Raw genomic sequence first — 72,089 nt, 5'->3', positions numbered from 1 at the left:
TATACAGAATTCATTTTTACATAAGTATATATTGTCTTTGTAAAATATAGTAAATTATTGTTACAAAAATAATATAAGAACGAAGTAGAATTTAAAATATTTTCATTTACGAATTTACGTTCACGTTGTATCCCATAACGTTGAATCTTTCGTGACCAATACCAATTTTTTTACTATCATATACTTGCAAGCTTTCCTCCTGTTATTCGAATACCCCTATCATATTCACGTCAACGTGATTATTACCAAATTCAAATCATCAATCGTTAAAATAGTATTACACGAAAGTTCAAGATTTTCTTCGTTTGTACAAACCGGAAGAATTCTAAGAGAGAGAGAGAGAAGAAACTTGCGATTTCTTATTTACAACTAACTGTATCCAATCTCATGAGAAAGAAGAAGGTTCAGCAAGTAGAGTTTGTTTCTCTCGAACCAGTTTAATGCATACACACATACATATACATACATATCCGTAACTCTCCGATAGAGAAGAAGAAGAAGAAGAAGAAGAAGTAGAAGAGAACGTATAAAGCCGTCGATGCACATGGATTTATGCCAAGTTCTCCCTCCCCCTCCTCCACCTCTTCACTCGACTACATCTATACTTGTTTTCTTTCTCTCATTTCTCACAGACACTCCGTACGCGAACGCAGATGCGTCACGCACGCGAGAATCGAATGCAAGCGAGCTACGTAATCCTTTCTGGCTACTAATAGCAGCCGGGAATCGTGAATTCAATTGCTCCTGAATTGATGCAGCAGCGGCGGCAAGCAACCTCGACTGAGATAGAAGAAAAAGAGAGAGAGAGAGAATGAGAGATAAAGTATTTAAGTGAAATAAAGATAGAATGAGAGAGAGAGAGAGAGAGAGAGAGAGACACGCGAGTCGAGTCCGTCGAATGCAGCACCAAGCACGTACGTTTAATCGTAGGTGAAAGAGGAAGGTGGTCCCCGGTGTACCGTTTCTTATGGTGCATCCGTTTGAAGGAGAGAGAGAGAGAAAGAGAGAGAAAGATTGAACGAGTGTCGACAGGATTTTATAGAGGAACAAAAGATTGCAAGAAACCGACGGACGTCGGTTAGGGCTGATCTTCTTCAAACGTTTTTAACCGATTACTATATATGGGTGTGCATAAGTTTGAAATGTTTCGTTTTATCCACGTCAATAATTTATATTTTTTCCTTTTTTTTTTTGGCAAATATATTTGTATCATATCTTTTATCTCAATTATATGTGCAGTGCAAATTTGAAATGTTTCATTCTATCCACGTTAATAATTTATATTATTTCTTTTTTTTGTTAGCAATATATTTGTATCATATCTTTATCTCAATTATATGTGTACGATATTATATTATTGTATATTATAACAACTAGGTTATCGCAGATTTGAAATATTAAGGAAAAGTTCCAAATTTTTGCTGAAAAATATGTTTATTCAATTAGGTATAGTCCATTTTTGTCGATGACCTTTTGCCATCGTTCAGGCAGTGTCATAATTCCATCTTTGCTATCAAAAAATTGAAATAAATGTGATTTGTCTATCGACAAAATCCTCAATCACTTAGTTGCTATATAATCTATAATAAATAATATATATTTATACATAATATATTTAATACAAGTATATACGATATTTATTATTATCACAATTACATATTATATTTTTTGTTATTCCTTTATGTCAAAATACCTTGCGCGAATCTAATTGATAAAAATTACATTTGATTTTAGCGAGATAGAAAGAAACAGAAAGAGAGAGTGCGAGAGAGAATTCATACGAAATAAAAATAATTTGCAATATGAAATAGTTTAGTGAAACGGCATTAATACAAATGACCGTTAAAAATCGATTAGTTTGGGAAGATTTCTCTTGGTAGGAGATTCCAAGCATCATCCAACACAAGTCCGACGTCGTTCGGTCGTTTGATCGAGCATGGAAGATACCAGGCAGGCGGTGGTATTACCAAGCACCAAGCAGCAAGTGGATGCCGATCCTTCTGCTCGTTCCTATACTCGTTGTACGAATGCGGAGAAGCGTAACCATAATCTTGCCGCGTCATGTGGATGGTGTGCGACCCGGTACGCGTAGAAGACCATCAAGAACCGAAGAGAGAATAATGGATTCGCGAGACTGAGCGATAATGGTCGTATAACGAGGTACAGCATGGTTAGAAACCTCTCTAGTTCCTATTCTTACTTTCTGTATAACAGCCGATGTTCATGAAAAAAAAAAAAAACAAATTCATGTAAACGAGCTTCCTCGATCAAACATACGGTGGTGTCATTCTATTTCAAATCATTTTTCTTTTCTTTTCTTTTTTTTTCTTGTTTTTCAACATTCGTATATAAGGTAATCGAATTGTTCGGAATTATTAATATTTTGTTTTAAGTATACGATAATAATAATGATTTGAAATGTAGAAAAAAAAGCACATATTTCGCGTGCCATACCATTCCCTTTTGCGGTGTAGAATAAGTTGGGCAAAAGGAAAAAAGATATTGCCGCACCCCCAAACCAACGTAGGCACACGTTGCCTGGTGTAAGATGACACCACAAGCTCTAAGTCTTTTCAATTCCAGACGAGTATACCGCCCACCAAGAGACAAACGGGACATCCCTCATTCGACGAAACTCCGTTAAACAGAGTCTCTCAAGATCTGAGACTTCTTAAACTTTCGTTTGTTTCTTTGTTTACACATTCGTATAGACAATTTTTATTAATTTGTTAACGGAATGTTGTAGATTGGGAAAAAAGAACAGAAAAAAAAAAGAAATGATATTTAGATGAGCCAAATTGGTTGTTACGACCAACCCACTTTCTGGCATCTTACCAAAAGTCTGCGAAGTTCGAACTGGAGTGAAAATAAACGGTGTGGAGGAGGGCGGAAGGGGCAGGAAATACGTCGTAGATCGGAATACAATATGGAATAATATCAATGCAAGGTATTTTTTTTTGGAGTGAGGGGGGCAAAGAAATGTTTTTGAGAACCTCTGCTAGGTAGAGTCGCAGGAGGAACCGCGACGAGGCGCCACGGGGATGTCGCCGGACGAGTTGTCCTCTTGTCTTCCAGCCACTCCCATTTTCAGCTACCGAGTTACTGCCACTCTGTCAATCCGGTACGACTCGAGCGAGAAAAGGAAGAACCAAGCGGCTCTGACAGCGTATGACTTCTCGGAACCGTTCCCTTTTACCGGGAGAAAGAAAATCTGGCCAAAGGCGAAGAAGAGGAGTTAGTCGTCGTCGTCGTCCTCCTCATCGTACGAGTTTACTCGAGAAAGCTCACGGCCATTTTAACGTCTTGCAATAAATTATTATTAATTGCAAACGCTACCGGTTTCAGCTTACCTTTCAAGATACTAAACGTTTAGCCGCTAGGTATTAGACCAGACCTTTTTCTAACGATCTTACAATAACATTCTAGAAAATAGAATAAAAAATCTAATTCCGAGAATATATTCTTTTCTATTAGAGATATGAATAACATTGCGAGAAGAGGAGAGGTTACACGTTTAGATTACTTTCATAGATTAAAAAGGAGATTATTCGATTGTCGATATTGCTAAGCCTTCATTACACAATATTTTCATAAATAAAAAACTAGCCAACACAAAGGGCCTAGAATATTGATCAATATTGCAAACTATTGCTTCGATCTTTCATGGTACAATCTGAAAGGCTTTATTCCTTTAAGCCGCTTAAAGACCGTCTCTCACGGCATCTCATTTGAATAAGACAAATGAAGACATCTCTAAGGTGGACGGCGATGGAACGATGAAGCTGATACAGGAGATTGGCTCCGTGGCGGATCACCTACGGCGTACCTCGGCGATACATCTACAACAAACCAACCAACGACTGCACACCGATTGATTACGATCGTTATCAAGACAATAGCTAACACGAGCTTACACTAACGACACGCCGAGTTAACTTCAGAATCGGACGATTACGATCGTAGTATGCCGACTAACAAGATCGAATTTTTTCATTTTGCCGGATGAAAACTGATCCACTCGGTCGTCGTTACACCCACGCGAGTCAAACGCGTAAATTTTTCATCGACCGTCTCGCCGGATTGAAAAATCTTCGAAATGTTTGACCTCTTGAATGAATCTTATAAAACGTGTATGTATACATACACATATATATATATATGTATACATACACGTTTATATATATATATATATATATATATATATATATATACATAGAGAGAGATATCGATAGATCAATTTTCATCAAAACATTATCGAAACTGAGATTGAATTTTAAACTCGGGTAGGAAACTTTGCTATCATTTTATATATAACTCGGTCATACTATATATAGAAATATTGAAGACAAGTTTGAAGACCACGAGGAAAAGCTTTTACATTTCATAAATATTTCATCATAATATAACGTTGCGCATTCGGTATGAGTTTACCTAAGACATTTGAGATAGAGTTGATATCCTCGTGGCAGTCCGTCGAGTCGTCGTCTCTCGGATGAGATCACCACTAGCAAGCGGAAGGTTAGCAGTCGCTCGAAAGGGGGTTGTATTTTCCACCCCTTGCGTTGCATACTCCTATCGTGCCATCTGCTGGAAGTTCCAGGAAACCGGGGAGATGTATTGAACAGGCAGGATGCGCGTGGAAAGATGCGCGAATATTCGTGAATTCCCGGCACAGCACAGGAGCGCAGTTCTCGCGCAATAAAGTAAAAAAGGGGGAATAGGGGGGGTGGAGAGGAGAGGGTGGAAGCGAGAGAGGAAACCGGGCAAGCGTCCTAATCCTCTCGGACGGCGAACAGAGGCAGACTCGATTAATAGTCGTGCTCGTGAGAGAATCGACGAGCAGAGCCAGCAAGCGTCCTTGGTGTCTTGGGGAGTTGCGCGGGAGCTTGAAAACCCATCGTTGGACTGTTTGAACTCGAACGCGTCTGACGCGGAACGTCGACGTAGATGGAACGAATAATAATCGTCTTCGCGTCGTCGAGCTTACGTTTCGAGATCGAGTGAGAAACCAGTATAAACCGGGATGAATATTATTGTCATGTGAGGAATACGTATCTTTATAACAAAACAAAAGAAAACAAACAAACAAACAAACGGGGCTGTAGATCGAGTCGTTTTCGTTCGGTTCGGTTTGTTTTTTGTATCGCTGATAAAAGTGTTTAACGAGCGAGGACTCGTATAAGAGGCTTCCTTTGATTCTTAGATCGAATAAAAGGGAACACACAAGTATGAAGCCGAGCGCTATTATTCTGTTGTTGTTCTTGTGCCTGCAATTTCTAGCCTCGGAGTCTAAGTTACGTCAACAGGCAACGACCGTCGAGGCGACGGACGACGACGACGACGATTGGGACGACGACGATGACGAGGATGACGATGACGACGATGACGACGACGACGATAACGAAAGTTATCATCCGAAACCTGAGATCGATGACGACGGCCGTATCTATAAGAATCCAAGAAATTCACCGTCCGCTATGTGCCCACGAGATCAGGACCAAGCTGATCTCTTGGGTCAGAAGTGCCTGAGAAAATGTTCTACCGACGAGGATTGTAAAAGTAAGAAGAAGAAATGTAGATGCGACGGTGCATGTGGTATGTCATGTATCAAACCGGACAGAGAGTGTCCACCGTTAAACAACATCGAAAACGGTGTTTTGACCATAACCGAACGATATTTCGGTGGCCGGGCTAGTTACACTTGCGATTCTGATTTCTTCACCGTCGGATTGTCCGAAAGGACTTGCCGTGCCGATGGACACTGGTCTGGTTCTACGCCGTCCTGTAAGAAGGATCAAAGTTCCTTCTGTTCGCAACCGCCCAAAATTAAAAATGCTAGACACAATGCATTGATCGAACAAACTACTTACGATCTCGACAGCATGGTCCAATATTATTGTAATCATGGATATGTCACAACTGGTGCACGGAAAGCTAAATGTCTTATGATGAATGGTATCGCAAGTTGGTACGGTCCCGATATCACCTGCGAACCACAAAACTGTGGTACGCCGGCGGACATCGCCAATGGATGGCACGCTGGTACGTTTCATTTCCATACATTTCCATTTAAATTAAATGTCAAAGAGATAGTTTTTTTTCATTTTAGCAATTTTCTTGAAACATATGGGTTTTCATTGAAATGATCAATTATTTTGATATTTTTTCTATATATCGAATATCATAGAAGAAATTGAACATGTTCTTATACACGTTTTCACAATGTCAATCTTAATTTGCTAACGAATAAGAAATTCTATCAATTAATCTATCTAATTTTTGAACGTATTCATTGTTACGTTTCCATAGATAATCTTTCATTCATACATGTTTTCTTAAGGTGAATGTTACACGTACGATTGTCGCGTGTCTTATCACTGTGCAAACGAATACGAATTGATTGGTCGTGCTGAAAAGATATGTTTGGCGGATGGTACTTGGATGCCTAAAGAGTCACCGCAATGCGTTCAAGTAAGAGATACGAAAATTCCTCGTTTCTTTATTAACCCTTCTCACTTTAATTATATCATAATATATTCGTTTAGGTAAACTTTAAAGAAATCATTTGAATTCGAATTTAGTAATTTCATTAATATAAATGTCGTGTAAAAGGAAACGGCAAAAAAATGTTAGAGTGATAAGAGTTAAAGTAATTGGCTCGTAGCGTGGAATATTATCAGAGTAAACAAAAAAAAAAATACGAAAATGTAACTTTTCTAGGTAACTTCCGTACAGTGTCCTAAACCAGAGAATCCCGAAAATGGAAAAGCTGTCTTTACTTCCTACGCTTATAATTCGATAGTCTCTTACGAGTGTAAATACGGTTATACTGTTGTGGGAGCGGCAACCAGACGTTGCGGAGCAGATAGAAAATGGGCAGGAAAAACGCCCACCTGTCAAGAGATTAATTGCGGTTCGCCGGGGGTTCTTTATAACGGTTGGATAGAAAATATCGAAGCAGGTGAGTCGAATATATCCACTATATACTCATATATGCTAGGTTATATCCGTACGCTCGGTTAAAGCGTTTCTTCATCGTTGAACCGTGTCCCGTGGTAACACAAATGTTCGCTGGACCATTCGATCTATCTATCTTTAAATAAAAACAAAATTCGACGATTATATATATATTTTTATGATCATGCGATTAACGTAGAATATACGTCGATGATATTGACAGGTACTGGATTAGGTGCGAGCATAATCTTCCGTTGCAACGATCACATGAAACTCGAAGGTAACGCATCTTCCGTCTGCCAAGCGGAAGGAAAGTGGCGTTATCCTTTGCCGCAATGTTTGGCTCCTTGCGTCGTACCTCAAATCGAGAATGGACATATAACTGTTGCCAGTCACGAGAAGGATCACATTAATAATGTCACAGTTGTAGAACACGGGGAGAGATTGTTGGTATCTTGCGTTAAAAATTACGAATTCGCAGCTAATAGTACGCCGGTTGTGTGTAACAATGGGACTTGGTCAATAGTGCCGAGTTGTTCGCCAGCCAGGTGCAAGAGAATGCCGAAGTCACCCAAAAACGGGATGGTCATAGCTCCTAAGACGGATCATGGTATGAAAGCCGTTTTTAAATGCAAGGATGGTTTTGAATTGGTTGGAGGTGGCCCTTTGAACGCATCCATTTCTGTCGAATGTCAATATGGAAATTGGACTGGCGACATACCTCACTGCGTTCAAGTGTTTTGTCCGTTCCCTGGTTTTATTGAGAATGGAAAAGTATTTCTGGTCGGCAATATGGGGGTTTACGATTATCGGCCCTACGTTAGAAAGGTTGTTAATAATAAACAAATCATGTACGACTGTGACAAGGGTTATGTTCTCGATGAAGGGCCTAACGGTGCTACATGCATCGGTGGAAACTGGAGTCCTAAAGAATTACCCAAATGTATTCCTGGACAGCATCCCAGATTGAGGTGGAGTAGACGTCGAAGATCGATAGCCGATGCTACCGAGGAAGACATTGCTGCTAATTACAAGTAAGATTATTCTTATAATTATAGTCATCAACTATATCTCTCGTCTCGATTAATAATTATTGTATTATCTCATTTTCAGGAAATTTATCGAGTTTTTCAGGAAGGTCGGTAAAAAATTGTTGCATTTGGAATCGATAAAGGCGCGAGATCACGAAAAACGTCCAGGAGGTTTCAATGGATCGTCCAAAGAAAACGACGATAATACTAATTCAACGGGATCCGTGCAATGGAAAAAACAACATTCTAATCACGGAAACGGAACGTGGAATCGCGACGAAAAGATCGTTGATTTCTTACGAATGGTATATAAAAAATTAGAACGCATGGATGCGAGACAAGCGAGCAATAATATTACAAACGGTAGCAGCATGCACGAGTTATTAAACGCCATGAGTAAAAATTTCTTCCACGTTGATTTGACGGAATCGAGGAAGAACGGATCCGGTAGGGGTAGATCGGTTTTCGAAATAAGAAATCAAAGAGAGTTTATAAGACTGAAAAGAGAGTTCGAAAGAATAATGAGATTTTATAATAAATCGATAAGATGGAACGAGAAACAGAATCGGAAGGAGTCGAGAAAAAAGAACGGCCAATCTCACGGTGATAAGAATAAAAAATCTAAGGATAAGAAAAAACGTAAGAAAAATTATTACAAGGGTTTTTACGACTTTGTTAACAGTTACGTGTCGGAAAAATTGTCGATGTTGGAGGCACGCAACGCGACTGAGGAATTAATCAAAAAAATGAAGATCGATAAGTTCACCGTTAGAAATGGTACCGCGTTTACCGTTGGCGAGATGTACGCATTTTTCAAACATATCATAGAAAATAAATTAAATACCACGGAAGAAATGTCAATAACGGAAACAACGACGTTCCTAGCGCCAACGTCGGATATTGATTTTAACGATACCGTGGTAACGACATCCACTACGTCCACCAAAGACAATCTGGTATTGAATAATGAGATTCCGGTTAAGGAAGGTGCACCGAAGCATCGTAGCAAACGCATTAGAAACGCATCGGAAGATTCGAATGTTACTCGTCAAAAAAGGAAGCTTTTATCTTTGACTAACGTGTCGTCGTCGTCGTTGTCGTCGGGTCTTCAAACGAGATCTAAGATCAAAGAAGAAGATGAAACTTTAAAGGATGCGGACGGATTGAACAACAACGCTCAGGGATTTACACTGAACGAACTGGAAGCTCAACAGCAAAGCCGTGCTAAGAGATTTCTCAAAGCCTCCGAGCTAGATAATCAAATATTCTTAAAGAACTTGTATCTGAACGCTTACGAGAAAGAATATCGTGCGAATGTTAAACGTTCGATAGAGTTTAATGATAATACGAAAAATAGTTGGTCGGGTTCGAGAAGGCGCAAGGGTAATCTCGATGTTTATGAGATCAAGTGATGAAGTTACAAGTGTTGTGATATATTATTAACGGGAATTTATTCAAATCATTTACCGATATCAATCGAATTTTAGGCGAAGTATACAACACACACACTCTATCACACACACACACACACACACACTCACACACAATTATACGGTATATTAGCTGTATTAATCGTCGTCCCTCGTCGTCGGCGCGCACTGTAACGCGCGTCACGCTTTTTCTTTTTCCTCAAATGAGATGGGAAGGAAATCGAAGAAAAAAAATAGAAAAGTAACGAAAAAACAAAAAAAACATAAATGGATAGAGAAAAGGAAGGGAAAAGAAAAGACAAAAAAATTATCTTAAGATATTCAATAAAATCTTTTTCCATGCCACAGTCCCCCGTTCGCTCTTTAAAGGCCAATATGCCGAGTTAGGTTTCTGTGTGTCTAATCTAAGAAATACGCATAGTAGAAAAACCATTTGTAGATGTGTATCAACGTGTCATTGTACACTTAGGACATTGACGAGGAGAAAAAAAAAAAATTCGATCGAAAGCGTAAAAAAGAAAAGAAAAGAAAAGAAAAGGGAAAAAAAAAAAGAAAAAAAAAGAAGAATTTCAGGAGTCAAATTTTACAATTAGAAAACGTATTTCACTTCTTCTAAATAATATTCAAACTTTCTCTTAATCTCCGTAGATTACACAAGAACCCCCTTCCCCCGCCCTTATAGTATGAATTTATAAATAAGTCCGATAAATCTCCTTTTTTCCGACTAAAACGATGACTAAAATGAATTTATGAAATAGCGCAAGATCACGATACTCATGATTTTTGTATTTCGTGCGTTTTAAAAGGCCGCATTATTATTCGATGTACCTTGTAATACGCAAATTATAAAAATTAATAAGAGAATGAGTGTTAAACCAAAGAAATGCCCCTTCATAGTCAAATGTAACAAAAAAAAAATATCAATTCGATGACAACGTGAGCCGTAAGAAGAAGAAGAAGAAGAAGAAGAAGAAGAAGGAACAAGTCGAAGTTGAATTTGTTCTCACTTTCTTTTTATCTTATTGAAAAATCATTTAATTAAGTGGGTTGGTAAAAGAGGGGGGAAGGTTGGGAGGGGGAGGAAAAGTAGGGGAGGGAGGGTGGGATATCCTTTAAGATCGATCGGCCAGGTAACGGTGATTACGCGGACAACACCTTGGGTTAATTAAGTCTCGAAAAAATCGTCTTTCGTTGTAGTGGTGAAGTATTCCTGGGGAAAGAGAGAGGGGTGGGGTGAAAGGGGAGGACGGAGCACTGTTGAAACTGTGCGTAACACGGGACACGGTTGGAATAAGAAGAAGAGTAGACGTGATTCTGGACCACCTGTCAATATCGTGCTTCCCATTAATTACAGTGCAATTATAATTCATGAATGCTCGCGAGACCTTGTACGATTTTATCTGCGACAACGTGCTCGTTAACACGTCCACGGTGTGAACCGGACTCATACGAAAAGATTTAAGCTCGATTAATCCGAAACAAGACGCGTGTATTCGATTATGATCGTTCCAATCGTTTTAGATAACGATTATTGTTGAGAAAGTTAATAACGTTCGAGTACTCTCGTTGTCGTCGTAGTGATTAGATTATTTATTCGATTTTAATATTTAGTTTAATCAATCGAGAGAATCAACGTTCTATATTTATATAACGAATCATTTTATCGATCGATTTATCGTTAGTTTTGCAATAACGATATATAATATTATGATATACCGACGCGTAAAATTAAATTAAAATGAAAGAAAAAAGAATCAAAATAACGAGATAGGAAGCACGCGTTAAATTTTCATTTCAGTATTAAGCTAATTACACGAGGTCGAGCTATTTAACATCAAAGTGTAGGACACCGTGTGCAAATCGATAAGTGTACACGGGGCAACGTACCTCTTATCCAACCATGAACATCGGAAAGTGTCTCTCGTCGTGTGCGCTTGCGTTCAAACGAAAAAGTAAAATGAAAAAAGAAAATTTCAAACAGGAGAATAGAAAAAGTAAAATGTGATAGTTGCATGCACCACTAATTCGTTTAGTCTCGAGAGAACATGTGTGAGTGAGAAGAAAGAGAAAGAGAGAGACAAAGAGAGAGAGAGGAAAATGAGAGAGAGAGAGAGAGAGGGAGAGATTTTTCTCTCTGTTGTGGTAAGCATTATTCCAGTTCATACGACGATGATTATGCGGTCAGTTGATACCAGTCGCTAAATGCGCTAATCGCGAGAGAGTTCATGGTAAACACCGAGAGCCGCCTACTTCGTGTTCCTCCTCTATTAGAACCCTGTTACGTGCCGTGCCGTCTTCTATGCAAATGAATCTACGAAAGTATGTTAATAATCTCTAAACAAACGCGTAAAATATAAGACATACCGACGTTAAACTTTTAGTATCGTCCTAGCTAATAAGAACTATTTAAAATACCTCTTCTACTACGTGTACATTTATTTCTTCTACTTTCTAATATCAAAATCACGTACGAGATATCTATTATTATAATAATAAATAAATAATAATAATAATAATAATAATAATAATAAAGAGAATTATTTGAAAAGATTTTCTCATTTAATAATATAAAAATAGTTAAAATGTTAAACAAACTGCAATATAATATATTTTCATCGATAAAAAGAAAAATGTTAGGGAATGGTAGGAATATAAAATTGCAATGACATAATCGGCAAAGATCACATAATCATCATAGTCGTAGAAGTTGTTTGAAAGTTAAAAGCTCGAGAGTTAGAGGAGTCCGGTGAGACGTCCTCGAGACTTTCGTAGAAGCCATTTGCATCGTAGAATAGTCGAGGAACTCGTGTTGGTACAGTAGCTCTTGACAATGGAGAATGAAGTCGGTGTCTCGTAGAAGAGGACCCAAGAACCGATGATAATCTCATTGAAAGGGGGAGTTAAGCGACGCGGGCTTCCTGCCAATTCACTCGAGCCAAGTGTCGCCTTACCGCAGTCAATGCTTGCTACGAAATTGCTCCCTACTATCGTTCTTCTCCACGTTACTCTCTCAATGAAACCTGCTACTATTTTTCTCTTAAAGTAGAAGAAAAAGAAAAAGAGAAAAAGGGAGAAGGATTTGTCGAGATAAGCGGCAACGATAGGCAGTTGTGCCAAAGTAACGAACGAAAACCTAAGAAGTTAGCAAGAAAAGCGAATTTCTACGTTAACCATTGTGCACACTTTCCTTTTCCTATGGATATATTTTCTTTCACTGTGCACGTTCCGAACGAATTACAATATAAATTTGCCGCAAGGTAGAAAAGGGTTTTTAAAAGGACTCCTTCCCTTCCCGGCGAGAGCTGAAAATCCAATTGGTAGTAGTAGTAGTAGTAGTAGTTGGATTTTAAAATAGAAAAAAAACTTCAAAGAATCTCATTGCTAGCCTCGGAAAGCGTTTTGACTCGTAACCATTCAAGATTTCTCGAACGTGTGAATGAACGGTGAAAGGGGTTAGAATAGGCTGCCCCCACTGACTGAATGAAATTCCACTTCGATAGTTCGTAGTCGAAACTTTTCTCACATGATTATTCTCATCTCTTTCACTCTCTTTCTTTATTTCTTTCTTTTCAAAACCGATGACCGTTGTCAATAGAAATCTAGAAAATAGTTAAACGATCGATCGTCTATATTAACTTACAATAAAGAACAACTTGTGCTATACAATTAGAACGATACGAACAAAAAAAATTCAGTGTGTCGTAGTTCGAATACTTTAAGCCAATACTCAAACACTTAACTATACTTATCCATGGCTTTTATCACTTTCAACAGCTTAAAAACTTTCCTTGAAAAATCTATCAGTCGATTAAAGACTCTCCATGGAAAAAAAAAGTAAAGTCGTGCTACTAGAAAGAGAGAGAGAGAGAGAGTGAGTGAGAGATCATTAAATTAGTTCCCGCTCAACGCCTTTGCAAGATTATTCCGCCTTTTAGGAGGATGATTCCACGTTCGTGGAAGCGTTTTTCCTTCTCTTTTCTTTCTTGAAAAACTTTCTGACACTGCGAGAGCACGGGCATTAGAATTCTCCGAGCTCTTCTATTTGTATACACAAAGTTCTTGCAGCTTTGGTAAATTCGAACAGCTGGCGTCGTTGGACAGGTAAAGACCTCCAAGATTATGACACCACTTCCTTAAGAATATCAAACGTTTTCTTGGTCATCTGCGGGTCATCATTGGAGGATGGGAGGATGAGGGGGGACAGGGGACATCTGCCATCTAAAAATACTCACGTCTTTTTTTTCTTTCGGTAAAGCTAAAGGAAAAAGATTTAGCGAGTCCCCGCTAGGTGGTCCTCTTTGACCACTTAGCCCGTTTTGTGAAACAGCCAATGGCTGTGTTTCGCCATTCGCTACCTCGATCGCTACGAACCAGTCATCTTTTCCACTGCTCTGTAATCAGCGGCTTCGTCTTGCTCATTAGCACGTCTTTCGGTGAGTTCGCGGATTTCAATAAAGCTGCTGCTGGTGCTGGTGCTGCTTTGCTGCTGCTGTTGCTATTACTTGGAACAGGAAGAAACTTCAATCACTTACTGAATTTCTATACGTTCGTAATGATTCACGAGGGATGTTTTTGCAAATTGCTGCAGTCATCATTTTGTCATTGCCGAGTTTACGGAACTTTTTTATTGGAGACATTAAAAGAACGTCATCTTCGAATGAACCATTTTCTTTCTTTCTTTCTTTCTTTTCTTAAATAATACGTACAATTGTTATATTAGAAATATTTATACAAATATATGATAAATCGCGGTGCGTTTATTATATTATTCGTAAAAATATTTTTTCTTTGTTTTTATTCTTTTTATTCTTTTTATTCTTTTTTTCTTTCGAACGAATAAGGATTCGATTTATCGGCACAACAATCTCTTGGTAATAAACAAATCGAATAAGAAAAAGAACAATATCAATTATAATGAAAGTACAAAAGAGAGAATACTTTTCTTCTACCTAGCAAGAGATTTATCGTAACAGAGACCAAATATGGATTTCGCACCTTGCCCTGCAAGCCGAGTCACGAAGAGTAATGCGAGTGTCCCAGAAACACGCAGATTTCGCACCTCTCTGGTGCGAGTCTGCCAGCCGTTTAAGGTGTCTCAAAGTATTCGACAGTTTGCTGGGGGAAAACGATTACACGCCGGTTAATTTCAGTAACGACAGTCATACCATATCCGGTTTTAAGTGAATTTCGATATACCCGTCGAAGTTATCTGCATATAATGGGGCTATTAGATTGAACTTCTCGATAACACCTTACCTCGATTCAACGATTTTCTTGCGATTTTAACCATTCCCATTGTCTTTGCAATCGTATTTCCTCTCGTAAAAGAATTCAACCGAGAATTCTTCCTTACTATTTACTCGAAATTCGATCTCGGGAATGCTCTTCTCTCTCTCTTTCTTTCTTTTTCTCTCTCTCTTAGCACGTCAAGTATCTTACTATCTTTTTACCTTTTTCCCCTTTAAGTAGAAAAAGAAGAAAAGAAGAAGAAGAAATAGTTTCGTTTAACTTCTAGAACGTATTCAATAAAATGTGATTTTAATGAGTTTACCGAAACAATCTTTCCGTCTAATAAAATACAATAGTCTTGGTTAATTTCTGTCTAAAAATAAAAGTAATGAGAGACTATGCGTGAAAATGTGTAACGGGTAAACGAAGAAAGAAAATAAGAAAAAAGGGACGAGCATATAAACGTTTTGAAATATAATTAACCAAAAGTAAATTATGAGAAAAGAAAGAGAACGAAGAAAAAATATAGGACAATTTCTTTTCCCCACTCTTTGCTTTTCTTTTTTTTTCTTTTTTTTTTAATAACATCGATACCAGGTAGAGAAAACGATGATAATATTTATATCGAATAAAACTGCCATTGCTTTTCCGATTTCGTTTCATTTTGGGACTTCGTTTCTTTCCCTTTCCCCCAGTTTTATATTTGATTCTTTTCTTCCGTCTCTTTTTTACTTTCTTCCTTCATTTTCGGCGGTAGTCGTAGCAGAGCACAAAGCTCAAACTTTCTTACTTATTCTTAAAGGTAGGTTATAATCGAGAAAGAACGGGTTGTAAGTTTGCCAAGCTGCTAAATTGTCCCACAAATAAAGCCGTTATTACGATCGTTCGGAAATAATTGGCGCTCTTTACGAGCACCGTCGACGGTTAGATGAGACTCAATTCTCCCCAGACCCCCGCCCAACCCCAACCCCCTCCTCCCATCACCACCACCCCTCCCCCTACCTACCTATGCTACAATCTCGGGGATTACTTCCGAATAATCCATGAACTGGACTGAGAAGAAGAGCAGAAGTCTTCATTATCGCAATGATTTCATCTTGCATGGAAACGCATAAACAAGACGCGTTGTTACATGCTCTCGTGGTTTTGCAAAGGAAGAAGCTGAAACACAACGTTCGTGAAAAAAAACATTCTCTTGACCGAAGTTAATCAACAGAATAAATGAAAAGAAAGAGAGAGAGAGAGAGAGAGAGATACTCGAAAGTTTAATTGACGTTCCTGCTTCTTCCCATTTCTTTCTCCAAGAAGATTCATGTCGTCGTTAACTGTTAACCAAAAATAATTCTTCGATATTGCGATACTGCTACTACTACTACTACTACTACTACTACTACTTCCACTTCCATGGTAGGTATGTGTATATATATTAAATATTTATGTATAACATGGCAATCGTTAAAATAAAGTCGTAAAGTGTATTCCAGTAACCATTCGATTAGGTTTTTACCTCGGTGAAAATACATTTGTAATATATGTTACTTATAGGACAGTACGAAGACGAGTTTGTTAAAGGGTATTCTAACGTAATCCTAGAAGCCGTCACCTGTAATTTATCCTCGAAATCCCATTGTCACAAATTCTATTCAAATCTAACCGCTAGAAGCAAATTTCCATTATCAGAGACACGAAATGGAATAACGTTTCTTATGGCTATAATTTAATTTCTACCATCATCCGAAAGAAGAAACATCCTAGGTGTCCCTTTTTAAGGTTTACGAAAAAAAAAAAAGAAAAAAGGAAAGAAACAAGAGAAAAGAAAGGAGAAGAAAGAAAGCAATGATCGAATTGCTTCGATCGTATGAAAAGAAAACCCACTTCATAGCCATCCCATTTCTCGAGTGGTTGCTTTTTTGTCAGACTTTGGCCACCGTCGCGGAGACAAATCTTTTTTCTGGCTCGGTGCCTTTCTCATGGGACCTACGCATGAATCATGGGATTTCGAGATGAATTAAACCCCATCGAGAGCTCGGTTTCAATTCGAAACGCGTTTGCTCGTGGAACGGGTATAACTTTGCTCTTGGTGGTCCTAGTGTCCTCGTGTAGAAAGCATTGGTCATTGTGAACTGCTATCTCTTTCTTTCTCTTTCTTTCTCTTTCTTTTTATCTTTTTTTTATCTCTCTCTCTCTCCCTCTCTCTCTCTCTCTCTTTCTCTCTCTCTCACTCACTCACTCGAGCTCTAAGCGAGCTCTTTTTATAACCGGATTTTCAGTGGTACACAGGTGGCAGTGCTCAAAGTAGTTTTACGAGAGTGGAAGAAGAGATGATACATTGTACATACACTATCCAAAGCGAGTTCCATTCGAATCGAAATTGCATATATCCGAATAAGACCATTTTGTTTGTCATTCGGCTTGGAAGAACGATAGCGAGATTACTAATTCCACGTATCCGTTTGTTCACTATCCAAATGAAATTCTCCTCTTTCCTAACGGTTGCCGAACTCGTACCAGAATTTCGCATTCTCTATCCAACCCGTCGAATTAACGTTTGGATTGAGATCAGAGGATTCACTGAACTAGCTAACATTGTGAATAACGAGGATGAATCTGTGGAATCAAATCGAAAAAGAGGTATTATTTCGATGGAGAATTGAAATTTTCGAATTATTACGAATTCACCGCCTCACCCCTCCCCACCCCCCACCACGTTTCGTTTCCGTTTTTCTTTTTTTTTCTTTTCAATTTTATTATTTTCCTCGAACATATCATTCGGTTATTTATTCACGCGTTTCATACTCGTTCGATTTGTTCTATACGTTCTTCTTTTCATTTTAATTCTAACCCTGGCGACTGTTTCGACGCATCTTTTCTCGTTTCGCGTATTTTCACATTCCAAACCAAATTGGATTGAATTTATTTTACTGGAAGTAAGAGACTATAGAGACTATAGCGCGTTAATGGTTTAATGAGAATCACGAGAGAAAATTTGGTTTGACGATTTTCAAAGGACCACACGAAACTCGGTCACGTCGAATTAAGAGGAAGAATCGATTCTACCTGCTGGATTATTAAAGCATATTACACCTTTTCATATACTCTCTCGTTGACTATTTCGAACGAAGAAACAAATCGAATTTCGTTTTGTACTACAAACGAAGGGGAGGAAATATTGGAATGCTTGTTAGATGCAGGTGTACGATATTTTTTGAGTATACAAAGAGAGACTAATCAAAGATAAACTAAGCTCGAAACGAAATTCGTATGGTTCAATATTTTTCACGTATACAAAACTTAAATGAAAATTATTTTATAAATTATTTTTTGTTGCAAATATTCTTATTCAATTTTATTTATTAATATCAAATTATTCCGATGTTAAATCTTCCTATTGAATATTTTATACTTTTTCTCGAAAAAATGTAGATTTAAGTCGGGGGAGTAAAAAGGAATGAAATTTTGTCAAAGAAATCAAAGAAAAATGTTTGTAACTTCTTCGAATTTGGTTTGAAAGTTATACTATTAAAGTTATCCAAGCGGAAACACGGAATGACTCGATCTTACTTTTTCTATCTTTTTCTCATCTTGGATGACTCTTAGGGTTCATCGTAATGACGATGGAAGAAGTCTGAAAGGGCGCGTTGTTTTAACGTACTCCACGTTGCTCGTCACCATTCTCGATGCTCTTCATCAGCGAATAATGATGAGTCTTGTACCTTGAGACAACGTAACTCTGCCGATGAATGGATCTCCTTGTGGTGTATTTTGTGCACGCGTAAGATTACGTTACGCTCCTTTGAATGCTATAAATACTACTATCCTCCCAACCCATAACGATACTCTAAAGCATTTGGGAAATAAAAAGATCGTCGAATTGAACTCGTATACTCGTCTAACCAATTTCATTTTAACATCGTATCCTTAAATAATTATATATATATAATGTTACTATATAAGTATTATATAGTAAGTATTAATATATATTAATAATAATATAATATGATATTATTATTAATATTATAATATTAATAATATATATTATAATATTATATATATAAATAATACTTATATAGTAAGTATTAATATATATATATATATAATTTTACTATATTTTTTAAATTAAATATCTAACAAAAAATATAATAAAACACATATACAAGACGTAAAACTATAATATCAACAAAAATATATTTTAATAATTAATAAAATCGAATTAACACTTACGTATTAATATTAAACGATTAGATTAGTTATACGAGATAGTAAAAACATGTAGGAACGTAGGCAAGAAAAGAATCGAGGTAAAACTATAAGAATAAAAAAGAATATTTTAATAATCGATAAAATCAAATTAACACCTACGTATTATTATCGAACGATTAGATTAGTTGCGAGATATTGAAAAAAAAAATGTAGGAACGTAGGCAAGAAGAATATAATGGATGTAAAACTATAACCAAAAGAAAAAAAAAGAATATTTCATTAATCAATAAAATCAAATTAACACCTACGTATTATTATCGAACGATTAGATGAGTTAAGAGATAGTAAGAAACGTTAGGTACGTAGGCAAGAATAGAAAATTGAGGTCTACTAGGCGTATTTTCAACGTGATCATAGGGACTTTAATAACGGTATCGTAATACTCTCTCGGTTTGTATTACTATCGTAAGAACGCGTATATCGCGTGTAAAAGCGCGAAGACGATGAAATTTAGTTGTTTACGACGTGCCGCGTAGTACGAGTTTGTCGGTCGTTCACCGACTCTTTACGAGCGGACGATGGAATATTTCGGAGGAAAAATCTTCCCTTGATGTAAGCAACCGACAACCAACCGACCGACCGACCGACCATGCTGCTGGGTCCGTGGTTATTACAATCCGACGACTACGTTAGCGAGATAAAGCGTTAAAATTTTTCTTACCGAAACCACGGCACGGGCACTCCCGCTGCTCACGGTCTTCCACCATTCCGATCGTAAAAATCTTGTCGTTGATATAGCTCCTCCGCTCTCGTGAAACACACCAACAAAACTTACTAAGCTAATTAACCGACTCGAGATGACTGTCAATGCTTTTCTCTTCGTGATTTTAAATCGATATTTTCATCAAATCTACTTATCTCGAACGTTATTTCGGCAAATACAAATTTATCTCATTAAACTTGACTTCATTTATAGGAACGTTTCTATCATTGAAAAGGACAAAATTATGAACAAACAAAAATGATTATCTCAATACGTACATTTATCTTTCTCTTATTTATAACGATTGATCAATTCAAATAAATCAATCGATCTTAGCTTTCACATGACATGACATTCATCCTACCATTTATCCTGATCGATCGTCACAGGAAAAGAAAAAAAGAAAAAAGGAAAAACCTTTTAACTATCCCGATCCACCCAACAACGCCACCTACCATAGATTCTTATTTCTTTAACGAGCACGCGAATTTTTCTCCGAGAATCTTTCGTAAGTTCGACGAATCAGCACCAGCACCAGCAGCAACAGCAGCAGCAGCTCGTGGGGCCTGAGGGATCGTACAAATTATAATTCCTTGACTGCTCGAAAGAAGCAGTTGGACGTAGGAAGATGAGAAGAAAAAGAACAAGAAAATGAAAAAGAACAGGAACGAGAAAAAGAAGGAAGAACCAAAGGAGGAGGAGGAGGAGGAGGAAGAAGAGGAGGTGGTAAAGGTGGTGGATGTGGGGAGGTGGAGAGGAGAGGACAAAATAGTCGCTACTTGATGGCGACTTAAGGTGATTTTGAATGGTGGCTAACGACTTGGAGCCGCGTCATGGGGCACTGTGTGTGCACGACCGCCGTGCCAAATAATAAGAAGTCACGCTGAGCACCCGTGTGTCCTGATGTCCCGATGCCTCGAACGGGCACAACACGTCGCAGATAATGTCCTCCCACGTGGAAACGTCACTGTAGCTATTCCCTGGTCCTTAACCTCTTCCTTCTACTCATCCTACTTCTTCTCCTTCTTCTCCTTCTTCTTCTTCTTCTTCTTCTTCATCTTCTCTTCTTCTCTTTTATTCTTCCTTTTTAGTCTTTCCTTTCCTTCTTCGGAGACTAACAGTTTGCTCGAATCTCACGACGTCATGCATAATAACGTCTCTGATTCTCCCCCGATCAAAGCCGACACTAAGAAAGAGAGAGAAGAAGGAGACTTTATTGCGAATTAACGATTTTTCAAACCCCAAAGAAACTTGAAAAATCTATCCCCTTTTCTTATTTAATACGTGCCTGCCATCGTATCCTGATAAATTAGTATTTTTTTACTTCTTATTACAAGATCGTTGGATTAAGAAGAATGTTGTTAAGTTATTTTGTGCGTGTGTGTGTGTGTGTATGTGTGCTGTGTGTAATGTATTTGTAACGGATTGTACGTAATTAATTTTTGTCTCGAAAAGATTTGTTCTCTATTTATTTTTTTTTGTTTCAAATGAAGATTAGTTATCGCGTTTATATCGTATAGAGAATAGATAATACTTGAAACCTCCTGTAGATTGGCCTTGGTTTCGCAATGAGAAGCGATCTCTCGAGAAGACAGGTGTAGACTCGTTTTCTTCGCGCCTTTGTAACATTAATAATCGAGATAATTTGTTGGAAACAATCCGTGCCGACAGCGGATGAACGATCAAGAGAACCCCATCATTACTGACACAATACTTCTGCAATGTCATTTGTATTCTGCTATTCTCAACTCAAATGCAATGGTTCTTTCTATCTCTCTCTATCTCTCTCTCTTTCTCTATTTCTCGTTTGTTTTTTTTTCATTAACTTGCATTTTCCTTCAAATTCTAAGATTTCTAAAATGATTGAATACCTTTTCGAAAATCCTTTGTAAAGTATTGAACATGTTGGAACACGATTTAAGTTTGTTTTCGTTATCTTCGAGGATAGAAAGAACCCATCGATTCTGCTAGGAGAGTAGAGCTCTTTTCTACCTAGAAAAATAATAGTTTATCCTATAACAACTTTAGTCGAGAGAGTCAAATAGCATTTTTACATTGCCAAGTCGTGCTCGGAATAAAGGCCTTCGAATCAAAGAGAAAATAATAATCGAGTTACTTTTTGCTTCTTTTCATTCCTTTGCCTTTTTTTCTTTATTATTATTATTATCCCCGAATCATAATGATGACACGTAAGGATTTGAGTTTATTTTTATTTCGGAAGCTAAAGGAAATATTTTTATTCAAAGAATATATATATATGTATGCATAATCTATGAAATAATCCAGATTATATCCTATTTATCATTTATGATATTTCAAAAGCATATTACATTCATTTTTTCGCATGCCAGTGGTATTGTCTATTAGTTATTATATATTATCTTATTAGTTTATTATTATTTTGTATAGTTTTTCTTTTTTCTTTGGAGAACACTGTACATATGTAATCGTTATAAAATAATTAATCATTTTAGCAATTGCTTTTTATAATAAATTATAATAATTATTATTATTAATATTATTTTCTCTTTTTTTCGTAATACAATGTTAATAATTGTTTTTTATAATTGCATAGAATAATAATCATAATTTGTTTCTTACCGTTAAAAGTGAGAAAAGAGCATACAAATGAGAGAGCAGTGTATAAAAGAGAAAAAAACATAGACAAAAGATACGAAATTTTTACTCTTTTTCTGTTACTTCTTCTACTGTAAAAACGCGACTCGTTTAATCAAATTCGTAAAAAAAAAAAGAAAAAAATAGAGAAAAAAAATGGATACAGAGCAACAAGCCTACAGTGCAAAAAAGAAAAATACGATCGACAGAAAATTAGCATGATGAAAAACTACATGCAACTAGTGCACGTGTCTGTCCTTGAATGAACACAAACCTTTCTAACACACCTGATAGAATATCGTTTAACGATACAAAAATGTATAACGCAATTTTAGAAAGAGAGATAAAAAGAAAGAGCAAAAAAATTTGTGAACTATAGTTAAATAAAATTCTGTTATAATAAAATATATTCAAAATTTCTCTCTCTCTCTCTCTCTGTCTCTCTCCTATAACAAATATTCATGATTTTCAAAATTCTCCGAATAAATGACTAAACCCTATGGAAAATTTTTAATACTTGTCATTCATAATATAACGACACGATTCGTATAGATGCCTAAAATTTTAGTGACATACCATGTTAGGGAATCGAAGGAAAGCAAAAATACGAACGGGGACAAAGTGAACACGACGGGGAGTCAGATGTTGATCCAACTGAGGAACAGCCGCGTGAATCTGATTGTCTATGAGTGTGCCAGTATATTCATTTCTTCTGCTTCTTCCTTTTTATTCGTATGTCTTTGACAGCGTGATGTCGTTTTTGATGGACGGGTGACAGACCAAGATTTAAAGGACGGAGGAAGAGAAAGAGGAGGAGGAGGAAGAGGAGGAGGAGGATGACGAGAAATATGGTAAAAGAAAAAATAAAATAAGAAGAAGAATATGAAGAAGGTGGTAGATTAGGAGCACGTGCCGAAATATGTGTTAGCCATAAAGCCATAGAAAATATTTCAACTTTGTTAGAAAAAAAAAGGAAAAAAAAAAGGTTCTCGTTGTTGTGTTCTGGTTGACTGTGTGGTCAACCTTTACCGCGACCATCTGGACCTCCCGATGAGAGAGAGAGAGAAAGAGAGAAAGATATCTTTAGATCTTCTTTAAAAAAAAAAAATTCTTTCACGAACCTTATACAAATTTTTTCTACGAATTAGAATTTGAACTTATAAACCAGCTTGGTTGAAATATACACACCAACGAGATTTATTATATTTAAATCGAATCTTTATACGTTTTCAACTGGTTTTTTATTTTTTTTTTATACATATATATATATTATTTTGTATATAATTTCCGCTTTGAATATAATTGAACAATGAAATTATTTATAATCTATTATTTTCCTTCTCTCTCTCTATCTTTCACTTTTTTACAATATAAATCAATTTACAATATTTTGCACCGTCTAACAATGCAAATGTTTACAATGAAAAGACGCGACACAGTTTAAATACATTTTTCGCTACCTCTGAAAAGGTTTTTTTTTCTAATGAAATATCTCGCTCACGAGAGAGCAAAATTCAAATTAAATGATGGCTCCCGGCGGTCGAAGAAAGCGAACACAAAGAAACCTGTTCATAGCATAACAACCATCGTAGATTGCACGTAATCGTTCACTTATTCCTAATATAACGGCGACCTTATATACGTCACGTGTACATACATATGTTCATTGATGATGGGCAACGGTACAAAACTTGCGTTACCCATTTCTCTCTCTCTCTTTCTCTCTCTCTCTTTCATTCTTATACAAATCTCAATGAATCCTAATTAAATTAATCCATTTCTATACACATATTCTTAATTATCGTTAATCGCATATTTAAATGTCTCTTACAATTGCAATTATTTAACCATTACACAATATATCAATATATATGTATATATAAATATGTATATCGAAAATGTTTCATTTAGTAATTCTAAAGTACAATTATCATACGTTGACTATATACAAAATGACAAAATTGAAATGGACGCAGAAACAATTTTGATAATAAAACGAAGGGAAAACGAATAAAGAGAAAAATATAAAACTGTTAATCGTTTATGAGAAAGAAAATGAATAAATGTTTAACCGTTAGGAAAAACTTAGCGGATTTATACAGAAAAAAAATAATATTATTTAATTAATTTGATCATATAAAATATTTTACGTAGTATAAAAGTGAACACCTTTTAACTTGGTACTCGCTTTGTCCATAGAGCGAAAAAAAAAAACAAACAAACAAAAAAAAAGAAACGGATAAATAAAAGGAATAAAAAAAAAAGAAAAGTAATAAAACGAATTAGTTTTAGTTCGAGAGAAATTGTTGTCTAAGTTCTCTTGATAATTGGCGAAGGTTTGGGAATACTACTTTGAATGTGAGCGTATTTCGGATTTTTCGCTGGTCTGCCATCGTTAAGGAGTGGCTTATTTAAACCCGCAGCAGATAAACTTAAACGAGATTTAACGTTTGCATTAATTATAGTTTTAGTCGGGACTGTGCCTGCAGTTGAAACATTGAGCGACGTTGAAGACGAACTCTTCCTTTTCGATAAATTTGGACTTAATGTTACTGTACTGTTCAATCTCGAGGATGTGGGTGTCGTGTTTTGAAAATTAATGAACGATCTTCGTTTCTTTAATGGTTGTTGTTCCGGTCTTAACATAGAACGTCCCGCTGGATAAGGTCCTATCGATGATAACCGTCGAATTGGTCTCAACGATTTCTCGATCGGTGGCTGTAATGAAAATATTTACGTTCGTTCAATTTAATTCATATTTTCAATCGATTATTTGAATAGTAGATTTGTTTTAAAACGCGTTCTGTGCCAAGCGTATCGCATCACCGATTTTTACACGTTGACATATTTATTATTTAATGCATTAAAAATGTGTCACGAATTGCGTTAATATCAAATAAAATATCTTGAAAATAAATTCAATTTCAATGTTAATCGATTAATCATAAGTTATTGTATATTATATCGTACAATTTTCATTCTTCTACCTGTTTACAATCTTTGTTATTGTTTTGATCTCGTCGATCTTGGAAATTACTTCAACGGCGGATTTGCGTAAAGCATCCAATTTCAAACGTATGTAACTCGGTGTGTTTTCACCCTCGAAGACGAAATCGTCAGAAATTTCTTTAAATATCTCATCAGCGTTATCCGTATCCTTCTCTTCGTCTTGTACGAAGGTGTTAGATCTGCCCGTATTTGTTAAATTAGACTTCGACGGCGATGTATTCTAATTGAAAAATTCATTTTTCAAAATACACAAAACAAACGTTATCACGAGATTTCATTTCAAATTGTATACACAAATAAAATATATTTCTAAGATATAATCCTACCTTCTTATCCATAGGCGATAATTTAATCGACAAATTGTCCGTACATTCGCTAACAAAAATATATAAAATACATAAATATTATGTTTAAAGGAAAATTTAAAAAAATTATCGTTGAATAATATTTGAATTAAACGTAAACGATTAACGAGTAAAAATGAAACATGAAAACAAAACAATCGATAAAATGAAATATTAATAAACCTGATGATTCCATTTCCATTAACATTAACTCGTTGAACAAAGGGTGCATCCGGAGTATTGATAATAATATCATTGCCTGGTGTTTTATTACAACTGATACTGATATTTGGTACATATGGTTCGGGTATAATAGTACTGAGAGTATCTTGCACAAGTTGAATTATAGTTTCCGAGGATAATGGTATTCCCGACGATAATTTCGAAATATCTGTCTCTTCTGTCTAAAATCACGATTAGATTTGATCTCGTTCGATTAATATTTATAATCTATTTATTTCTAACAATGATGATGATAATGATGATAATATATATGATAATAATAATTATGACGATCGTTTACTTTACCTTTTCAATCGTTGTTTTCCTTGGTGTCGTATAACGCATTAATAATTGACTAAACTCCAATGCGAAATCAGCAGCATCCATATTGTCTTGTATTCCGTACACGTTTAACCGACTCGACAGTAAACACTAAAATGGGTGACTGTTCGCAGACTGAATCTTCTCTACCTATCTTGTTTACAATATTGCTATCATTTGACTTCCAAATGGAACGAAAACAATCGGCTATTGACTACATTGAAAAACATGTTTACATCGATAGAACGAGGAGAAACAAATCTGTATATGGGTTTTATTTTAATATACAAAATAATTCAATATGTGTCTATGTATGTATGTATGTATGTATGTATGTAAATATCACACGCTTTTAACCAGTTCACTATGGCGGTAACTTTGAAAAGTGTATACCTACATTGGTATCATCAATATGAAAGGATAATTATCTCTAATGATCATAATTGAATAAAACCATAAGAAATGAAAAACGTAAAAGATTGAATATATCGATTCTTAATGATGAATGAAACGAAACGATTGCAAGTCATATAATTAATGAACGTAATTAAATCGAATGAATCTTAAGAGTTGAATTAATAAATGAAACATCACGATGTAATTACTTTAACTCTTACTTGAGATCGTTGAACGCGAAAGTCCTTGGAAATAAAAATGAGATCAAATTTTTCAATAGGTCAGGGATTAACGTAGAAAGAAAATCTCTAATAACATTATTCTCTTTGTGTTGTTAATATAATTTAAAATGAAATAAAGAAAAAGTAAGAGAAAATATAGCGAAGTCTGATATAAATTACGGTTTCCCGTTTAGATTCTCTTCTTCTTCTTCTTCTTCTTCTTCTTCATGGCGGTCGTGTGACAGGAGACAAAACGGTTTGCCTTCTCGCACGGTTTCAAGATCTACCAATGATATCTTAACTAAACGAAATGCCACCCAAGGTGTTAGCCCGCGACGAAGATGGCACAAACTCGATAAGCTGCGTACCTTTTCCAACGCGTTAGCTCCTGCTACTGATGTCAGAAAGAGAGAACTAAAATATATATTTAATGTTTACGATGATAAACCATTTATTGACTTTATTCGCATATATTATTTTCATATTTTCACGAAAAACTCTTCTTTTTCACATTTTCAATATCATCCAATAAAATTGAATTACCCTTTTATTTACTCTCGCGTGTTGCATTTGCTTCACCCCTTCTATTAATTTATATTTAAATTCTGATATTGTGTACAATGAAAAAAAAAAAGAAAAAAAGAATCGAATCGTAACGTTCAATATTTACGGTCTAACAATTATAATTGATATCCTATATTTTCTTCGAAAAAATATTGTATTTTGATTAAACCACACGTGAAATTTTCTACATTCCATTTAACAAGAGAAAATATTGGAGATGACCGAATAATAATTATTCGAAAGTTTGTAACGAGAGAAGTTGGATAGGGGTTAAATAAATCAATCTATCGAAAGGCTAGAATTATCGACAATAGTTTCATCTATTATACCGAAGACAAGAGAAATACACACGTACACACATACACACACACACATATGGCGAATACTATTCGTGTAGCATGATAATTTATCGATATTGGGAGAGGAAGGCGTTGAACCGGTACGATGTAATAATCGTTTCGACGTTGCAAACCCCTGTCGACGCCTCCTCCCCCCACCCACCTCCTCCTCGTAATTTCTACAGATTTATATGTCTACTATGGGTGTACACAGAAGCAATTATCCATGGCGACACGATGTAACGATCGTGGTTGAGACGTTCGTTTGCTGCTCGTATTACATTCAAACTCCATCTTCCCATTTTACGATCTACCTCCTATGCTGTTCCTAATTACTTCGTTTCACGATCCGTCCGCAGAATATACGCGAAATTTCCTTAGCGACCTGTCAGACCCTCGTGTTCAAAGAGAAAACAGAACAGGACGATGATTAGAAACTACTTTGGTCCGATTAGTTTACTCCAAGAGAAATATCGATTACGTATAGTGTGTGTGTATATATGTAATACGTCAAGTACTATATTATTTGTCTTATGACTATTTACATAGAATACGTTCATTAGCAGATGTAATGGACAATTAATATAATTTATTGACATGAATATTTGGATATACAATATTAATTACATCTGTTAATACAAATATTGGTTGTTGTTATTAGAAATAATTTTGCTAAAATTGTACGTAGAAGATGATCGATATATTGGATTAATTTTTTTCATTAGCACACGTAATGGACAATTAATATAATTTATTGATATGAATATTTGGATATACAATATTAATTACATCTGTTAATACAAATATTGGTTGTTGTTATTAGAAATAATTTTGCTAAAATTGTACGTAGAAGATGATCGATATATCGGATTAATATTTTTTTTGGCGGTCCCGGACATTTCTTCGAACTTTTTTCATTAATGATAAAATATTTGCGGAGAAGAGAGAAAAGATTCCGTTGAAAAAGGGATTCCTGCACGAATTGGACGATAACTTCCGGGTTCAAAGGCGTGCTCGAAACATCGACCAGCACCGCCTGTAATCACGATTCGATTTCACCTCGTTTTACGAACTTATCTTTCCCCCACTCGAGACGAACTCTTTTACTCCGAACGAAATAGGTGAACCAGTACAGGTAAAATAATACGATTCACCTTAAATTCTACGAAACTTGCTTTTACATTTTCACTTGAGAAATGATCATCGAAATACGATGAGAATCTTATCAAGTTCGATGAAACGAATCGTACGATGATGATATAAAACAAATCAAATTATTTCCAAAATAATACTTTATAAAAATGTAACCTTAAAAGAAATGCAAAATAAATAAGAAAAGAAAAAATTATTGTATGAATAATTGATCAGAAGTGGCCTCTTTCGTCATTTTGAAACAAAATAGAGATATAATATATTCGAGGAGATATTATCAAAAGTGCAAAATCATTTCGATCGTGTAGCATTCGCGATTTAAGCAACCGTTGGCTACCAACGAAAGAAAGAGTGAGAGAGAGAGAGAGAGAGAAAAGAAGAATAAAAAAGTATGAAAAGGACGAAGAGAGGACGACGAAGAAGAAGGAGTTTAATCCGAGGAAGGAGACGATACTTTGAAAGTGGTAGGGAGTAAGTAAGTAAGTAAGGAAGGAAGGAAGAAGAAGAAGAAGAAAAGCATGCACAGCTGCAAACTCTGACGGCGTGCTCGTGCCGCGCGACGAGCCACGATCGTGTGCTTACCCGTGATTGTTCGAGCAAAGCCAAGTGAAGCCAAGCCAAGCCAAGCCAAGTGAAGTGAAGTCAAGCCAAGCCGAGCCAAAGCAAAGGCAAGGCAAGGCAAGCCGAGCCAAGTTATGCCAAGCCGACCAAAAGACGACGAACAAGAAGACACAACTTGGGATGACCAGAGAGAGAGAGAGAGAGAAAAGGAATGGAAAGTAGCCGAGAGTGAAAAAGAGAAAAGATACACCGGTGAGCGGTGCAATTGCAACCGTTGCTGTATTCCTGCGTTTGCCTTCTTGCCCCTTCTCCGTCTTTTTCTTAACAGTCTTGAAAAGGAACGAGAAGATTAAACGAAGAGAGAGAGAAAGAGAGAAGAAGAAAATACCCCTAACTCGAACTATACATGTTTTTATGTAAGTATTGTATTTATATGCATATACATACGTTTAAGTTTTCCTTTTTTTTTTTTTTCAATTGAAAAAGTTTACAACCACACAAATAGAGTCTATGGTATCTTCCAAGAGCCATCAAAGATTATTAACCGAGGGAAAATTCGAACGATCGTTGTTCTCTCGTTGGGCGTTATAAAGTAATCGTAGAGAGAATAATCTTAACGTTACGAAATAAATTGTTGCGTGTACGAAGGAGGTTAAACGTTTATATATTGGTTGATGCGTTGGTTGCATCTGGAGGGAAAGAGAGATAGGGGGATATTGAAAGAAGGGTAGAAAATGGAGCGAGGTCGGACAAAGACGGAGGTAGAAGAAGAAGAAAATGAAGAAGTAGAAGAAGAAGAAGAAGAAACAGGAGAGAAAGAGGAGGAGTAGGAGTAGGAGGGGGAGGAAGAGAAGAGAAGAGAAGAGAAGAGAAGCTCCGGGTTATAAAGCAGAAACAATGAACGAAGTATACTCGTGACAGGGGCTTCGTAAGAACACACGTATATACTCGTGATGTATGCTCTCAGTTCAGAAGCTTCGCAACGAGATGAAGTCTGATTGCACTCCCGCGCACTCTGCATGCCCATTACAACTACTGTTAAGCGGCAGCTGTGTTCTGTCCAGCGACTCCTGCCACGGTCTTTTACCTTCCGTGAGAGGTTGAGAATACCAGAGAGAGAGAGAAAGAAAGAGAGGGAAGAAAAGAAAGAAATAAAAAGAAAGAGTGAAAGAAAGAGAGTAGTAGTACCAAGCCGCACGTACTCGGATGCTCGGCAGATAGAGAAGATATTTAAGAAGATTTATGAGCTCCCGGTAAGACCTCGAGGGCACATACGGACACGTTGGTGTCGTCGTACAAAGAGAAAGGGATAAGAAGGTAAAGTGGCAAAGAGTAGTGGGGGTCAAATAGAAGATACCAAGGAAATACGATGGAAATTGGAAAGCTAGTTAGAACTTTGAAGAATGATATCCACTATCCACCTCCCTCCCTTCCCCCACCCCATTCAAAGCTATTCTTTTTCATCTCGATCAATTCGAATATCTATCTCATTTAATCTGAAAATCAAATGCAAATTCTATACACTTACACTCTTAAATTACACACGTAAGAGAAAAGAAAATTCATTTATTACGAAACAATTCGAGATCACATTATAAGTTTAACTGGAAACCAAAAAAAAGAAAATGAAGGAACGACAAAATAAATCAAGTATACATTAGACGTTCTTATTTCCCTACGAGAGAAGGAAAATAAGGGACGTAGTTCTCCTTGACAATAATTTTGCGCTCGTGTGAGTGAGAATGGTCGCCTCACGGCGCGCGCACCTAGCTCGAAGAGACCGACCGAGTGAATCACGAGTCCGCCACCTGCCGGAGCGTGACCTCTTAATGTGCATGCCGAGAAGACGAGTTCCTCCCTTCCCTTCCTATCCCCCTCCCATTCCCTATCTCTTTCTCTTATACACACCCGCAAGATCGTATGCGTTCTCTTGCTATCTAAAAGAAAGAGAAAGAGAGAGAAGAGAGAGAGAGAGAGAGATAATGGAGAGAAAAGGAGAGTACCACTAAGCCGTCCCTTTTCCCTTTTATTTTGTATTCTTTTATTTTTCTTATTTTGAACTCTTCGTTCCTCGCGTTCTCCAATCCTCCCTCCCTCCCTCTCCTCCTCCTTCCCTCCCATCTTTATCTCAAGTCCGAATGTAATAGCTCTGACGGACTTCCACTAGCTCGCATGGGTACGTCATTCTCCTAACGTTCTCCAACTCGACACTAACGTAAGAGAAAGAGAGAGATACATGAAAGATGAAAGAATGAGAAAGTGATGAGAAGGGGAGGTGAGGTAAGGGCGAGGAAGAGAGGGTTATACCGGCCGAACGGAGCCTGGGAAAATGACTGGATAATCGACGTACCAACGTTGCCCTCCTCCCCTCCCCCTTCTCGAACGCATCCCGCGCGCGATCCTCGAACGCGAGCGAGGTCAAAGGTCCTCGCCGTAAACCCACCGATGTTATTACAGGTGTATGGATCGCGGCGTATTACGTGTAAGACGTGTGTTGGTACCAAACCAAGCAGGTACCTACGTTCCCCATGTCGAATTGTAATGGCCAGTTGGAGAAGAAAAGTCGTCCCATTTATCCTTATTTTATTTTGTAGTTCTTTATTTTTTATTTTGTCTTCTTTTTCTTTTTCTTTTTCTTCTTCCTTCTTCTTGTTTTGATTTTTTCATTTCTGTCTCTTTTCTGCTTTCTCTTTTTAACTATCTCTTAATCGAATAATGATTTTTAATAATACGACGAGTAGGTTGCATTAAACTACGTGTTTATACGTTTACGTGTAATAATATTCGATTCCGAGTAGATTACTGGCAGAATTGGATATAATTTTCTTATTAAATTTTTTTCATTAAACATTTTATGTATACGTGCTTATATATATATATATATGTGTGTGTTTGTGCGTGTGTTTATGTGTTTCTATATGGAAGTGAATTTAATAGGATGTGGAATTTAAAATGAATTATAATCGAGGTGATTAATGTTAGTCGATTCACGAAAAGAATTGTAATTTTCGATTTAAATAAATCTCTAAAAATAACCACCTCTATTCGTATTCGTTTACAGTGCAATCGTTAATTATTGTGAAATTTAATAAAGAAGAAAAAAGAAGAAGAAGAAGAGTAGGATGAGGATGAGGAAGAAGAAGAAGTAGAAAAAATAGAAAGGATTTATTTTCGGTCAAACGATGAGGTCTGGTAATCTTTTATCCTTGGCCATGATCAAGAATACACACAGGACTAACGAGTCTGAACACGACTAGAGAAGTGAAAAGTTATCGCGAAGAGTAGAGAAGAGGATGGATCCTCGGATGGATCATCGATCTTTGTCGATCGCGACAGGAACGAGACTCGGACTCGATCGGATTTACAATCCTTATTATTACCTTTTTCTTTTTTTAATTTTTTTTTTTTCTTGTTATTCCTTGGCAATTAATAGAAAATATTCAACAACACAAACGCGTATATAAAACTCTTAGCGATCGTAAATAATAAAGAGCCCGTTTATTTCGATAGCGTCCTAAGTTCATTTTTTATTTTTAGCAACACGAAATGTTCCTTTTTTTTTTTTTACGACAGTTAACTTCCAATCGTAGATGTTATTACGGTAAACAAGAAGGAAATAAATATTAAAACGGACCTAGATCATTTTTAAAAATAAACGTAAAATTTCACGTTTCGAGATACATCATCAAAAATAGAAATGAACGCGATTAGAAAAAAAGAAGATACTACGTTTATTGAAATTATTATTAATGATAATATATAAATAGATATAGATATAAGTGAATTCAATTGAACGTTTATTATCGTAAAATTCTATTATCGTGTAGATGATTCGACATAAGTATCAAATAATTTCGAATTCATTTAAATAAATTTGAAATTTGTCATTGAAAAGAAATAACAAATATTTGATTTAAAATCACGATGAATATTTATAAGACTCGTACCAGTAAATATATTCATTTTTTTTTTAATTGGAGAGATTTTGTTGTTGTTGTTGTCGTTATTGTCAGAATCAGGTCTCCATTCGTCATCGATCGAGTAGAAATTTTCGAAGGCGATCACGTTCTCGAGCAAGGAGACGTTGTCGGCGTAATCGTTTGTCCTTCTCTTCGGTTGATTAATGGGGAACACGCAATCGACGATCTTTCTCTACGCCTACCATACACTTTTTTCAACCATGTGGCTTCCAATTCAACGAAAGAGAGTCTTTCTTTCAAACCATAACACATTCTCCGACTACTTGTCGCGAACTTTTCAATATACCATATCGTTCTTTTCCAATCGATTCGAAGAATAACACGATCGTTTGCACATAAACCGATTCTCGGATTTTATTCAATCCGAAGGTTTAATCATTTATTGATTATTTTAGTACGTTACGTATGACATTCCGTTTGACCAGCTTTTAAAATCCCGTTAATTCTTACCAAAAACCATATTATTCGCATAAACACTTTATTTTTTATTAACATATATAAATTCTTAAATATTAATATACGTATTCGATGGTTTTTTTTTTGAATAACTTAATTGAATACAATTTAAATGAATGATTTTGAATTCGTTGATACGTGACGTATAAAAAAAAAGAAACATCGAAATAAGAATTCTCTTAACTCGTATGCAATTAATTGAAGTAAGACAAAAATGAATAATTTGATTTAATAAAATAATTATAATTTCTATTATATAATTAATATTAAATATATATTAGATAATTAAAAACTACAAAAGAATATATTAAATTTAAAATATATATATATATGTTGAAAATTCATTAATCCCTTTTCCAAAGTGATTTCATTAACGATACGATAATTATCTCTAGTCTCGGTCGTTATCGATCGCGTAAACATAATGAAATTAAATTCTACTCAACATATATTTTATAATTTCGAGTCCCATATCTATATAATAATTACTTGAAGAAAAACCATTCACGGATATTCAAAAGAGGCTCGAAGAAGAACGTAGAACGAAGCGAAAGCACATGAAGCGGTTCTAACGAGACCTCGTAAAATCAAAGATTCAACGACTCTAAAAAGAGCTCAACGAGCTTCGTCTCGGAAAGGATCGGGGATGCAAAGCATCGAACAACGATCGTATTCTCGAACGTAAAAGGTATTCTCCGATGGAAAAAGAAACTAAGAGGACGAAGACAACGACGACCAATAAGACGAAGAGAAGGCGAAAAATACGAAGAAAAAGAATAAGAAGCCGATTGGGGAGGGAGTGAGAGAAGAAGAACTAAAAGGAAAAAGAAAGAAATAAATAAATAAATAAATAAATAAATAAATGAATGAATAAATAAAAAGAGAAAGAGAGAGATAAGAAAGAAAGAGTAACAAGAAGGGCAAGGAAGATTTACGTAACGGGCTCGTACGCCGCCGCGCATGACTAAAATGCATGCGAGAGTCCTTCTTGATTGTGAGTGTGTATGCGTGTGTATATACGTATGTGTGTGGCATGGTGCAGCCGCGGTTTTGGGCACCTGCTCTGAGGCCGTGACCCTCTCTTACCGAGGAAAGAAAGGGATGAACAGAAGAGAGGGAAAGAATCAGAAGAAAAAACGGTGCACTGTGTATGCACGTACGAACGTACGTACGTACGTGGATACGTGCATGTGAGAGAGAGAGAGAGAGAGAGAAAGAAGAAAACAAGAAGGAAAATAAAGAGAAGAAGAAGAGAAGAAGAGAAGAGAAGAAAAGAGAAGAGATGAAGGAGACAGGCCGAAGAAAAGGAACGTTGCCGGCGTTGGTCTCGCTGATTGACGAGCACCGGAGTCACTGAGATGCTGCCCGGGAGACGGAGTAATAAAGCACGTGCGCGCATAAACGCGAGAGAACGATCTCGCCGGGTCTCGAACACCTGCCAGCTGCGCTCCGAAATCGAGCCATGGCTCGACTGTCCTCAGGGGGGCCATCTTCTCCTCTCTTTCTACCTCTCTTTCTACCTCTTCTTTGATGTACCAGACGGTATACACCAATCCCTTTTACCATCTCTGCCCGCCCCCCCCCACCCACCCACCCTTTTGTTTCATCCAAGGATATGTACTCGCAAATGTTCTTCTTTTGTGAACTCTCTCCAACGTACGGGCATCGATCGGATTTTATCAATGCTTTTTTTTTTTTTTTATACTTATTGTATTCGCTAAGATTATTATAGATATTATTGTTGAAGGGGATATAATATTGTTTGTTATTAGGAAAAAAAATAGGGACGATGGGGAGGATAGGTATGATTATATTTTAATGGGAATAATATTTGATCGTTGCGATATATTATAGCTCGTTGTTGGAATAATTCGTGTCTTTTTTTTTTCTTTTTAATTGTACGATTATAAATGTTAAATAATATTTATATCTCTGTGATAGTTATTATACGGAAGATGATAGTTTGTAATGTTTGAAATCATTTCGCGAGTGCATGCATAAATAATAGGTTTCTTTACGATCGAGGTAAAAGATACAATCGAGATCGTTAAGGGAAGTTAAGGGAACATACTTTAAAAACGTCCGATCCTTACGATATATTTGCCGATAAGTGATTTTCACGATCGTCGAGGGCTCATTAAGATACTAACCGTGGGCCGTACGGAATAGCCAGCATAACGAATGCGGCGGATGCGATTATCTGCCGAAATATGACGCTAATGAATTCAACTGGCTTGGGCGTTGTACGGGAATAAAATCAATGAGTGGATTTTACTGGAACGTAATCGATGTGGGTTTGCGTTATTTCTTGCGGAAGGAACCCGAAGCTTACGAATATGTGCCTTTTAATGAGGACGATTAAAGCTCTAACGAGTTATAAATATATCTGAAGGATAATAATACATCGAGAGAGTATTATCTATTATTTTTATTTATTCTCGATCATGCAGCACGGCTATTGACGATCGTTAAATCTACAAGAGAAAATAAAGGAAAAATCAAACGCAGTCACACGTGTATAACCTACAACGTGTATTACAGGTGCTTTAAAATGATAGAAATAAAGAAAGCAAAAAGAGAGAGAAAGAGGCACGCGTAACATGATCCATAAAGCGTGTGCAGTATCCACGTGAAAGTAGTTCCATTCCCTTCCCCCCCCCTCCCACCTCCTCACTCTTATATACAACCTTCGCCAATCATAGCAACGAACTCGGTAAGACGTGCGAATGGATGCCAGTTAATTAGAATTAATGCGCTTGCCTGTCATCTTGGATATCGCTTTCTCGCTCCCTTCTTGTCATGGTACGTTAAGAAAAGTTTCTTTTCGATCCGGTGCTAACGATCCCTCTCCGCACTTTGATCAGAGAAAAGGATGATGATACTTTTTAAATGATCTCATCTTTTTTTGCCATTTCACTTCTCTCTCTCTCTCTCTCTTTATATATATATATTCGTTTATACATTTTCTATTAAAATTTGTCAAATTAAAGATAAGAATTTACTGGCCTCGTTTTATGTTACCCATTTTGTTATCGGATACCCTACATATACTTTTTCGGTATCGAATGAATAAAACTTTGATGATGAATATAACGTACATAGTTGGAACTCGTTTTCCGATACAACGATATAAACTGTACGACGTGTGTAATTACGTTTTAAGTATCCCGCTTTAAATGGGTTTGTCGATCATTCTCTTCCTCAAAATCGATATTCGCGTATACGATGTAATTATACTTCTGTGCAAAGAGTTTCTACTCATATGTTTATTATAGGACAATTAGTTACGAGTGTTCGGTTTGTCCTTAATAAAGTTAATGTAAAATTTTGTTAATGAACATTTCCAACGGCTTAAAATATAATAATTATACGATTTTATAAATCTCAAAATTTTCATTCTAGAAATTCTCGTTTGATTCGAATTTGCACGTTCTCGAAGAACGATCCTTTTTCATCGTAACGGCCTCGAAATGTTTTTCAACATCGGTGCGGCGCGTCTTGTCGCTCGTTTCGGGACCATCATTTGTAAGTACAGGGCAATTTGACTTTTTCTTACTTGGCTCTTGTAAGAGCCGACTGACGATAATAATTCGCTGAGAAAAGAAAAGGCCCGGCCTGATTCGGTCTTGGCGAATAACTTTGGTACCGAGTGAACGAACATATAACAACGTTTGTGCCGTTGTTCGACAGAAAAGGCGACATCAATTTGCTTTTAACATTAAATTTGTCGTTTACTTCGATAACCATTGAGACTTTTCATTTTTCCTCCCCCCCCCTATTTTTCTTTATTTATTTATTTTTCCATTTAAAAAAATTCACGAGTAATATACCTATATATACAATTTTCGTAGAAATTTTATTACGAGAAGGATGAGTACGGTAAGAATTATTTTTAGAGTCGCGAGTTGATTCATGTTTATACCTTTCGCGAACAGGTTCCTCTCCCCTCTCCCCTCCCTCCCTCCGATCCCATCGTCGAATTTTTGACAAACAAATAAAAATGTCGTTGAGGATAGTGGCAAAGGTTAAGACACCGAAACAACTAAATAAACGATCCTCTGTCATCTTGTACTCGCTTCCATCTTGATGATTTACAAAGAGAGAAAGCTACTTACATATGCGGACCCGTATAATCCCGGTCTCGTACCAAGCGAATCCTGTTTCCGTAATGTAACATCCACATTATATAGCACCGGCTACATTGCAATTCACATTCGACTTTGAATTTGAATATATCCTTCTCTCTCGTTCTTCGTTCCATCCGAACGAATAACTCGTGAAATTGTTCGAGTGTGACTCCTAACTGTAAACGTTTTAACATTATACAACTACTAACTCATAGAAACTTAGAACTAATTAAGTTACCAAGTGAATTTCGAATAGAGTTTCGAACAAAGTGGCTCGCCTTACCTACAAGTTCGAATGGTTGCCATCACTTCAGGGAGAATTTCAAACTATCTTTTCGATTATATCCCATTAACTAGATACTTAATATGATATTCATTTAAATGTAATAATACATATTTGTAAATTTATCGAGAGAAAACATTCGTGAAAATCTATCTCATCGTTTGACGTAAGATTTGTTTGTGAATAATAAAAAAGCAAAAGAAGGATAAGAAGCGTGAATTGGATAAGAATGATCGAGAACTAATAAGGACAAAAGTATGTTTCACGAAAGTGTGGGCTTAACTGAGTAATTTTGAGATACCGATCGACGTGGAAATCATCGTCTTGGCCGATGCCGGGAATGTCAGCATCGCGTCGGACATCTGCCAGAGTTCCAATTGCCGTGTCGTACCAGAAATGCCAGCTCGTAACACCGTGGCATGAGGGCTTCAACAAGAAAACCACCGTCTTACGCTTTATTGCTTCCACCCGGTACACCCTTTTGCTTTTTATCGGTCAGACGTGCTATCCGTGAGTCGCCGTTCGTCGTCTCGAAATCTTTTCGAGAGCTCCGTTTTAGTCGAGTCCAACCAAGACGTCCGACTTCCGCCTTTTGCGGTACCAAAAACTTCTTTCTTCTTATACATTTTTTCGTATTTCATGGTATTTAAGAGTCTCTCTCTCTCTCTCTCTCAAGTGATATTAATTGGAAATAAAATCTTATCGATAGTTACAATTTTTATCAAACGATCGTACCGAAACTTTTTTTTTTCTATTCGAGTTATCGAACGTCCGGTGAGAGAGATTTTTTAATTTTAATTTTTATATGTAATAGAATTATTTGTAACATAATTATAATAATAGAAAGAATTAATATATAATAAAAGAATTATTTATATTATAAAATATTTATAATAATTATAATAGAATTATTTTATTATATACAGGTGACTCCTCCTATAACACGATAGATAGGTTCCTAAAAAATGTCGTGTCATGTGAAACCGTGTTATATAAGATCCAAAGTTCATTATTCCTTCGCGTTATTATTTTAAGGTAATTTATTTTTTAAATACGTTAATCAATCATTGTAGTATCCAGTGCTGTAGAAATACAGTGCTGTACCAAGATTTTTATAATTTTTTAATCGTGTTAGAGCGAAACCGTATTATAGGAGAGTTACCTGTATATGTATATAATAGAATAAAAGAAAAAAAAAAAGTAAAACATAAGAGAAAATAAAATCTACGAATTTATGATTACACCTATTCTACGTAATATTCTAATCCTAATCTCATTCCTACAATTTCACCAGGTAATAAACCAACCTTTAACAACGGATAATTTACGATGGTAGTAGCGTTTGACGAGACGCAGATGTCCGAGACGCAGATGTCCGAGACGCAAGGGTGTCGGGACGATAAAAATAGGATTAAAATAAGAAATAGTATCGTCCTTGTCTAGGACGAGTCTACGTTGCAATGTAGCCGGTAGAAGAAAAAAAGCGAGCCAATTTTCTGTTAAAAAAGAAAGAAAGAAAGGGGAGGGAAAAGGGGATGTTAGAGGAGGGAAGGACCACACCATCGAATTCGGTGTGTTCCTTATCCAATTTCAACGAGTCTCGTATAGATCGAGAATGAGATCTCTTCAGAAGTCACCGCTGTTGCAAGGACTTCTCAAGATCCTTCGATTTCGATGGATCTCATCGGCCCCCTAGGCTTTGTGCTTCCGGTTCGCGCCGGATAATGATAGGTTCTTCGATTCGGAAAGCTTACTGCAGAATGTACCAGAATAAGAAGAAGAAGAAGAAGAAGAAGAAGAGTAGGTGGGGGGGGGTAAGAGATGGTGGAGGGGGAAGAGGATGAGGCAGACGAACCTTTCTTTTCTTCGGACATCCATTATGCCACTATTTCACAACGGAAGAATCTGACCTGGCAGGGCACAGTAGGTCGAAGGCAAGTTGCGCACCTTCAAAGGAGAACACCTGCCCTCACGGAGACAATTCACGAAGAAAAGACAAGAGGAGACAAGACTTTCTTCGCGATTTCCAATTCGAATACGAGACAGCATTGATTTTCACAAAGAGTTAACACTTTGTTATATGTTTTTTTTTATTTATTTATTTTTTTTTCTTTCTATATATTAATCCCAATATTTATAAATTAGTACGATTAATATTCCTAATCGTATTAAAATCCTTTCTGCTTAATTCTAACAATAGGATCTAATTTGAAGTAATGTTAATCTAATATTCTTGTGATATATAACCAGAAATGAATATTAAACGAAAGGTTAAGCAAATTGAATTTCGTAGAAGAAGAGGAAGAAGAAGAAGAAGAAGAAGAATAATATGGAATGGAATGGTTGTAGAAAAAAAAGGGATAAAATAAATTCAACGAGCCTTCGTAGAAGCAGGATTTTACTGTCGAAAACGTACGGAGTCGTTTTCTTCGAGAATTTCTCTCTTGTTTCGCGAAGGCGGAGACGTGGATAAGAGGAAGAAAGAAAACGAGCGAAAAGACAGACGTATATAGCAAAAGAGAGAAAGAAAGATAGAGAGAGAGAGAGAAGGGTCGAGACTCGTGCGTCGGTCGATGATTTACACGCGCCCTCGTAACGAATCTATTAATTATTTATGGGGAGTCGCGAAATTTATTTGCGGTACGCCGCGGGGATTCGACGGCCTATGGCCTTAGGGATCCACCTCGAAAATCTGCCTGAAACATAATGGCGTTCCTTCGCACGCGTGCTTGTCTCTCTCTCTCTCTCTTTTTTTTCTTTCTTTCTTTCTCTCACTCTCTCACATCAGTTTAAAAACTCTTCCTCTTTATCTCCTGTTCAAGCACGGTTAATCCTCATTCTTCCGATCCTTTTAAAGTAAATCCTACATATTTTTGTTTACTTTTATTAAACAACTATAAAAAGAAATAATTCTATTATGTTTATTAATACGAATTTTTAAATTTATATGTTAGTTTAAAATATCGATATTGGAGAATGTCAAGATTCATATGATAGCTTGGTTTATGTCCAAAATATTAATGCATAAGAATATGCGCAAATTTAGCATTTCGTATTTAATAGGCATGTGTCGATATTCATCATGCGAATCTTAACGTTCTCAACTTTTACAGTAATATTTTATAATAATTACAGTAATATATATTTAAATCTCATTAATAATATATTATTCTAATTAAATAATAACGTTATTATTTTGTAATAAACACCAAAAATAGGCAATACTAATCACGAGTCATTTCGATTTTATATTAAGAACAAAAATGAATACCTACGACATCTGTCAGACGTGGTACAACTCTTCACGCTATAATTGTTAAAAAATCCGACAGAAATAAGATGATGATTTTTGCTAATGTAGGATGGTCAACCCTTGAAGACAACAAATTGCATAAAGGAACGACGGCTAAGTTCTTTGCTTTTCATTAATAGTTTTTAGCGAACCGAATCGGAAGGTTTCCTTTGTTTCTTCGAGAAAGGCGAGACATATGGCGCGAGTCACGCATTCCTTGGCGAGTCATTCTCAAAACTGGATGTTACCCTCGTTACCAGAAGATACCGCGACACACCCTTTTGCTCCACCTTTTTCTCCCCCCATCCCCACCTCCTATCCCCAACTCGTCTTACTCTTTCTCTCTCTCTCTCTCTCTTTCTTTCTTTCATTCCTTTTTTTAGCCTATTTTCTATTTATCTTTGGTTTCACTTTAGCTTTTTGTAAAATCACTCGATAGATTGAAAGATAGATAGAGAAGGAGTGAGAGAGAGAGAGAGAGAGAGAAAATATATTCTTTTCTTCGAAAATAAATTCGTCACGGTATCCAGACGGTTGTAAATTATTATTGCTACTATCGACGTCGCGAAAGGCGTGTTCCTTTCCTCCTTTTGATGTTCTATCCACGTTAACGTAGTCTTTTTCCTTATACTTTTTTTCTTTCCTTTTTCTTTTTTTTTTTTTTTTCCTTTCGCAAAGACTTAATGAGACTTCTAATCTTCTGCGAGCAAGCCGAACGAAAAGCTGACACCAAGGGTGCCGCACCAAAGTGCCAGTTAAAAGGATTCGAGTAGGCGTCAGTGCAGAGCAATTAGTCTTTTCAACTTTTCCGTTATACACCCTCTTATGCCACCGTAATTATGCTTTCCCGTATTTGCTTTACCACCCGTGATTTTTTGTTTTCCTTCCATTCCTTTTTTACTTCTTTTTCTTTTTTCTTTTTTATTTTTCTTCTCCCTTCCTTTCTTTGCTTTTATTTTTTTCTCCTTTTGCGGTATATACATCGTGTTCTTGTGAAAATAATTTTTCTCTAACATTATATTTGGATATAATTCATTTTCCTACCTACAGTTTGTCATACTGAAGTAATTCTTACCTCCACTGTCAATTAATTAATCAATATTTTTCTTGTAATATATTATATTTTCTAATTTTTATATACGTGGAAACGTATTTTAGGATTATTAAATATTGCATTATAAACAAATGTTTATTCAAATTGACTATGAAATCGGGTACGAATACTCGTGTAACTAACTCACTTTGCATAAACAAATGATTGACATTTTTCAATTTCTTCGATACTAAAAAATTTTTTAACTTGTGTAAATGAGAAAGAATTGAATGATTATTGTTCGTTTCCATTGTTAATACGATCAAAGTTTCTTCGTATGGTCTGAAGAGAGAAAGTATTGTAACACTTGTGAGCAACACAATATCAGTGGTTCACTTCGCAAAGATTTGGTGTGCGAATTAGAGCAAGTCCTTTCTTCAAACGTTCGCTCTAATTCGGTACGAGGAGAGTGTGCAATAAGAAGCTCAGCGGGAAACCATTCAGGAATTTCTCTTGGAAAAAGAAACGGGTTCGGGAATGAGTTCTAACGAGAGAAAAAGATTATATCTGCCTCTTGCAGCTTGCTCAACGGCATTAAAAGCCGTACGACTGTGGACTGGAAATGACAATGCTTACCTGTCACAATATATACGAATGCTACAATAAAATATTTTGGAAGTCTTAAATACTCTCTTCTTAAAACGTACGTAGCATTAACGTTATCAAATAAAATGGTATGAGAAAAACATATTAAACAAAATGTTAAAGTAACAATTTTGCTTTTATTTAATTTCAATAATAACGATATAATGTAAAAGAACAGAAAAGAAAATAAAAGAATAGAATAGAATAGAATAAACGTCGAATTTAATAGAATAAAATGGTATGAGGAAAAATTATATTAAACAAAATATACGAGTAACAATTTTGCTCTTATTTAATTTCGATAATAACGATAGAACGTAAAAAAAAAAGAACAGAAAAGAAAATAAAAGAAAATAATAGAATAAAATAAACGTCGAATTTAATACAAATAATACAAGAACAAAACTCTAAATCGAATTTCAAACGATTACCCGTTTAAATCGTCCCACAGAATTGTTAGATTGGAGAACGGTAATAGTAAAATTTCATTGGAATTACATTCGCGTGGTTTCTACGTAGCCCGAAGGAAACCGCAAAGAGATCATCGATCTCTTATGGTGAAATCGACTTTTGGATACACACTAACGTATACAAAGAAGAATGAGAGACTCTTAAAACAACACCGACGATAAAATGGAATTGCAAATCAAATAAAAGCCCGAGCCTAATCTTCCACCTCGAAATCATGCTCCCGCAATCTCGTTTTTAATCAAGTCCGATCGCGCGTCGTTCCGGACGAAATTCTTCTCTCTCTCTCTCTTTCTCTCTCTCTCTCATTCTTTCTCTGTTATACATCGAACAGAGTGGATGATTCGGCCGCGTGCGTACGCGGCCCTCCATTGTACTCCAAATTGGCTTTTTGTGGCGAGTTAATATAACATCGAAGACGTTTGCAATTTTTTAGTCGACGGGTGGGAAGAAGATTTTAAAAGAAAAAAAAATCTTCAACAACACACATTTAAGTTCGAGTAAGAACTTTAACTTAACCGTGTTAGTGATCGATCGATAAACGAACAATAATAATACGATTATATTTATAAGATGTAAAACTGATAAAACGATTAAACGATACGATTGATAACGATCGTGAAAAGAAAAGAAATATTCAAAACTGAGATCTATAACGTTAAACGCGAAGAAAAACGTATATTATATGTAGACACACACTTTGTATAGTACAGAAATATAATATTTTACTTTAGAAAAGCAAACAACTGGCCAACGTATATTATACGAGAACATATTTCTCAAACATAAGTGTCCTCGAACGGAATAATCGCGAAACACGAAAAATATCCACTCGATTTCCTTTCATACGAGGACTTACGCGTTCAACTTATTTATCGAGAAAAATTCAAAAGTGAGATTACGCTCGGGTGAATATATTTTTCTCGTTCCTTTCTTTAAATCATCATTCCTTTTTATCTTTCATCCGAAAAAAAAGGGAACCGAAAGCCCGTCTCCTTCTTCTTCTTCTTCAACTTCTTCTTCTTCTTGCTTTTCTCGAAACGTCCTGTATGACGTGACGGTGGTGCTTGTTATTACGGTATTACGGATATCGAATGTCCTTTTTGGTAAAGCATGCCGTGGCGCTACATAATACATGCCGAAACGATAAAGAGAGAAAAAGAGAGAAAAAGAGAGATAGAAAATAAGGAAAGGAGAAAGGAAGATAGAGAGAAGAGTGATGTGGAAGAAAAAACCTAGTTCTTGTATACAATGGCGACGAGCACAGCCTGCCTGCAGTTCCGCCCACTTCCGGACCCTCGATGCATTCTCGAAAAACGATGTCTAACTACCCTTACCGCGGCTTAGCAGCAGCAACAGCGGTAGCAGCAGCTACGTTAAACCTTAGAAAGAAGCACCACGTTTCTTCTTGCATTTATTCTCTTCTCTCTTCTTTCTCCCCCCCCACCCCTCTCACTCTTCCTCTCTTTCTCCTTTTCTCTCACTCTGTCCCTTTTCTGTGTTTCGTTCTCATTCATTCCTTCTACTTCTTTTACTTTTTTCTTCCATTTCTAAGAAATATACATCGGGAGATGCTACGAACAAGGAACTTAAATATTATTTCCTTAAAATATATATTCAATGATTATTCTCGTCTCTCTCTCTCAACATTTTATTATTTAATAAACACGATAACGTAGAGATAGTTCATTTCACGTTTTAATATATAATATCGAGCATCTTGACCAACATACGTTCGTTTCTCGTACAATTTCAAATGAATTATTATAAAACGTAGGTTTAAAAATATATATACATATATATATCTTACAATAACTGCATATGTATCTACCCCAAAAGTTATAAGATAAATCTCTCGAACAAGACAATCTGGCAAATGATATAGAAGGATGTAATAAGATAGTTAAATTACAAGAAGAGTTCCTCGTTAGAGATTCGTTCCTTCGAATTTATTTCGTTCCGGAATATACGTAAGGACCACTCACTTTCGTAGAAAGAATAAAGATTCTCTCTTCGTGAATACACCCACGCGTATCACAAGTTTCTTTATCTCTCTTTCTCTCTCTCTCTTTCTCTTTCTTTCTCTCTCGCCCTCGCGTGGCAGAGAAATTTTTTTCAACCCTCGCAGACACGCTTCTTGGAGAAGAAACGCGAACGGATACTCTTGGTGGGCCTTTATTACGGTTATTCGAAGGATCACGTATATAGTACCCAGGCACACCCCGTAACACCCACTTCCCTCTCCTTCAAACTCGGTTACGGGATACCTTAGGCCGTAAGAAGTTAAACGGACGCGTTATTTTCTCCAAAGGACACTCGACACTTTTGCGAGTGTACGCATGAAAACATATGTGTGCCTTGAAGAAAACGAACAAACAACACCACCGTTACGTGTTCTACTACTACAACTACAACTACTACAACTACTACTACTACTACTATTACTAAATATTAATACTAATACAACCTACGTGATCGCGTGTGTCCACTATGGGAAACTTATGTTCAACGATAAGTGAGTGCGAACGAGCTATATTATGACTCCGATCATTCCAACATATCTACGTTTCGATTTTCACGAGACAACGAGATCGAATTCGATATTTCTCAATTCGGTTATACGCGACTGACTATGAGTTTCGCGATTTAATCTGCATACAACCGGAGAGAAAATCGTACGAAAACGACCCATTTATTAGGTATATTTCTTTTCTGTTCTTTTCCGTGAAATACAACATGAAATAAGAGAAACCGGATATCTTTAAGAAAAAAAGAGAGAGAGAGAAGAAAACATCGAATTACATTAAATTTTGACTTTCGAACGTGCGGTCAAGTTTTCAAAAAAAAAAAAAAGAACAAACGTTTTCAAATTCATTCGACGATTTAATTAGATAATTATTTTGACTGCTCTTTTTTACAGAGTATCTAACAACGTCTTAAAAGAACCAGAACCATTGACTCAACATCTTTTCAAATGTCCAGAAGATCGTTTCTCTCCTCCTCCCCCTTTCCCCTTTGCACGTGGTTAGCTTCGATAAGCGAAAATACAAAGAGAAAGAGAAGAGAAGATAAGAACATTGCAACTTCATTGGCCTTGCGCGTCCACCTTTTTACTTCGCTCACTTGACCCTTTCTCTTTCTCTTTGGATAGCAGCGATTTCATTTTATTGCAAACGATTCACTGTAAAAGTGTGTTCGTTCGGAACGGATACGATTTTACGACGAATACGGGTTACGTAGGTGTGGAAACCAATGGGGTAGAGGGGGGAGGGGCGAGGCAAGGGGGAATCGTTCGAAATCGTGTTAGTGATTGCGTTACGAGTCGCATTGCGAACGTGATTTTAATCGAACGAATATGACCCTGAATCGATAAGACCCGCTTATCTCGTGTAATTCTCGTTAGATGAAAATCAAATCGAATTTAGTTAGTTAGCATGCAGATTATTATATTTAAAACTAACGTGTCACCCCGTTTGGGCTCCTTAAAATGAAAAAGGAAAAGAAAATACAAAGGAGAAGACAGAAGAGACGGAGATGGAAAAAGGGCAGGTGTTCCCGAAGCCACAAGTGTCGTTCGAACATTTCTAACGCGACCAACCAGCAGCCAGTGGTTCTCAAGTGATCTGGACAACGTCATTTGAGAAAGAAAGAAAGTGAAAGGAAGAAAAAAAGGAGGGAAAAAAAGGAGGGAAAAAGGCGAAGAAAGAAACGTTCCGGCGAAAAATATCTGGACGAGATGGCGTTGCTGTCCAACTTCTGGACCACAAGTGGGGTGTTCGTAACTGGACACCAAGCAAATGTGATCTGACGTCAAACAGGAACTGAAAAAAGGCGGAGTAAGTCTCCTCTTGTTACCGACGCCATTGATTTATCTAACGGAAGTCGATTAGGCTCAATCTAACAGTTCGTTGCAGAACGAATCCGAAGGAACGAATATCCGTATCTACGTTTTAGTTGTTTCCAAATGCGTACGAACACACGATTTCCATTAGATTATTTCCTATATATTGAAAAAAGGGGAAAAAAGGAAAAAATAATAATAAAATGTATAAAATTGTTAGGATTCAAAATGGTGTCGAGACACACATTCGAGAGGTCGCAACAACTTCCGATCGATAGAATCGAATTTAAAGCACAACGCACCAGACTGATCCGTATCAGTCCTTTTTTACGAAGGATTTGCACGGCTTTGAAAGAATTAACCCGTGGCCGAGCAAAGGATCATCCTAAATAAACAAACGCTCGTCCACACGACCTATATCCCTACTATAGTATTCACGAAAAATAGTTTTATCTGTGTGTGCTGAAACTTTTCTTTCTCTCGTCAATAGATTTTGACGATGGGGCAGTGAGAACAGCAACAGAGGCAACTGAAGAAACGGCTGTTCAGCATCATTCTTGCAAACGGGATCCTTACAAGAATGAAGTAAGCATTGTGGAAAGGCAACTGCATCAGATCTCGTCCTTTTCCTTAGTTACTATGAATACATGAGAAAAAAGCAGAAGGTGAAGAAGAAAGAGGAATGAATTGGTAGGAAGCAAATGGCGAAAGAAAGTGGTATGCTTTAAACCGCCCTCGATTCATTTTCTTTTCCCACACCCTTCTCCCTTAACAAATGAATGGCTTTTCAACATTTACAGGCCGCGTTATGTCACCGTTTTCTCAACCTTTCTTGCTTTTTCAAGTAAGCAAAACGGAGCAAAGATGCTGCCCGACGATTATCTCAATGATCGATCGAAGATTCCTTTCTAACGATTTTTGACGTGACACGTTTCTTTCCAATTTGCAAGCTTCGTGACGGTGCAAAAATGTTTTCGCTCTTCTGCACGCGATTGTAGAACAAATTCTTTGTTGTATTTAGGATTCCATCGAACGGACCGAATATTTTCTTTTTTTTATTTTGTCCTTTGCTATTTTTCTTCTCGATTCATATCGAACTTATTTATGGATACAATCGATCGGAATGGGCACGTTCGATGTTATACAAGGAAATCTTTTCTTATTTCTTATCTCTTTCTTTCTCCTTACCCATATGAAGAAATGATTACAAAGAAAGGATGAAGATAATTGTTATATTTCGTTTGTGAATCCTACGCACGGGTTTTGCTATTGGAAATCTGCAGGAAGTGGAAGAGCCGGATGAAGCAAATGCCCTTTCTTCCACCATTTTAAGATCTTCCATTCAGGTGTAATAATGGTCAGTTAAAGACTATCCAAACATCGGGATTCGCCCACACATATCTGCGGACCGGTATCCTTTTCCCGATGAAAATTTTCCTTTGTATATGTATATCTTTTCGAAGTCCTTTTCCAATGTTGAACTCCTCTTTCATACCCGTAGATTTTTATCTATCTCGAGACTAGACTTTCCTTTGTGCTAACTATGCATAGAAAAAAAAAAGAAAGAAAAGGAAGAAAGATTCTTTTAGCATAAGAAAAATTGCAAACGTATATGTAATAAAAAAAAAAGAATTTGTATAAAATTTCAACATAATCAATGTCGTTATTTTGAATATTAATATTATTATTATTATTATTATTATTATTATTGTATTATCATTTGTCTAAACAAACTAACAATATGAAAAGGTGTGTTTAACAAAGTTATGATTTTTCCAAAGAGCCCCTCCCATAACTACCACCACTACCACACGTATGGGACCACCCTCTAGAAAGACTAAATAGTGGAATCATCTCGAGTATATTTATTCACGTGATCTTCGAACAACAAACGCAAAAATCCCTAAATCCTAAATCAACCTGCCGGCAGGCGAAACTGAAAGTCGTCTGCAAACATACGGCGGCAGTCTCTGTCGAAGTACCACCACCGTTCCAGGCTCGAATCTGTCAAAAGTCAAATATTGGTTATCCAAATAAGATGTTCTTAGCGGTCTCTTCGAATCGTTGCAACTAAATGGAGCGATTCTCGATGTTCTACGAACTTGCCGACACTCTTTTTCGAGATAATTTATCTTGCTACTCGATTTCTACTCAAATATATATATTCTCAAATAATTACTAATACCTAATAATTCATACTAATCAATATATAATAATAATAATAATGAAATAACTAAATAACTAATAAAATACGAATACAAATAATTATTATATATAATAGTATATAATTATTATAATAAATAATATTAAATTAAATATATAAATCATTATTATTATATATATATAAATTATATATAATAAAAGAATAAAAATAATAATATATTAAATAATAAAATATAATTATTATAATAATAATATTAAATTAAATATATAAATCATTATATATATATAATTATTATTCGAACAAAATCATTAAAAAAAAAAACATTCAATAAAAGATAAATAATATTCCGAAATATAGTTATATCGTCGTGACAAATTCATTTGAGCGATAAATTAATTTCATATCCCATATTTCAATTGATTTTTTCGTATTATTTTCATAAAATTAATTTCCACGAAAGTTTGTTAACAATTCAACGCAGCAGCAGCAGCAGCACCTGTTTACAGAAAGGAAGAAGAAGGAAAGCACTCGACTCGTCTCGCCCTTTTTTTTTTTTTCACGAACGAAGTTGTAAAAGTGCTTTTCGCGAGGCAAGTCAAGACGAGACGAGACGAGACGAGACGAGGTACCACCGGTAGGCTTTTAACTCAGTCGACTCCTTATCTCAAAACGAAACGACTCACCTTCTTCCTTTCTCTCGTCCTTCTTGTCAGTAGTCACGAGTAGAAAGAGAAAAACAAAGGAAAAAGAAGAAATAAATGAAAAGAAGAAGAAGAAGAAGACGAAGAAGAAGAAATGGAAGGACGTAGGGAAGACAATGACCGGTGTTCAAACATGTCTGAAGCAGTCAGGATTTGAATAAAGAACGAAATGACGTTTTGATATTATACAGTCCAAAATTATTTATAATTCCATCGATTAATCTAATTTTTATTTTAGAAACATTTGTTAACTTCATTGCATTTTCAATGAGCATATATTTATATATGTTAATTTTGTTTTTTTTTTATTTTGCAGTAACTCATATTCATGACTAGCGACCTCTGTTACGGGTCGTCATCTGTGCAAAGTTTCCGTATGAACGACTGACCCGTATAGGGGTCGCTAGCAACCATACCTACGATCGAATTTATTTCAAACGATATTAGTGCAAGTCATCCCTCAACGAAAAAGCTCGAAATTATTATATTTCAACGAACGAATATTAAAAACTTAAACGTTAATTGTGCCCATAGTTATGAGAGTGTTCTAAGTCAGAATTTAACAAAAAAATTATTTTATATTAATTATTTCACGCCATATTATTTAAAACTAAATGAATTCAATGTAATTTTCACGATATTGTCAAAAATGAACGAACCGTTAGATGGTGTTTGTTATTTCGATATCATAATGAATTCATTTATTGTTCACAAATGTAATCTTTTAAATATTATCTCGAAACAAGAGATATATGACTTAATTTCATAATTATGAGCACAATTATTAACTCAATAATATCGTAAACGTTTAAAATATTGTACTTTGATATTCTATTTGAAAAATATTGTACAAAATCTAGATAAAATTATCCGACGTATATTGACACTGAATAAAAGTGAAACAATCCTTTACGAACAGATGTACAACCACTTCCTCCTCCTCTCTTGTGTTCCAACGAAACAATATCCTTCAGAAGGGATAGAAATATAGAAATTTTGCTTAGGTGGGAAATTCGTTCTTCTACCCTTTACCCTTTTCCATTCTGAAGTACGATAAATATTTAAACACGAAAATGGTGGTTACGGGAGAACGCGGATGCGGCGAACCCTTTCATTTGTAAGAACAAGCTCGAAATTAGTTTGAACGAGGTAGCGACATTCGGTAGGAAAAACGTTTAACAAAAAGCCGGTTGGTTTTTGAGCTTCCGGTAAAAGTGTTTCTTTCTCCCTCTCTCTCTGTCTCTCTCTCTCTCTTCCTCTCCTTAGGAAGAAAAGTCAAACACAGGTGTGCCAACGAAATGCATAAAGAGTGGACTTTTTCAAAAGTCCGAAAGAAAAATGACAAAAAGAGAAAAAAAAAAAAGAAGCAGAAAAATATGAAAGGAAGTTTCGTCTCGAGTAGTAACCACGAGACAACTTCACGTATTTATAACACGTTTACGAGCGACTTTTAAGTATCTTCTTCTGTCATCCCACCTTCCACACCTCCTCACCTTTTCTCTCTCTCTCTCTTTCTCTCTATCTTTCTCTGCCCCTTCTCTTCATACGTTCAAATCGATATACGGTCCCAATGTTATCACCGACTAACGAGACGATTTTAAGACCATCCTGACGCGCTTCTGCCCATTAACCGAGGCAGCTGGCGACGAACGACGCTTAGGCACGATACGTGAAAAAGAAAAAAAGAGCGAGAAAAATAAAAAAATAAAAAAGAAAAAACAAAAAGATAGAGATTCCTTTCACGAGGACCTTTATTTAAAATACTTTCAAAGATACTGTCATCCTTCTCTCTCTCTCTCTCTCTTCTCTAAAAAGATCGGTGAGAGTATACGAATTTCCATAGAAAAATTTCTCTCTCTCTCTCTCTTTTTCAATCTATATAAAAGAAAAAAAGAAAAGAAAAAAAAAATCACGAATATATCGTTCGGAATGCGAACACCGTAGGAGAGATTGTTCGACGGTAAGAAACTTTACTGGATATAAAAAGTGGGAGGGAGGGAGGATGAGTGAAATAGAAGCGAGTTTAACAAAAAGAAGAAAACAAAAAAAAAAGATGAGAAAAAGAAAACAAGAAGAGACTAGAAGAATAAAAAAGGTAAAAGAAAAAAATTGACGAGAACGTCTGCCTTCTCTAATCGCTCAATCGCTAAAAAATTCACAAAAAGTAGAGACACGTTCTCTCTTCATCTTTCTTTATTCCTTTCTCGAAGTAGAAAGGTTGGGGGTGTTGGGGAGGAGGAGGAAGAGGAGGAGGAGGTGGGGGGGGGTTAGAAGAAGGATAGAATAATGTTGAGAAACAAACTGAGACGAAAGAGTTCGCTGCTGGCATGGGCACCGCCCTTGCACTCCACCCATCCATCTCCTGCTTGCATATATTTTTGGCCAGCTAGTTTTTCTCTCCTCGAGGAAGATTTATCACGACCCTACGCCTCTTTCGCGGTGCCCTGTTCACCATCAGTGCCCATTTTCTCTCTATCTCTTTCTCTCTCTCTCTCTCACTCACTCACTCTCACTGTTTCTGAAATGCGACGTGTGGCAGGGAATAATTGGCAAAGTAGAGGAGTGCCAAGAACTCGCAAAATTGGAGCTCACTTAAAAACAAAGATGACTTCTATTTCGTATTATTATTACCATTATTATTATTATTATTATTATTATTATTAATTCTAGTTTATATCATTTTCCAAGATCAGTAGTTGAGAATTGAGATGGGAAAAAAATTTGGTTTTTTTCCCTCATTTATCGATAACGAATGTTTTTCACTTGTTAACGATTTTTAATGAGAATCTCATCGTAACTTGAGAGGATCTAAACGAGATCTAGAATATATCGGGGACGAGTTATTCGAAATAGCGAAGTACCTCTTAACGAGAACGCTCTTAATGAAGTTGAGTTTTCTCTCCTGGTTCGATGCTTTTCTATGATCCCCCCGCCCCCCTCCCCTACCGCTACCCATCCCTACTACGAGTGGAGTGGCCTGGCAATGTTCTAATTATTTCCACGAAAGACTAATTACCCCCTTCCTAACTCTACGGACTTAAAATCTCGTATTAAATTTCTTTAAGTATTGTATTATTTCGATTGAAATTCATTCGTAATGGAATAATTAATTGAAACAAGAGAACAAATTTTGCCCAAAGATAAAAATGTATCTCCGTATTCGTCGATTGAGAACTATGCTTAGAAACGATATATAATATTATGAAAAAGCACAAAAAAAGAAAGAAAAAGATAGAGATTCCTCCTCCTTTCGCGAGGAGACCTTTCCATTTGAAAATACTTTCAAAGAGATACTCTCTCATCTTTCTTAAACGTTGCTTTTTTATTTTCTTCCTCGTCATCTCATTCGTCGATTCGAACAACTTTTAATCGGGGCGAAACTCGCAAAGAGGACTCCCACGCACACGCACACACCTGAATACTCACACGTACCATTCGTGAACACTTACCAATTTAGGACCGAAACTTTCTAACAAATGAAATCGACGTCTTTTAAAATCTTTCGCGAATTCTCTTCGGAATTAAGCACGGCCCGAGATGTCGTATGACGGTGGGGGCCATGGGTGAAGGGGGACGGGGAGGGGGATTACGATTTCAATCTAAAGTTAACGGCGATCGTTGTCCTTTGCCATTTAGTCCTTTGATAGTTCGTAGCACGGCGCCGACAATTAAGCCATATCGTAAAATCAAACAGTACGGTCAATTAAGTCGCATTGGCGTACACAAGTCGCGATACCAGTCGGCAAAGAATGCACGGATAATCGACCCACTTCTTCTGGTATTCTTGCGATTTCCAAACGACTTAATTGCAAACCGTTAACGGAACGAGTTTAGTGCTCTTTCGCGTTTGTCCGCTGCGTTGTTGACCGACGATCGATGTAAAAAAATTTACTCCTCTTATGTGTTTTTTCCCGCCGACCCCCCCCTCTTCTCCCTCCTCCTCCTCCTCCTCCTCCCTCAGCACTCCTTCCTTACGTTCTTACGTTCTTTTTCCTTTACTTTTATCTTGACTATTTTCTCTAACGATCGATCTTCGGTGTCTCCCTTTGCCGACGACAACAAAAAAATGACGTCTATTTATCCGGGATAAAACTCGACAAGAATAAATCGAATAAATCCTAATTGATCGTGTTACTCGTCCAATTACTAATAAATTATTCATTGCAAATTGATATCTTGTCGATCCCGGTAGCTAACAAGTACCGATTATCCATTTTAAATGATACGCGACTTTAATTAATCGTAATTACTGTAATATAAATTATTATAGATCATTCTTTTTTTCTTCGCATAAATATTCACTAATATATACACCTAATTCTTTTTTTTCAGTCACATAAACGTAAGATTGAAATCGTTGAGAGTTAAATTGATGTGCACACTACCAACTCTTCAATTAGTGTTATTAAAGTAATGTAAATCTAAAATTACTTGGATGAAAATTTCTCGGAAAGTTACTAAATAAAGTAAGAGAGAGAGAGAAAGAGAAAGAAAGAGAGAGAAGGAAAATGTTTGTGTGCGTATGTGTGTGTGTGAGTGCTCGAAATGGAATTTGGTGCGACTATGCAAGCAAGCCCGAAGCGATGCACTCGATCATGTTGGTGGTGCACTCTCGAGATGCTCATCTTGCGCGAATCGCTGTCCTTAGGCTTCTTTGTCTTTTTTTCTTGGGAGAATAAAGAAGGAAGGAAGGAAGGAAGGAAAGAAAGAAAGAAAGAAATAAAGAAAGAAATAAGGAAGAGAAAGAACAACGCGTGCAGCTTGCTGCCCTAAATGCGATCTTACGAGAGTGCGAGAGTGGTGCGAGAATAAGAGCGTCTTGAAAGGCAGTTGGCCAGCAAAATTGTGTTAACCCATGGAACGTGTTGTTCCATGGTGTCTGTTGTTTGATCGTGGACGATTTCGCGTCACCTCGAGGATCGCTTCGAGCCATCGGCGATGATCTATGAGTTGCAAGAGGGCGTGGAGGATCGATGCTACCCCTTCTTCTTCTTCTTCTTTTTCTTTTTCTCTCTTTTCTCTCTTTTTTTTTTTATTTATTTCTTACATGATTATCGTTACGATATCGAGCCACCCTTACTTACGCGTCGAAGGTTGTTTCAACAACAAAAATGTTCAGCCAACTTCGTTACTTATTTTTGCAATTTAACTCGCGTAAATTTATCCGAACCCAATTTGGGATCCTATAATATAATATAAATAATTTTTTCGAACGATTATATAAAGTTATATTTATAGTTGTTCGCAAGCTTACCATTCGTTTTGCTTCCTCTTTTATTCCTAGATAGGATGTTTAATGAATTTCTTTGTTTAAAACACTATCATTTGATCTATAACGTAAGACGTAACGATATTTCATACGATACACAATTATTTGGTTCGGAAGAACCTGGCCCCGCGAGTTACTTTGTATCGTTCTCTTAACCCTTTAATTAACCGAACGAAGTGGGCGTTACTTTAACGCCATACCTTCCATCGATCACCGTTCCATCTTCGTCAGGACTCAGGAACGATTTTTCCAAAGTACGTAAGATCTTTATCTTTCGCGAAGTGGCAGTCTCTCGGAATAAGCCTAGTAATCTTCTGCTCTCGTGATACGCGAGGCCATTTTTTAAATACTATGTTTTCATCTCCGATCTGTTACGTATTTATTTTTTTTTTTTTTTATGTGCTTATCATTCCTCACACGTTGACTGTGAAAAATATTACGCGTGTTGATCAAGTTATTCGTCAATTTTCTCCCTTGTTCGAAGTAGGAGGTGCACTTTTTAAATTCGTATATAAAATACATAATAAATAAAATATATATAATTGATGAATCATTACAAACTCTTATAATTATTTCTTGTAAATAAAAAACAAAAGAAAAGAAGGAATAAAATATATTTGCATAACCCTCCCTTTTCGCGTAATTATTTAGAAGTAATAATAAATAAAGCCGAAAAAAAAGCAAATAAGAGACGAATATTAATTTGACGCGGAGAAGAGAAATGCAAATTCTTCATACGAAGAGAAAAGAGTTTAAGATGGAGAATAAAAATCGAAGCGAAAAAGAAAGATGCTAGAGCTTCCGTTCTTCTCATTATCAAAGATAACGATATGAATCCGGTTGAAACGATTTCTCGAGAGTGTGCGTTGGGCCAGGTTGTAGAATACTTTTGGTCAATGTGAAACAAAAAAAAAAAACAAAAAAAAAAAAAATAAGAAAACAAGAAAAGAACCTTTTCGTTTCACGTCGATGCGTGATTTCAAGAAGTGGCTCCATCAGCAACGGCGATTAGCCCACGATTCGGCTTAATGGCTGCACCAACACACAGAAATCATCGTCGTTGTCTCTCCTTCCTTCCGTTCAGCAGGTGCTCCAGTCTACTATATATTTTTTTTCTGTTTTATTCTTATTCCTCTCTCTCTCTCACTCTCACTCTTTGTCCTTTTCATCTTATTCTTCGACGTTATTTAAGCAGGCGAGAAAATGCTAAATGAAACGAGAACGGAGCAACAACGATGGCCGTCGCGATCCGTTTGGCTTACTTCATTTTCGGTTCCCATCCCACCTTCCACGAAAAGGATTTCGTCACACGACATAATCGTGTCGAGTCGTAAGCCCTCGAAAAGCTACCGAACGGGGGTGGGGTGCAGGGGGAGGAGGAGGAGAAGGAGCCTACGCGAACGAGGACGAGCGTGTTCCTCCAGCTGCCAGTTTGGCCAGAAATGAATTTGTGTTGCGAACAGGAACGACAGGGTCGTCCCCGCCAATCGTTTGTCTCTTTCCCTTTCCTGTCACTTTATTTATTTCTTTATTTCATTTCTTTATTTGTTTCCTTCTCCTTCTCCTTCTTCTTCTTCTTATTCTTATTCTTCTTATTTTTGTCCGTCTTCCGACACTCGAAAGACTGGAATTTATATCACCGAGAACGTTTCCGAGCCTAATCGATTGGCGTGGTAAAAACAAATCGTATCCCTTAAAAACATACTCGGTTGTGGAATGAAAAAAGCTCCTTGGCAATTTTCATTCTTGATCTCACTTTTTCGCTAACTTTCTATCTCCTTCTTCTCTCTCTCTCTCTCTCTCTGTCTCTCAAAACTTTGGTTGCACGCAACAAGAGGGATATTCGTATATAAAACGGTCCCTTTTGTCGGCGCTTCGAGTTAACACCTTCGTTCTCTGACGCACGCCACCGCGGTCTAAGATAAATTGTACAAAATGTTCAAGTCAAAGAGGGGCGTTTAGAGAGGGACGTCCAAAGAACATTTTTGTTTCCTCTCTCTTTCTCTCTTGACCGACAAAGAGAGAGAGAGAGAGAGAGAAATGAGAGAACGGAACACCTGCCAAATTTTGATGACGTTGTTCCCTCGCAATTTATGAATTTATTTTCAATCCCATTATTGCTTACAACATTTTCATAACTTAACATACTATATAGTTGATACCCAACAAATTGTTTTTGCTTCATCTTCATCTTCTTCTTCTTCTTCTTTTCTTTTCCTGTTTCTTTTTTTTCTTCTTTTTTTTCTCTACTCCTTGCTCTCATTTTAAGATAAAAATCTTAAGAATCCTCTCGAGAAATCTTATCCAAGGTAAAGTAGCCATAGAAAATAGAGGATCAAAATAAAGAATTTCAAAATACTAAGCCCATGATTTTGCTTGCTACCATCGAACCAAACCCCTTTCCTTCCTCCCTCCCTCTCTCCTTCCCTCTATCGATCGATCTATCGATTCGATCTTTCGCCGAACTTTTCTCAATTTCTATGCAAACTCACGAAACGGAACAGCAACAGCAACAGCAACGGCAGCAACAGAACAGCAGAAGCAGGAGAATCAGGAGAAGCAACATTAACTTGTAACGAAAAAAATAGCGATAGAAGAAGAAAAAAATATAGTAGAGAGAGAGAGAGAGAAAAAAACTTCTCTCTAGCAACCTGCTTGCTATGATTCTCGTTCGGTTGCCCTTGGGCTTCCTTGGAACGAGCGAAAAAGGGGCAGACGGTGGCCAACCCCTCGGACTGCTTCTCATTGATCCGCTTCCATCCATCCTTTTCTATCTTCTATTTTTTATCGACGCAGCAGGAGGGACTAGAAGAAGGGCGGAGGGGTGTGAGGAGGGAGGGGGAGGTGGGGTTAGGAAGATAGAAAAAGGAAGGAAGAAAGAAAGCAAGCAAGGGGAGGGGATGATTACACGTGTCTTTTTAACACAAAAGGCTCGAAAACCAACACCGTAATACGACGGAGAGTGGCGCGCCCTGTAATCCCTTTGCCCTTTTCGGTTCCGTGGACCGACTGAAGGCATTTTCGAAAATTGCGATAGTCTCCTCGAAAATAAGGTGAGATTGGTTCGAACGACGACGTCCCACAACGACGTTCCGACGATTTCGCCGGAGATTCTTTATTTTCCTTTTACATCTCTCCCTTTCCCTTGAATCCTTCCTACCTTCCCCAACGTTAGTCCTTTCGTCGAAATTATTATTTGTTTTTGCCTCCGGGGGTGGAGGTAAAAAGGGAGGAGAAATCCTCACGGTAGTTATCGCGTCGACGTTTGCCAAAGAGGGAAGAGAGGGGGAAGGGACAGAAATAGGGCCTTCCCCTCTTCCCCTTCTATTCGACGGTCACGGCCGATTATTTGTGGAGGTGGACCGGATCGAAATTCGTCTCGCTTCCTTGCAATTTATCCAATATGGATATGTATATACGTATGTAGTATATATAGTAATTATAGTTAATCCGTGTATTATTTTTTGTTGTACTTTATCAAATTTTAAATATTTCTTTTGAATTTTCTATTAACTGTATTATTACTACGAATTGTAAGCTAACTTTTTTCTTTTTTTACATTGTTTTGTTCGACAAGCCTATCATTAATTAAATAAATACGATCAATATATCGTATAGTTTATCGTATTAAGTGAAAATATGATATATAACGTTTTTAAATGTAATTAAGATACGTGTGTAACATCGTCTTAGAAATATATTAAATAAATTATTTGCAAAATCGTATAGACAAATAGACAGCGACGAATTAGAATAATGTTTCACACGGTCACGTTAGCGATGATCCCCATTTGTATACAAGTTATAAAGAAGACTGGGGTGAAGAAGGAGCAAAAAAGGACGAAGAAGGATCAATGGTAGTAGGAGAGAGAAACTGAGGCGCCTCTCGAACGATAATTGATATCACCTGCCATGTAAATATCGGGTATCGCCGTGGGGCCCTACCTGTCGGCGGAAAAGGGCCTCCCCTCCTCCTACCGTTCTCATTCTAAAAGAAAATTACCTAATAACGGGACGGGCGAGATAATTACGTGTTGGTTTTAGAAAAAGGGGAGGAAACACCGGTTAATTCTACACCGGGTGTCCCGTGCAAAAAGGTCGCCATTTACCATTCGCATCCTCCACAGTTTGGTCCTCTTGGTTGCTAGCTAGCTAGCAAGCTAGCAAGCTTGCTTGCTTGTTTCTTTGCTTCAACCCAAACTCGATTCACTCTATGGAATGAATTCGAGAACGTATCTACTATACGCGATGAGAATTTTAAACACCATTCCTTCTCTTTCTTCCTCTCCCGTTCATTCGTTTCGATCGTCGTCTTCTTTTCTCTTTCTCTTCTTTTTAATATTCATTTTTTATTTTATTTTTCTTTTTTTTTTCTTACGAATACGATCAATGGATTATTCGTACACCTATATATTTATACATTTTATCATCCACTCTACCCATGCTGCATACTAATGTTAACTAAATGCAATATAATCTCGAATTTTGTTCTTTTTTTTTTCTTTCTTTCTTCTATCCATTTCGATCGGAGTTATTATTAATAATAAAGGATTGATCTTAAAAGGAACACCTTAACCTGCCATAACTCAATGTAATTTCAAACTAACACGACGCACTCGTATATCCGTCTTATTTCATGTATATCATCGAGCAAATTAATAATTGTCGGTTAGTATCGAATGATTTGCTGCTAAGTACATGGTACTGTTACACGTTTAGTTATTTCAATAATTAATTATATGTTCTCTCTTTGATATAAACGTACACAAGCGTATCGATTTATTCGATTCAATTTTTATTATTACGCACGTTCGAAATAATCGATCAAGTCATTCGAGAACGGACACTTTCGTTCGGTTACACCTGTTGTCTCTCTCTCTCTCTTTCTCTCTTTCTCTCTTATTGATCATCGACTTTGTGAATGATTGCGAGCGAAGATGTGAAGAAATCGCACGTTGCAAACGCCTACCGTTTCGCTTCTATCTCTCTTATACGAAGTTTCTTTGAAGATAGAAAGAGAAAGAGAATGATGGAAGTAAACGTGCGTCTATCCGTAAGAGAGCCGGTCTCTTAACACCTTTTGCGATCATCTCACGCTCCAGACGAGCTTTCGTATCGTCGATCTACCCTCTCAACACCTTTTCTTATCGATCTTGTCTCTCTTCTTCCTTCTCTCTCCTTCTCTCTTTCCCTCTTTCTCTTTCTCACGTATATATACACTCTCACAACCTTTATTTTACGTAGCTCAGTAATGACACGTTCTGCGGCACCTATCTTTTTTCAGGTGAGTCTAAAAAATAGAATGAGAATGGCCAAGCCGTTTGTTTAGTAATGCGATAGCTCTCGAAAGCCTACGGGGCCCTGATTCGAAGGGCGGCCGTCTGCTGCTGCTCCTGCTGCTCCTGCTGCTGATGCTGTTGCTGCTTCGTAAACTTCAAACTTGCTTCCTCCGGGAGAAATTCAAAGTTTTTTTCCTTTCTTTTTTCTATTCTTCTTTCAGCCTTTCGATCCAGTCCACCAGTTATGGGTATTTAATCTTTCCAATCGAGACGAAGAATATTTTGAAGATAAAAAGGCAAGAAAAAAAGGGCCCCAAATACGTCTCGAGACACAAAATATTCGTTTAATCGTGAAGAATTCATTTTCACGAGATTAAATTCTCTACGGTTGTGATCTCATTTTATTTGAAATCTTTTATCTGTGCGTGATTAAAAAAAAGAAAAAAATAAAGGAAATAAATATATTTATAATTTGAAATAAATTTATCAGACAGTAGAGATCGATTTCTAACGAGATTATAACGATAATAACAATCCTTTTATTTGATATAATGTAATAAAATTTTTTTCTTCGATACGGGGATAGCTCGTGTCAGATTCGAGAACGAAAATGATAGTCGGTCGTTTTCGTATGGGAAAGAAAGATATAAAAAAGTAACTTCGTTCTCTTAAGCATCTACGAAAAAATTTTATCGACTTGGTTTCTGACTCTTCGTTAAGATCTGACGTTTCGATAATTAGGTAAGCGTTCGAACAGCGGAACGACCTATAATTAACGAGGAAAGTAGACGAGAAAAGATGCCCTTTCCCTTTCCCTTTCTCTCTCTCTCTCTCTCACCCTCTTTCTTGTTTTTTTTTCTCTCGTTTGAAAGAACCTGCGTCACGATGACTTTGAAACACCATACGTTTGCATATCTTCGAGCAGATCAAAATTTTTCTTCTTTTTTTTTTCAAAAACTCGACCAAGTTCTTCTTCTTGGCCACACCTTTAGTGAGAGAACACGTAGATCCCAAATTCATACTTACAAAATCAAGGGCAGGTATACACACACACACACACACACATACAGACACAGACACCTACGTGTTATTATTACTCGAGCAAAATCATTCGAAAATGAAAATCGGAGGCGTCACGAATCTTGTCATCGTTGATTTGGGTTCTACGCAATGTCCGATACGAATTTACGATAAAGAGAATGTACGAAGTTCGGTAGTAGCTTATAATTAACGACATTAACGAAGACAAGAGATGGTATTGATGGTAAAAAGTCAAACGTATGGTAAGGAAGAATGCGCGAACGGCAGCTGCAAATTGTACGACGACGACGACGACGAGCATCGAATCTGGAATTGACGAGAATGGTGACCGAGCAAACGCGTGGCGATAAGTTACAATTAAATCGAATTGTCTCGAGAGATATTCGACTTTTTTCTTTTTCTTTTTCTTTTTTTATAAAGAAGCACGACTCGACTACTTTTAAGGAAAAACCAAACGAATCAATTAATGACTCGTTAACATCGATTTATGGTTAAATAAATCGTATTGATTTTAACGAACCATATCGTTTGTACTTTTAAGCACATCTTTCGATAATTTGCGATCAGAAAAAAGATAAATTAATGGTTAACCAATCGTTATCTCGAATCATACGTAAGATAATAACGTTAAAGTGTACTTTCAAATTAAATATAAAATTCCCCATGAAAAAAATACAACATATATATATAGTCCTTCCTCCGATGTATAATTAAAAACACTTTATATTTTTCTTTTTTATATTCCACTAATTAATTTCTAATTAGCACGATAAAACGTCGTCTCGTTTTTTCGAGCTCGTATAACTGCGAAAGAGAGAAAGAGAGAGAGAGAGAGAAGGCCAGACGATATAAGCTCGTTTCCCTCGGTGAATGATATTTCTGCTTTTCTCTTTCGACTTGAGTGCCGAATAAAAAAATAAAAAACAACGGAAAGATACACCTATAAAAAAAAAAAAGAAAGAAAGAAAGAAATAAAAAAAAAAAAGAAAAAGAGGAAAGAGAAGGGAAACGTCGTTCGAATGTGCAAAAGCGAATGCGCCGAGGCGTGGTCATAAACAAGCACGGGGATCGCTATTTATGGCGGTCTAATTAATTCCTATGTGTTCTCAGCCACTTCCCATGCAAATGCCCCCCTCCGCGCGTGGACCATGCGTGTCTTTATGGCTCTTCATGAGATATAAATGATCTGATAAAATGTTTAAGAGTTCGTTCCTTCTCTTTCCCTCGTTCGTCCGATCACCCCCTCCCCCTTCCCCAGCCCCAGCCACCACCTTCTTTGATTTTACTCCGTACGTGTGTCTTAGCGTATCTCTGTCGTCTTTTTTTGTTTTCGCGTGGCAAATGACTGCCAGAACGCTATTATTATAGAAAAATAAAACCGTCCACGCGGTGTGGCTCTTGGCATGGCGTGCCAAGAGAAAGAACGAACGTTTTATAGATCCTCCGTTCTCTTTCATCTTTCTTCTCTCCGTCCTTTTTTCGTTTCTTCCATCTCGTCTCTTTTCTTTTTTCTACAAACTTATGAATATTCATTGGTAGATGAATGTTTCGTAGAAGTCTCGTCGAGGCCCCCTCCGCAGCAATTTATTTCATCGCACGGTAAACTAATTCATTTCTATATATTACTCGAATATCAACGACAACGACGAAAAGAAAAAAAGGTAATCGTATGTGTAAATAAAGACGTTTTTCTCTTTTGCACGGATAATTCGATATGTCGATTAAAATATAAATAACATTGATATACTATAACACGGGATCTGAAAGAAAAATGTATCAATTTCGAAAGAATGTTTTAACCGAAGACACCTGCCTCTACGTGTGTGTATATATATATGTATAAAAATTTACGAATATATTTTAATGCATTATCATTTTTGATAATGGCACTAGCTTGATAATTATACCGAAAGAAGTTAAAAACCGATCGAGAGGCTAAGTTAGAGCAGAAAAAATCTAGAAAATAAAGTAAAGGGAAAAGATCCACGAATGGAATTGAAATGGACGCGAGAGGACATCGAAGAAAGAAGGAGGGACGTTAATAGCCTCTTAAGATCTTGTATCGTGGATAACTCGCAGAAGCTTCTTCCATCACTGTTAACCTTCTTCTCCTACCTTACCAAGCCACAGAACGATCGTGTTTGCTGCGTACTTGCTTGCTTGCTTGCTTGCTTGCTTGCTTACTTGGTTGCTTGGTTGCTTTCCTTCTCGTTAAGAAAAATGAAGGCACATCTACCTTTCTTTATTTCTTTTATTCTTTCTTTATTTCTTTCTTTCTTTCTTCCTGCCTTCTTTCCACTCGGCAAGAAAGAAGGACATGGCGGCTTGTCACGCACGTCTAACGACACTGCACTTTTCCACGAGCTGCCGAAGCTAACTCGCTCGAACCAATCGTTATCGGAATGTTCTCACAATTATGGCGAATTTTATTGCGCCACTATCACAATTTATTTTTTTTTTCGTGAGATTCACCTCAAGGCAACGCAGGTTCACCTTTAAGGCAACGCGTTGAGGTTCGTCTCTTAAAGCAAGATTTACTTATTGAAAATATCAACCCATTGCAATTTATTTTTTTCGTGAAATTCACCTTAAGGCAATGCATTGAGGTTTATTTTAAAGTAAGATTTACTTATTGAAAATATTTAACTATTACGATTTATTTTTTCGTGAGATTCACCTATAAGCAACACACTGAAGTTCATCTTGACTCAAAATTTAAGTACTTATATAATAAATATCATCAAAAGTATTCTACGCGTAGAAAAAAGAGTGTACTTTAACTTAATATAAAAATAATTAACTTTAGCATTCTTTTTTAATTTTTATGCAATTTCTTAAATAAAACTACACTATAAAGTTGTTTGTTTTAAAAAGCACTTGTGCCCTTTGTTCGACGGCGACAAGTAAAATAATTTTTTGTTGAAATTTTTATTACTTTCCTTTGAAGATCATCCAAAGATCATAGTATACTATATCGTTGAACTCGTATTTATATTGGCTTTAATACTGTTGAGTCAAAAATATTAAGTGCCATTTAAAAAAATAAAAGTAGCCTTAAAAAAATAAAAATCTTGTTTGAACTTTTTTTTAATTGCAATGTATAGTCGATCAAAAACAGATCAACTTTTGTTGAAATATTTTTTATCAGGTTATCGAAAGTATTTGAAAAATCGTGACTAGAGTTACGTGTGTAAATTAATGCAAATCTAAAACTGTGCGAAGACACATAAACTAATATTCATTCCTATAAGTTCATGTATTTTTCTACATATATTTGCAAACATGTAGATAGGTTCACTTACATATGCAAACGTTAACATGTTGGTTTGAACATGTATAAAATAAGGAATAGCAAGAATGAAGAAGAAGGTATGTTCAGTAGAAGACGATCAGCCGGCGTAGGAGAGACTCGAGGAAAGAAACTCTCGAAGGAATCGCATAAAATTAGCATTTCCTATGGCTTACGTTTCTTCCCACGGTACTTGCGGACCAACGCGGGCCGACACACTATGCGAGCCCTATCACTACCTTCTCTCGCGACTAACCCGTGTGGAATAATAAGGAGCATCCTCGATGTATCGCTTCCTCGAATCCGAGTATCCTGCATTCGAATACAACTCGTATCTCCCTTTTTCAAAATACTCTACACGCTTCGTGAAATCTTCTTTGAAGATTGTTCCTAGAGTGTTTCCTCGACAAGAGGAAATAATTCACCTAAGAGCGAAGACCAATGATTCACACCGTCGATCCTATTTCTCCATTTATTTAGTTTATAATCATTCTAAAGTATCCTTTTAACATGAAGAATCAATTAACTTTTATTATTCGATAACAATTGAAGATTCAAAGTTTAAAATTTACGAAGTTAAATTCGTGTTTCTTTTACGAATGAAAAATGTGTTAATAAAAATGATTTTATTGATATTACAATGAGTTTAGTTTATTTTTATTATCGAACAAAGTACACGAAATAAATTGTCGAATTATTACCTTTCTTTCTTTTCTCTTTTTCTATCATTTTTTTTCATTATTAATAATACAACTAACAAACGTTATATTTATTATACGTTATATTATTTATCATTAATTCTAATAGCTAATTGAAAAATGTGCTCGACGAATAATGACGACGTGCTCAGTACGAAGAAAGCTTACCTTTCTCTTCTGGATAAATTTCTACCTGCACACAAAGTCGGTCTCTTAAACGTTCCACTGCAACGCGCCATTTACCCCTGACCGGCTAAGGGACGCGTGCCAGTCGCGTGTGTCACGCGTTCTGCTTCTTCCAATGCTAAAACCTGTTTCTTCCTTGAGCGCAAACAATGTATTCTCCTTCTTCCTCCTCCTCTTTTCCCTTTTCAAACTACTTCCACCAACAATGAGCATTCTATTTCTTCGATAAATTCGATCAAACATTTTTCAAACGAATAAGTAATAATTACTTGAATTTTTCTTATAATATGTAATAATTTATTCTCCATTAAATTCATATCACTAAAAATATGAATATTAATGTTATATTATTTGATTTATCTAATTTTATAAATATACGAAGAAATGTAATATTTTTATCGTGAAATAAACATTTCGAATGAAAAAAATCGAAGTAAAATTTCGCGTTAGACGAAAAGGTGGGTTGGAGGGGGAGGGGGAAGAGAGTAAAGAGAAGAAAAGACGAAATTTGATTCCAAAATATTATCGGATTTTCCTGTGCGGTCATCCACTTTGGTATACCGAAAGTTTCGAAACAAACGTCAAGCTTTGGCAAAACTTGGCCACCGGTAAATGTAAAGAGAAAGGAAAAGAATGAAAAATATCGAGGGGGGGGGATAAAAGAAGACGAAGAAGAAGATTTTCGTTGAAAATAAGTGCATTGATCCGTTGTTTCCATGTTCATTCAAGGCTTTTTTCGTAAGATACTTTTCAATGGGATGAATTTGAAGATGTAGGCTGCTCGTATACCAAACTACGGGATTTATTTGTTCTCTTTTTTCTTTTCTATTTTTCGATTATTACAGGCACTCTCTCTTCTTAGTTCGATGCTCTTCCATTGCAAAAGAAGGGAGGAGGAATCGGATCATCGCGCAAAAGATCTGGGAAAAAACTATTGTCCTTTCGTATCGACGGATCTCGTAGTTCGCGTAGAACAAAAATTCACCTACGAATTTCATCCGCACGGTTTACAAACTGCAGTTATATTCTTTGTTTGCCATACTCGGCTCGTTAAAAATCTCACGCGCGATTCCCCCAGATTTCCCCCAGATTTTCCCCATCTTTCTTCTATTTTCTAGTATTCTTTTTACTACTATTCTTTAAAACTAAATCTTAAAACACGCGTTGAAAGGAACGAGAAAAGAAAAAAAGGGCAACGATCGATGATCCGGACCACGATGCCGATCTTCGATCCGACTACGAATGTTCTTTTTCGGTTGTCCACTGTTTATCAATACACTTCTTTCATCTGTCAATCGTAATCTTACAAATTTTCACATTTAAATATAGTTAATTATTTAGCAGATATATTTTTGGACAAGTTAATCAAAATAATGATTAATTATGCAACGTTTCTCGTGCATTTTATTTTAACTTCTTCACTGAAATCATAAATAGTAATCAATTGTATTATGTAATACTAATTCATATTTACTTTAATACTCAAGTGTTTTAAGATTATAAATATCGACTCATAAACAATTAATAAATTGCTAGATTAATCGTTAATTAAAAAATTTTATAACGTGACAATTCAATTCATCGTACAGTCTTTCACTGTCATTAATTTATTACAATCACCCTTTTAAAAACCAATTGTCCTCAAAACGACTATAGACGTCTCTATTAAAGTTAAACGTCAATTCTACAATTTGACAAGGCATTCTACGTTGAGTAATATTTAAACTTAAATTTCATTTTGTCTCCGTAATAATTTAATATATCATTATAGAGAAAATATCCAAGTATCGTGTGTCCGTTCTCATAATTAAACAGTGTCGTTAATCATTTATCGAATATTTCGTTTTCTCAAATAATTTTCTTAATCAACGATTTCTACTTTTATCAAAATAAAAGTAACAAATTTATATTTAAATATACGTTTGCAATATATAATATAAAATCGTTTTGACAAGAGTAGAAAGATAACGGAAAAGTTATGCTTTCCTACTTGGATTCTTTTAATAAATATCATTCCCCCCTCCCCCCTCGATTTCGTTTCTCTCCAATATTTCAACTCGTCTCGTGCGATAGAGAAAATCTTCTCGATATGATCGGAACAATACTGACAACCCACGCATTCTACCCGATACCATTGAAATCCATTGTTGAGCGGTCATGTACCATAAGATTGAAGGTTATTATTGTTTAATACGGTCAATAAAGCTGCATTATAGTACTACACCCAGAGACGTAATACTAAGGTTGCACTAAGGTTCTTGAGTTACTACAGCGGTTCTCTTTCTCATCATTTTTCTCTTTAGATTTCAAATATATCGCCATTCGATCTTTATCTCTCTCTCTCTCTCGGTTTCAATATTATTCTATACAAAAATTCACTTTATAAAATTTTATTATCCAGATTAACTGACGAATAAAGAAACCAAATCGTAACGCGATTGAGTTAACACAATTCTACTTAATATAAAAATAAAAATATAATTATATCTATAAATATATCAAATTTGTAGAAATTTAATTTTCTTTTTGTCCAATCGAATAATTTGATATTTAATGTAAAAATGTAATACCACGAATATTAATAATATTGGAAAGTAATCGACGATGAGTACCGCTGAACAAACCGATTCGAAAATCTTCTCTCAATTCTGTTGCTTTCAAAATATAATCAAGATTGCGGACTCAAGATGCCTGAGTCAAATGAACAAAAAAAAAAAAAAAAAAAGAGAAAAAAAGAAACATTCGTTTGAAAATTATCGAGATGGCACTGTCTCGAACTCGCGCGCGGTGGTTCATAATGCGATATAGTATCGATACTGAAGGCAACAACGGGTTTTTCGGAGGCAATCAATGGAAGCCGGTTGAAGTTCTTTGTGAGAAAGATCTCCAACCAGCTGAGAAGAGAGCCAGTGATTGCCAATACGGAAATGTTAAGAAAAAAAGGGGCCACAGGTATAGTGTGTTCTTGTCTTCTCTCTCTCACGGTTTCACTTTTGATTTATTTATCGTTCTCGACCAAACGAACGAACGAACGAACGAACGAACGATTACGTCAGCTCGAGTGTTTCTTCCCCGTCGCTTGTTGCTTATAAACGTTCCCCGATCTTTTTAATGGTCGGGGTCATTCGACTGCTCGGACTCGGACAAGATCGCAAATTGTGCCATATAATCAAATACTTAATTCGCCATTCGTTCGATTATTGCATCTCCGCGGCAATAACATTTAACGTATCTACATTTAACTAACGTATAAGATATTATCCGATGATTAATTAAACGTTATTATTTACATTTATAGTCTAGACACATTATAATTGCATTTCCAAATTAGGTTCATCGTAAAATGTTAATAATATTTTTAAAAATCAAATATTAAGATTATCCAAATAATTTCTTTCAAGGATACTTATTCACGATCGATAAAATTAAAAAAATAAAATAAAGAGAGAGAAAGAGAGAGAGAAAGAACCTTTCTCCTAGCGTTTATCGATCGACACTTTTTCATTGATAAAGAAATTTGATTAAAAAAGCGAACAATGATTGGATTGTAAATAAAGTATTATCGCGATGATGATAATAATAGGACGACTCTTTTGTGTGTATCGAAGTTTGAATCCTTTCGAAGGGATAGATATATCTAGATCGAATTATAAACGAACAATGAACTTTTCAAAGCGTCAATAGCAACGCATTAAGAAAGCAAACATGAATGAATCGATCGATTGAACGATCGATCGATCGATCGATCGACTTGTGTTTGGACGTTGAAACGAACGTTATCGGCACGGGGCTCAATTAAAACGGGATCGAGACGAAATTAAAGATTCGTATCGTTGTTCTGGCCCAATTTCTATGCTGTATGCTTTGAATATATTTTTCCTTTCGTTTCTATCTTCCTCCTGTTCAAGATATTTCAACAACTCATTTCGTAATAGATCGATCTTACAAATCGAAACCAGTATTAATATTATTTATTTCATTTTTGTTATCTTTCGTTTTCTTTCTTTCCCCCCACCCCTCTTACAAAAATAGACGGGAGTTTCGTTGCTCTTTATTTTTTTTTTTAATATTTTTTTCTCTCTAATTTCTTTTTATTTATTTATTTATTTATTTATTATTTCCTTACGTCGAGATATAATCGTAACAATCTGGGATTTTGTTCGTTCTCGTTTATTAACGCGAACAAGTCATAGGTTTAATTAAAGACTCGATCGCATACGTTCGATTTGATGAATAGTCCATGTGCCAAAGGTTCGACCATTCGTTCATCGATTCCACTCATGCCCAGGTAAGGCGTCACAGGGTAACCATTAATTAAAAAAAACTTTCGGTCCGAAATGCCGCTTTATGCGTATTTTTTTATACGATGCATAACAGAGACAAAACAAAGGAACAGACGAAGAGGGATAGAATATTTTGTATCGTCCGATTATCAGTTTCTCCTCTTCTCCCCTTTCCCCCTTTCCACCATTCCACACAATCGATGAAGTATTTTGCTCGTAGAAACTATTTCAAATCGATAGCAACGGAAAATACTTTGTATCAGAATGTAACGTTAAATACTTGTGAAGGGGGAGGGTTGTGGGGTGGGGGTGGGGTTAAACGGGAAGGAGGGGGAGAAGCAAGTATCGGTAATTCAAGATCGATAAATCGAGATCCATCAGTTTAGATTCAATTACCATCCTTTTTACTTTTCTATCTCTGTTCCTTTAACGTTTAACGAAAGACGTTAAAGGATTTAAAAAAAAAAAAAAGAAAAAAAGGGATATGGTATATCCACTCTTATGGGTTAATCCCCGTGCCTGCTTGGAAAATAATACGCGCGGAATGACGGAACACGAGAGGCTCGATCGAATATCGAGTTCCATTCGGAATTGCTTCTCTCGAGCTCTCCTGTTGATGTACCGATAAAAACAAAAAAAAATAAAAATAAAAATAAAAAAGGAAACAAAAAACTTGGTGAACTATTATAAAAAGATATGAAAGGTAGACACGCATACTCGAGCACGCGCGCGCGCGCATATGTAAAGAACAAAAAAAGGATTGCAAAAAAGGAGAAAACGGTCAGATAAGTGGATTAAAAATATTATGTTGCACGATATTACACCAACATATTTCGAAATAAGGGAGTAGAAAAACTTTGTCATACTCGTAAGATTTCTCAGGCGTGGTTCGTCGAAACCAGGACGATCTCCTCCTCCTCCTTCTCACCGAGGTTAAGTTCGAAATCCTCTTTGCGCGCGTTTTCACGGTTTTACGTTTCATAAACACGGAGGTAAAGCGTCGGCTGGACGGGGTTCGAAGAAATAAGAAGAAAAAAGAGTTCGAGAAGAAAGAGGAGATCGTCGTTGTGGATCAGAAAAGAAGAGAACAGAAGAGAAGGACGAAGGAGGAGGAGGAGGAGGAGGAGAAAGGAGGTGAAAAATAAGGAGGGAAGGTAAAGGGTTAGAGAAGAAGGAAAGAACGAAAGGCTTATCATATTTTCGTTTGCCACAGGATAAATCCCTAAATCTTGTTTACAAGCAAATTCTATAATATGGGGGTTATAAGGGATTTAGGTGGATCCTTCGCGAAAGTCCTTCTCGTGTCCACCAGCTCTTCTACATTCTCCTTCTCCTTCTACTTCTCTTCTCTTCTTTCTTTCTTTCTTTCTTTCTCTTTCTCTCTCGTTCCTCTTTCACTCTAAAGTGTAATTTACTACGAAAGGATTACTCCCAGCGGGATCCGTCCAGAGCCGAAATCCGTTCGTCCAGTGTTGCGCGAGACGTCTTCTGCCAAACTCGTTCTTTACGCTCGTACAATACGCGAATTATCAGGATTCGCTTTTGCAGTCGGCTGGCTGCCGAAGCTTCTCTCTTTCTCTCTTTCTCTCTCTCTCTTTCTTTCTCTCTGTCTCTGTCTCTGTCTGTCTCTGTCTCTGTCTCCTTCTCTTTCTTTCTTTCTTTCACTCTCTCGACAATTTCTGAACGGACGCCAGAAACCA

General features: G+C 36.5%; 2 protein-coding genes and 2 long non-coding RNA genes across 5 annotated transcripts; 2 read left to right on the top strand and 2 right to left on the bottom strand.

Moving 5' to 3' along the window:
• Window positions 1–1,415: 1,415 nt before the first annotated feature.
• Window positions 1,416–2,688, bottom strand: LOC122514095. The gene is made up of 2 exons (XR_006302940.1): window positions 2,455–2,688; window positions 1,416–2,203 (listed from the first exon to the last, which is right to left on the bottom strand). It is a non-coding gene; the product is annotated as an uncharacterized LOC122514095 (long non-coding RNA).
• A 2,066-nt stretch (window positions 2,689–4,754) lies between these two features.
• On the top strand, window positions 4,755–9,643 carry LOC122514094. Its single transcript, XM_043630751.1, has 5 exons — window positions 4,755–6,042; window positions 6,341–6,471; window positions 6,721–6,961; window positions 7,181–7,991; window positions 8,071–9,643. Exons 1-5 carry the CDS (start codon window positions 5,229–5,231, stop codon window positions 9,398–9,400), a joined length of 3,327 nt encoding a protein of 1,108 aa, XP_043486686.1. The 5' UTR covers window positions 4,755–5,228; the 3' UTR covers window positions 9,401–9,643.
• A 14,856-nt stretch (window positions 9,644–24,499) lies between these two features.
• Window positions 24,500–27,174, bottom strand: LOC122514140. Of its 2 annotated transcripts, XM_043630804.1 has the most exons (6): window positions 26,740–26,791; window positions 26,108–26,276; window positions 25,763–25,983; window positions 25,562–25,610; window positions 25,214–25,455; window positions 24,500–24,944 (listed from the first exon to the last, which is right to left on the bottom strand). In XM_043630804.1, exons 2-6 carry the CDS (start codon window positions 26,186–26,188, stop codon window positions 24,923–24,925), a joined length of 615 nt encoding a protein of 204 aa, XP_043486739.1. In that variant the 5' UTR covers window positions 26,189–26,276; window positions 26,740–26,791; the 3' UTR covers window positions 24,500–24,922. The 2 variants fall into 2 exon arrangements, with proteins under 2 accessions (XP_043486739.1, XP_043486738.1); XM_043630803.1 differs by having other exon boundaries at window positions 26,108–27,174.
• A 1,405-nt stretch (window positions 27,175–28,579) lies between these two features.
• Window positions 28,580–48,152, top strand: LOC122514139. The gene is made up of 2 exons (XR_006302955.1): window positions 28,580–29,770; window positions 47,970–48,152. It is a non-coding gene; the product is annotated as an uncharacterized LOC122514139 (long non-coding RNA).
• Window positions 48,153–72,089: the final 23,937 nt, after the last annotated feature.

This window comes from Polistes fuscatus, unplaced genomic scaffold (genome assembly GCF_010416935.1).
Source record: "Polistes fuscatus isolate 324 unplaced genomic scaffold, CU_Pfus_HIC Scaffold14, whole genome shotgun sequence".
NCBI lineage: Eukaryota > Metazoa > Arthropoda > Insecta > Hymenoptera > Vespidae > Polistes > Polistes fuscatus.
The sequence above is the reverse complement of the archived record's forward strand: the minus strand, read 5'-3'. Positions and strand labels throughout refer to the sequence as shown.

Bases quoted from the DNA above. Each gene is read 5' to 3' on its own strand.
- LOC122514094 (XM_043630751.1), top strand. From the start codon at position 5,229: ATGAAGCCGAGCGCTATTATTCTGTTGTTGTTCTTGTGCCTGCAATTT. The intron at 6,962-7,180 runs GTGAGTCGAATA...TGATATTGACAG, and splicing joins GATAGAAAATATCGAAGCAG to GTACTGGATTAGGTGCGAGC. The intron at 7,992-8,070 runs GTAAGATTATTC...TCTCATTTTCAG, and splicing joins GACATTGCTGCTAATTACAA to GAAATTTATCGAGTTTTTCA.
- LOC122514140 (XM_043630803.1), bottom strand. From the start codon at position 26,188: ATGGATGCTGCTGATTTCGCATTGGAGTTTAGTCAATTATTAATGCGT. The intron at 25,611-25,762 runs GTTTATTAATAT...TATTTTTGTTAG, and splicing joins AATGGAAATGGAATCATCAG to CGAATGTACGGACAATTTGT. The intron at 24,945-25,213 runs GTAGAAGAATGA...TTTTCATTACAG, and splicing joins ATAACAAAGATTGTAAACAG to CCACCGATCGAGAAATCGTT.